The sequence below is a fragment of the Lolium rigidum genome, chromosome 4, assembly GCF_022539505.1.
Source record: "Lolium rigidum isolate FL_2022 chromosome 4, APGP_CSIRO_Lrig_0.1, whole genome shotgun sequence".
Lineage (NCBI taxonomy): Eukaryota > Viridiplantae > Streptophyta > Magnoliopsida > Poales > Poaceae > Lolium > Lolium rigidum.
This window is the reverse complement of record NC_061511.1, coordinates 82618300-82689173: the sequence shown is the minus strand read 5'-3', so window position 1 is coordinate 82689173 and position 70874 is coordinate 82618300. Positions and strand designations below refer to the sequence as shown.

Genomic DNA, 70874 nt, shown 5'->3' with positions numbered 1-70874 from the left:
ATCCGCCGCTAGGAACGCCGCGCCCAGGGAGGTGATGAAGCTCGAGGAGAGCAGCGACGATGACATGTACCTTCCGTCGCCGCCACGCACCGGCGACGCTGGCCAGGGCACGAGCCGCTGGTACGAGGCTCCGCCGCCGCCGCCCCAGGACAACGCCGGCTCGAGCGACGACGACGATGGCCGCGACTACACGTCCTTCTACCGCCATTTTTTTTTTGAGAAACACAGTACAAACGCAGGCGCTCACATACACGCGCATACACTCACCCCTATGAACGCACACACGCACACCCTACCCCTATGAGCACCTTCGGAAGACCGAGCCGGCGGATTGGATCTTGAAATTGACGAAGTCACCACAGGCGCCTCGCTGTCGACGGGAACGTCGCCTCCCACTGAATGAATATTCCGCCTTTATGAGACACACAGATGTCAAACCTGGGGTTTGAACTCTGGTGGGCTGGGGATACAACCACCCTCCTAAGAGCATCTCCAGTCGCGTCCCCCAAACCGTCCCCCAAAGCGATTTGGGGCGCACCGGACAAAAAAAGCGTTCCAGCCGCGTCCCCAAAAGTCCATTTTTGTCCGGCGCGCCCCGATACGTTGTCCGGCGCCCCGAGCCCGTCCCCGTCCCACAGGGGACGCTCCGGAGACGCCGGACACAACGAAAAGCGAGGCGGGCTCCCACATGTCGGCGACTATTTGCATAAACCGTTGGTTCGCGCCTCTTTTCTCGTCGCTCCTTCCTTCCCGCGCCTCCCACCCCACCGCCGCCGCCGGATTTCCCGGCCGTTTGGGCGTCCGATCCGTGCTGCGAGTCGGCACCGTTGTCGCGGCCGGGGCTCCCGCCGGTCGTGCCGCCGCCGCCGCGTCGCCGGCGCCTCCCGCAGCGCGCCGTCAAATCCGCCCCACCTCCGCGCACGAAGGTGCTCGACGACTTGCCGTGTAGGCGCGATTGGTCGCCGTTTGTTGCGTCGTCCGCCTCGGCGCAATTTTAACCATTGATTTTGCTTTAGCCATGGACAGCGACGATGAGATGGTTGCCCCGCTCGCCGGAGGACGAGCAAGCGTTCGACGACGACCTGCGGGAGCATTTGCCGATCATCGCGTCCCTCCGGGACATGCTTGACGCCGAGGCGGAGAAGAGGAAGAGGCCGCGCCGCGGAGGATCAAGGCCGGGAAGAAGGAAGTCGAAGCCCCGGCGAGAGGATGGAGGGGCATGCCATGCCGCACAACGACTACTTCGCCGACGGGGCAACACATGCCGACAATTTTCGGCGCCGGTACGGGATGAGCAAGGGCCTGTTCATGAATATCCTCCACGGCGTTCGAGAGTTCGACCCCTACTTCAAGCTCAAGCTTGACGCCGTAGGCGTTCTCGGGTTCTCATCCATTCGAAGTGCACCGCCGCCATGAGGATGCTTGCATACGGAGCACTCGCCGATACACGGGACGACTACCTTCGCATGAGTGAGTCTACTGCCATTGAGTGCATGTACAAGTTTTGCCGAGCTCGTGGTGGGAAAGTTTGGCAAATACTACTTGAGAGGGCCAACCGAGGAAGAGACCGCAAGGATCATGGCACAAAATGCTGCCGGAGGATTTCCTGGAATGCTTGGAAGCATCGATTGCATGCACCGGGCATGGAAGAACTGCCCGTTTGCTTGGCAAGGTATATACAAAGGGCGTCATGGATATTGCAGTGTGGTGCTTGAAGCCGTAGGCGATTATGACTCGTGGATTTGGCATTCTTTCTTTGGCATGGCGGGATCACACAATGACATCAACGTGTTGCAGCGGTCTCCGGTGTTCGACGAGACTAGTGGAAGGGCATGCTCCACCATGCAACTATGAGATCAATGGCCACCAATATACCAAAGGCTATTATCTAGCCGATGGTATATATCCAAAATGGTCCACTTTTGTCAAAACAATCTCGAATCCATCAGAGTCCGAAGAATTCTCACTTTGCTACACGACAGGAGGCTTGCAGGAAGGATGTCGAGCGGGCATTTGGTGTGCTTCAAGCACAATTTGCCATTGTCCGGTACTCTGCTCTAAGCCGGTCTCACGACCAAATGTGGGAGGTGATGCGAGCTTGTGTGATCATGCACAACATGATCATCGAGGATGACCGCAGGAATCATGTTAGGTCACATGTTGGTCCCTATGAGTGTCAAGGCCCTCTCGCGAGAGGTTGATCATGAGTTGCCTGCAGATTTTGCCGATTTTCTCGCCATGCACGCGAGATCCGTGACGACAATGTGCATGAGCAACTTCAAGCTGATCTCGTTGAGCATTTGTGGAGGATCAAAGGAAATACCGTGGCACCTTGATGTATCATCTAGCCCTTTTTATTATATTTGATTACTTGTTTTATTGTTTATTGTAATTTAATTTGAAAACAATCCTCGAAAACATTTTTTTCATATGCTACATTTGATATAAATGGTTTATGTGTTAAAAAAATTATTTTAAATGTTTGGGGGCGGCGTTTGGGGGACGCGGCTGGGAGCGACGTCCCCCAAACGCGGCACGAACAAAACACGTCCCCCAAACGCTCAATCCGGCGCGGTTTGGGGGACGCTTTGGGGGACGCGACTGGAGATGCTCTAACCACCCAACCTCAGGTTGGTTCTCCTTCTACCGCCATTTCGGCATGTAGTAGGCCGCTATTTAGTTTAAGTTTAGTTTGCCAATCGCCGAATTCAAATATATGTACGAATTCGGCCTATTTATGCACGAACTCGCCTCTGTATATTAAATATCATTAAAATTCGCTTATGTTTGAACGAACTCGCCAATTTTGACTGAATTCGCCGAAGTCCGTTACATCCATCCTGGACTCGCGGCTGGGAAGATGGGCCTCCCCAGGCCAAATTTTCGTCCAATCCGGACGACAATATCGCCGGATTTGGGGCGTGGGGAGCCCAAACCGCTGGAGATGCTCTTATGCTGGCGCTGTCGTTTATTTGGGGGTGTGGGTGGAGCAGAGACGCAAGAATTCTGAATAGGGGTTCGTCAGGCCCTCCGCTGAATTCAGCCACTGGATCCCAACACACTTGCCGTCGGCGCTTATGGCCAGGAGCCCGAGGGGTCCAATCCTTCGGCGGCGGCCTCCGCAGGCTGCTCGCCATGAAGACCGGATCAGCGCCCTCCCGGACGATCTCCTCCTCCTCCTCCTGCGCAAGATCGACACCCACACGGCACTCGGCGCCGGGACGCTCTCTAGGCGCTGGGCCCACCTCCCCCGCCAGCTCCCCGACCTCGACTTCAGGGTCGGCGACATACTCTCGCCGCGCTATCACAAATGGCTCTTCGTCGGCAACGGATCTGAGTCAGAGTACGGATGGCAGACCTCGGAGAAGGAGATCGAGCCTAACATCCGGCGGTTCGAGCGCCGGGCCATGCGCTCCTTGGTCAGATCCGTCCAGAGCTTCTTGGACGCTGGCCATGACGGTCGGCGGGTCAACAGGCTGAGGCTCGAGTTCTTCACCACCCACAACACCGCCTGCATCAACCGTCTCCTGGCCAAGGCCATCGATGCTTGGGGGGCCGTTTCTCTCGAGGTTCTTGCCAAGCCAATTCACGGGGAACGGCAAGTCCACGCTTTTCCCAGCCATGGCCTCTGTGAGGAACCCCGTGCGTCACGACTGCAAAGCCTTAAGCTTGGAGGTTGTGTGCCGCCGCCCCTGCACCAGTACAGCGCGCTCAGTACGCTCGTCCTGCAAGACATGCCCTTATCGACACCAGAGGCAGCCTACGAGGGCGTCTTCACCTCGTGCCCGCAGCTGCAGGTGCTGCATCTCATCTCATGTCAGTGCGGAGACCAAATTGTCGTCGACGCCCCCAAGTCACAGATAAGGGAGCTGGTTCTGGACAAGTGCCACTTCATACGGTTATGCATGAGGGCCCTTCCCTGTCTCGAGAGGCTAGCCTCCCTGGAAACAAGAGTGTTGTTTGAGTCAGCTTCATTTCCCTGCCTCACACAATATAACCTCAAGTTGGGCTTCGGCGACAATCTGGGAAAATTCACCCAGTACTTCGTGAACATCTTCAAGGCGCAGATTGGCTTGTTTTTTCGACACACCAGGGAAATTACTAACCTGCTTATCAGGTTCACTGGTGCTGTCAGATGGATCGTGCCGTCCAGCTCCCCAGCCACATTTTTACCTAACCTCAGGCGGCTGCTGGTCGCCGATGTGCCTTCATCCTGGGATGTCTCATGGCCCCGTCTCCTGCTTGAGACAGCGCCTAACCTCCACACCCTTCATGTACACGTTGATCCCTCCTTAGCGGAGCCTGGCGATGAGATACCCTGGCAACCCACCATGCTTCGGCATGATCACTTGAAAGAGTTTGTGATGATTGGTTTTGAAGCAATGGAGAGGCAGCTTTACCTTGTCAAGTTTGTTGTGGAAGTATGCACAGCTCTGTGTCATGTCGCCTTGTTCAAGGATGGGCATGTTCGGGACAAGGGGCACTGGGACTGGGAGCTGGTGACGGAGCAATACTCGTGGACCCAAGAGGAGAAGGGCGCCATGCTGAACCAGATCATGGATGGGGTTTCTTCCTCTTCAATAGCTCCTAGCCACCTGGTTTTTCGCTGATCAAGTCATCTCTTGTTTCTTCATGTGTTTCAAGCAACCAAGCCTCCAGTCATGTTTTCCATATCCCTGTTTTATGCCATGTAATGTGCTGTGATCTTCACTCAAACAATATGAAATTGCAGTGCATTCATTGTTTTTCAAGGGAACTTTATACTCTATTTGTTAAATTGTTCATATCCACTAGGCTTCTAACAATCTACCATAATGATGCCGGGAATCATTAATTCAATTCGAGTGATGTTTGCAAGATTATTATGCTTATTATAGGAGTTGTGACAACACCAGACTGTTTGGCAGAACACACACTTATTCCTTTATTTGCATTATATTTGCATTCTTGCAACTTCTTTTCACAAAATATAGCTAGCATTAAACCGTTCATATGACAAGCTTCTATCTATCATAGTAATGCCTGGAATGATTGAATCAATTTGACCCTTGTTTGCAAGATTATTCTGCTTAGAGGAGTTGTGGCAACACTAGACTGTTTGGCAGAACACACCGTTAATTCTTTTCTCCAGCAACCACCAAATTAGAAATCATTGGTAAGCAATCAAATTAAATTGTTCTGGACTATCACTATTATGATTGAACTCTAGTTGCTGCCAGCCTGCCGCCAAACGTGAGGAGCTCCCATCAACTGTATGATGTTAGTCGTTTGGCTAAAAATTTATAAGCTATCTTCTGGGGAACACATTCTACTTAGCATTCTAATATCTTTCACCTGAGGTGGTGTCTTCTGGATTGTGTCTCAATAGAAAGCCCAGTAAATTCAAGGAGTGCCATGAACCTTGATAGGGTGCCATGGAAGAAGAAGCCCTCGCATGCATACATACAGAGAAATTTCAGATGTGCATTTGATTGGTTCGGAAGGTTTGTATGGACCTTGACTTATAAGAGTTATTTGTGAAGCAGGGTGTTGCAAAGGTGGGATGAACATTCATGGATAAAGATTTCTATATATTCTAACGAGAAGGCGATGAAGATTTGGACATATTCCCAGTAATGTTACTACTGCTTCAAAAATGTATTCCTTGTTTTGGAAGGCTTTGCGTGCATCTTTTCCAACCAATTACTTGCCAGGTACAGATTTCTTCCTTTACCACATCATACTTATTTCATTTACCCTTGGTGTCCATGTTTTATGATTATATATCTATGGTAGGCCATATCCATGTTTAGGCTCAAGGTGCTAATATATTCATTGTGCTCTTCGTTGATTTATTGGTTTTACCTACTTTTGAATATCTGATACCAGAGTTGCGTGTTCTTTTCTTAATAATGTCTAATTAGTCTAGTGTTTATTTTCTGTAGGTGAGTAACTGAATATTTATTGTAAACAACTCTGTTTACCCTTTTGAAATAATGAAGATGCTTATGTTATTGTTTGGTGTGTGCAAACATCTTATATATTGATGATAGAAATGATTTGCCAACTCATATCCTAACTAATGCTCAGACTATAAGTGCTAAAATGGCTTAGCTAGAATGTTCCCTGGGTTGGCTGGAGATGTCTGACTGCCTGTTCATGCTCCATCATGGTGCTAAAATGAATATATGGTGGAATGGTTGTTTTTATGGTTAATGTAGTTGGGCACTACAGTGACTCACCAGTTTCCATAATTTCAGGCCGTGTGCTCGCAATGCTTGTGAGGAAGATGATGGTCCAATAATTTGATGTTGTGGTCTAATGGATTCATGCGATGCTCCACATGAAGACCTACATCAGGAAGGTCAGCAACCTCGAAGCCCTTGCGGACAGAACAAATAACTGCCGCATTGTACTACAGGCCATCCATTCGCCCCCTTCTCCTTCTCCTCGGGAAATTCAATCATCCAGCAATATCCCATAATTTTGTTCATGTCGATGATCAAATACTAAAATATAAAAGCAACCGGTGTTTCTATTAACAATTGGTACTTGCTTGCTTGGCGATCTTTTGGTGACTCCTTTTTCTTGCCATTGAGAACTGATGCGGATTTTGTTATCTGGATTCTTATTTTGTATTATCCAATGAATATTTTCGAAATTCAGATAATGATAGTCAGGTTTCAGGTAATACGCGGTATACTTATTATCATTAGAAATTAAGATCCTGATGTTATTCATGTCACTCAGTACAAAATTAGGCATATTTATTATATATATGTTTTATGTGTGTCCGCTCAGTTCTTTTTTGTTCTGCCTACATTTGTCTTGATGTTAAAACTATCCAAGCGATGACAGTCTGTAGAGGTGTGCTTCTATGGTGAGTAGTCTGACAGGTCACTATACTAATGAAGTTAGTACAAGCTATTGCCTTTGTAAAGATCAGCTGAGCCCATTTTAGGCCATTGCCCTAAAAAGCCCAGTCCACTTTCCACAGTGTATACTTCTTTGTTTATGGTTGGACAACCACTTGAACAACTAGGCACTCTTAATTTATCCTGATTTTTTTTGTTTTACTTGTGTTGTTGTTACAATTATTACTTTCTACTGTGTTAGGAGTACATGTTGGAGCAGTGGGATATCCCAATATGTAAGTTTTCGCAGCTGGTAAAGTTTGTGTGTGTTAATCATCATACACATGATATCCCAATATGTGTTCTTATTTTTACATGCCTGGTTCTTTTATGGTAACTAATTAGGCAAGTTACTAGGCAATTTGTTTTGATTTATCATACAGCATTTTACTAGATGTTCTTCTAGAGCACCAGACGCACCCTCTTATTTCCGAAATGATCTCTCTTTCACTCATCAAGTTAGCTTGTTGTTAAGCGAAAATACCTATCGGAACCCGGGTACTCCCGAGGATGAAAACAATCCAATTAAAGACCACCACGTGTCAGACCTCACATGTATTTAATTCAAGTATATGATGTATATTTTCACAACAACAGCATACGACATCGTCCTTCAACGGTGAGTCGAGATGGTGGTGGGCTGCTGTGGGATTCTTTTTCCTATCCCGTTTTGCTGCGGATTTGGACCACGCGCATGGAGCAACCAAATCCCCATCCAGTCCTGGCAATCTCCGGCGGAGGGCGAGCAGGGGAAAATCAATCCTGAATTAGTGCCCTGCCTCCAAGAACTTCACTATAAGGCAAGACAATGATTCCCCAATCCAATCATTCTTTCTCGCCTCAGGCATTTTGCCCACTCCACCACCTCAGAAATCCCAAGAAAACCACAGCCTCCGAACCAAAATCGCTCCTACACCGCAGCAGATTACAGCCTCGTAACCATCACCTGAGAAGAAGAAATTCCTGACGTTCAGGTCAAGTCCATCTACCCATGGCACGAGCAGATCTCAGCTGGCCACGATTCATGTAGGCCACCATTTTTGTATGTAAGATCTGGGCCAGTTATCTTGATCTGATTTCCTTTAGTCTGGCGGGTTGGTTTTGTACACAGATTCCATCCTCATTCTGATCTGGTACATAATTATGTTTATTTATCATATGGACCTGCTTTAATTGGTGGATTCTACCACAATGTTTTTTTGGTTTATTTTCTGATGGACTAGTAATGGTTTTAGAATCAATTGTTTTGTGACCTCCATGTCTCAGTGCATGTTCTTTCATTTCTTTATTTTTTCTGTAAATTTTGATTCTCTTCCTTTATCTTTGATTTTGGGTTTTACAATAAATGAAGCTTAATCTGGAAGTACAAATATATTTTTTCTATCTTCCAAGGCCATGGAATCTATTTCTGAATGCACTTTCAAGACACTAATGCTTATGGCATTTGATTTCAGATTATGTATGAAATTTTGAAGTTATACCTGGTACAAAAATAATGCATTTCTTACTTGATGAAAATAAAGATCCTTAATTAATTTGTAATAAATTAGCAAAAAAACAGATCAGATTCTTCCATTTTCAGTAGATCTCAGCTTCCACATTCAGCGGGTCAAAAGCATGCATGCACAATAACTCTGCATGTGCAATAACTCTGTACGCAGCAGTGGACCGAAGTTTCAATTAATCCCATCCCACTTGCGTACGAGGCTGCTGCGTATAAACATGCGTATCTGCCAATCGAAACGACATGAAAGATTCGTATTCACTAATGCCTATATTACGTGCTAATCTCGTGGCAGCAATCAACGCGTGGGATGTCGACCTCGCGCGTTACCAGGTCCCAATCGTACGCGTCGAGCAGCTATATAATACTTCTTGGTTCTTCTATTCATGCATTCTTTCTTCCTTCGGCAGTAACTAGATGAATGATGTGCTGGTTCATATAGTCAAATCTTCTTATGAATCCCAATATGGCTAATCTGACTTCTTTTGTCTCTGTTTGATGTGAAGCTTCAGGAATATATTCAGAGACAGATAATCTGTTGCAGGGGACATTAAGTTATTTTCTTCACTTATTTTCTTTGTCAATTACAATTCTCCGAGGCTTCACTCATTAACGCTCCGAGAACATCATCACCCCTCCCGAGGAGTGGAAATCCAAGCACAAGTGGACGAGCTCTGAGGACTCCATTCCCGAGCACATTGAACGTCCCTCTCCACCACCTCATGGCAAAGCTCAAGTTAAAGATGAAGACGAAGATGATGAGGACGAGGATGACGAGGAGGACCTTGGAGATGATGAGGACGAGGAGGAGGATGATGAGGATGACGAGGAGGAGGATGACGAGGATTACGAGTGATCTTCTTGGGACGCTAGCATGTTTCCTCTCCCTTTTTGGTGTTCCGATGCCAAAAGGGGAGAAGTTGTTCTATTAGGACAGGTATTTGCATCGGGATGCCAAGGGCTTGGTGCTTCGTTTTGGTCTTTTCGGCATTGGCATCACTTTTTATCCTAGTTATTCGAGAAACTCTATTTGTGTGCTTGATACTTTGCTACTTATTCGTGGATCTCCCCGGTTTGTAATAAGACTTATTATGGTAGACTATATTGGTATTCGGTATTCATCTATTGTGGCTACATCATCTCTATGGAGGCATAATTATTGGAAGTTTGGGTTTTCTCAAGGCAAAGGTATGACTCATTCACTCAAACTCCGTGTATCGAAATATGTTGCTCAATGTAATGCATATGCTATATAGACATGTCAAATATCCTTGTTGCATATGTGCTTGGTTTGTAGAATCTAGGGGGAGTTATGTCTCTAGGATGTGTGTGTTTGTATTCAGATGCATATTCAAACTATGCACACATCTAGGGGCAGCTCCGTCTATTTTTTGCAAATCTAGGATCTTAACATAATATCTTGTGCTATATTGCAAATTCTTGTGTTGTCATCAAACACCAAAAAGCGGGAGACTGAAAGAGCAAAATCTATACCTCGTGTTTTGTGTGTTTGATAACAACACTAGAATGAATTTTCACCGTGTGCATAGTTTGCTTTGGATAAATTTGTAGGTGGACGGTGCCCTCGCTGAACGTATCAGGATCAAAAGACTCAAGCGTAGCTTATAGGTTTTCTGATTTTGTGTGTGTCGCAAGGTGACATGGTTGGAGAGGGAAAGAGGAAAAACCACTTTCAGCTTGACCGGTACTACCGTTATCGCTATTGGTACCGGTCAGCAGTACAGCTCTAGGCTTTGCACTGAGAAAAGCTCATAACATGTGTTACGGTACCTCGACCGGAAGTACCTCTTCCAAGCGGCTTTTTCATGAAGGTACCGCTTTGGTACCGTAACTACAAACTACGGCACTACCGCAATGGTACCGGGAGGGAGTCCGGGGCTCGCAGAGGCCCTGCCGGTACCTCAGCGGTACCGGTAGCGGTAGTATCGCTTTGAGCCCCATGTGACAGATATGGGAGCTGATTTCGAACCCAGACCGGTACGAAACGGTAGTATCGGTCATGCAGAAACTGGACATAACGGTTGGATTTGGGGGCCCTATAAAAGGGGTCCTTCTTCCCCAACTCGTTTCAACTCTTCTCTCTCTCTCTCCTCCATTGTTGCTGAGCTCAAAACCTTGAGGATCTCCCTCCCTACCCAATAAATCTTGCCCAAACTTTGAGGAGTGGTGAGGAGACCCCGATTTATAGTTCTACCGAGAGAGATTTCACCAATATCACCTAGTCCTTAGTTGATCTTGGAGTTAGGGTTCCTATGGTGGGATCTTGGAAGAAGAGCTCATATGGAGGCTAGCTTGGAGTTGTGCTAGCCCCATAGGGTGTTGGGAGCCTTCGGTGTTTGTGGAGCTTGCCCTAACCTTGTGAAGGACCGACTACTTAGTGGAGAAGGGAAAGATCATTCGTGGGGGCTTTCTCGAGGAACAAGGTGAGGCATGTGTGGCCGTTGAGCCTTCGTGGTTCACACCACCTCAACGCAGACGTACTCCCTTTTGTGGGAGGAACTGCGGGAAACAAACCTCGCCTCGTCTCCGCTACCCCGGTTGTCCCGCTCCCTCTCTCTTACTATCTTGTCGGTTTCTTTACTCATTGCATCACATAGGCCCATACTAAGATCACCCTTATCATCAAAGTTGTCACCTTTACTTCTGCATCGCGCCTAAAATTGAAAAGGCTATAAAATTTGTGTATCGACCATTCCCCCCTCTTGTTCGCTAACGATCCATTCAGCCTCCTCCGACGATGGCGGTCATGGTGCGGAGAGTAGGGACTATCGCGCCTTTAATTTGTGTAGGTTTTTTCTACTAAATGTTTTACTCCCTTCGTCCCACCAAAAATATCTCAACTTTGTTTTGTTTTAGAGGTAAGACCCTGAGGCCCAGGTTTAAATTAATAAAGCCACAAACGGCAGAGTTACAAGGTGCTGAGCGAACAACTTACAAGCATCAAGGGACAAGCAACCAAAGAAAAAACAAAAAAAGCACATCTTGATCTTCAATGCTATCATCCAACAGAATGGACAGAGCGGAGGGGAGGAAACGCCATGAAGCTCACCACCAGACACATGCCATGTTCAAGACCAGGTGCGTCGCCACCAGCATGCCATCCGCCTCCACCTCCGAAGAAGGCCCCAACCTTCTCACCCTGGATCGTAGGGCACCGAACCGTCGAAAGGCAGAGCAGCTCTCCCTAGAGCGCGCATAGACACCTGGGCCAGCGTGCCAAGAGACATCACAAGGCACGAGCACCGCACGCGAAACACCACGGGCATTGCCGCCGGCCATCGCACCGACCACCCAAAAGACTTCAGCTTCAGGAAATAGCTCGCCGAAGAAGACACGACAAGAAAAGGGCATCCATGTCGCCGTGAACGTCTGGGGCACCCATAGCTGCCGGAAAGGGGACATATTTCCCTTCTCGCCCAGGCCGAGGGCGCCGACCCGCCGACACGCCACCGCACCAGCCGTGCACCACCACACTTCGCCACACGAAATGCCGCCACCTGCGGGCCAGGAAACACACGCATCACAACCACCTTCCGCCGTCCCAAGGCAGCGCCTCCCATCGCCGCCCAGTCCGGAGATTTTGGGTTTTCACCCGAGGGAAGTGGATGTACCTCAGCGTCGCCTCCAAGGAGGAAGACGGCGTCCGAAACGTCGTCGCCGCCGTGGCCGCCGCCGGCCAAATATCTCTCCCGGCCAGAACCCCGAACTCTGCCACCCCAACACCGCAGCCAAATGAGAACGCTAGATTGCCCTTGGGGTGGGTACCACGCGGACACAGGCCGCCATCATCAGAACTGACTCGGAGGTCGACAGGGCGACCACCGCGACGCGAGCAACCTCCACCACCTCCACGCCGCCCGCGCGACCGAGGAGGCGGTCATCAGCACCCGCCAACGCCCCCCGCCGTCCGGGACTGCGCCGCCCTCACCTCGCAGAGGCCGTCGCCTCAGGTTCCCAGGCCCCCACCGGGGAGAGCGCCGGCGACACTGCCCTGGCCCGAGGCCACTCCGGCAGGAGCAGGTCGGACCAGGGGTCGCCAACCGCGCGTCTGCACTAGCATCGGCAAGCCCCGAGCGGGGTTCCTCCACCTATCACCACACCTAGGAGCCATTATATCGTTGCCTAATCGACGGTGCCTCGGAGGAGGGATCCTCACGAGAGGGAGAAGAAGTAGGGGCCATAGGGCGGAGTGCACACGGGACGGTGGTACACGATTTACCCAGCTTCGGAACACCTGCACGATGACAGGGCCTACTGCTTCTTGTCTGGAATTATATGGGCACTTTCGCGTTGTTACAATGAGTTGTGATTGTGCTTCTAAGGCTCCCGGGATCCGACTTATAAAGGCGCACGGATCTAGGGTTTACATGGAGAGTACTAGCCGGATTACAGGTTGCCTAGCTACGGTACAATGTCTTGCCGTGTATGTCAAGGATCCGCCTTCCCTTATACGTCGTACCGGATCAGGGTTCCTAATGGGCCTCCATGGATCCGGGTTCCTCCAAAGGTCGGTCGGATCCGGCTTCCCTCTCCTGGGCCGGACTTCATCCTTCAGGATCAACAGCAACTGGGCCGCCCGATGGGCCACATGCCACATCACCATCTATGGGCCACCCGGGCTTGCCGGATTTAGGCACTGTCGATGGTACACCCATGAAGTATACCCACAACAGTAGCCACCATAGTTCTCCGAGTTTCACCTCCTGTTTCCGCCTTGCTAACGCCTTATGGTCTCCAGCAATATTGGTAACGCGGAGAAACTTGAAGAACTCCAACTTCACATTTTCTTTTTTCCCAACTTTTAGTCGGAAAATTCCCCCATCCTGCGGGACTTCATCCATCGACAGTACATGACATGCCTCCGGGTTACTCCCCTGCTTGCGGACAAGAGTTGCTTATGTTCACGCTGCTTCCCGGAATCTTAAAAGACTCAAACGGTTCCGCCAATTCAGGCGCCATTTTCGCGCGATTTGAGCGGTAAATTATCCTTAGCCATTTTTACCGTTTAGGGCTTCGACACGTGTCACGCATCCAACGGTGCGACGCTTGCGTTCCGACCACAGGATGCAGAGCGCGAATCTCCTCCCACGGCCTATAAATATCCACCGTCGACCCCTAAACTCCTCATTCACCCCCTTTCACCTCTCTGCGAAGCGCCGCCTTCGAGCTCTCTCTCCGCCGTGCCGGAGTCTGCCGGAATCTCACCGGAGTCTCGTCGGAGCCGCTTCGCCACCGCACAGAGTTCGCCCTGTTCTTAACTTCAGCGAGCCACCGCGCAAAAACCTCGTCGCCGGTGACTCCGACCACCGCGGAAACCATTACGGTAAGTTCTCGAGCTTCGTCCTCGCGTCGTAGTTGGTAGGGATGAGCTTTAGGATGCTGACGTTGGATCCGACTAAGCTATGTTTTCCGCCATTGTTTCTTCTTCAGATGTCTTCTACGACTCCACCTCCAACTTCCGAGCCGATCATGGCAACCCCAATCTCCTCCGCCCTTCCTCCCTTTGTCCCAGTCCAGCTGGATCCTTCCAAGGATTCCGGCAAGGATGTCGAGGGGACCTCTGCTAACCCGGAGAAAACCTCCGGAGCGGACCAAACAGAGCAGAAGGCGGAAGAAGCGGCCGCCAAAAAATACAAGGCTCGCCAGCGGGACAGCAAAGCCAAGGGGAAATGGTGGCCCTGCACCACCACCATAACAGAGCTCAACAACCTCGAAGCGGAGGGCTTCCTAAAGCCCGGATCCTGGCGGACAGTTCCGGGTTCTCTGGCTCCAGCTCCCGAAGCCGGAGAGATGGTGGTGACCAAGGCGCTTGTGGAGCGCGGCTTCTCATTTCCTCCGAGTGATTTCTTCTCGGAAATCTTGAAGGAGTATGGGCTCCAGCCCCACAACATATCCCCAAACAGCGTCTTGGCGATCAGCAATCACGTCACCCTTTGCGAGGGCCATCTCCGGGTACCTCTAGAACTTTCTCTCTTTCAGTATTTCTCCGTCAAAAAGGAGAAGATCCCACAGACCTCCGAGTTGGCTACTTGCGGGTCCATCACTTTCATGCTCCGCGCCGGTCGCGTCTATCCTCCCACCGACCGCCACGAATCGGCGCGGTACTGGTCCGGAGGCTTCTTCTACCTGAAGGACGTCTCCGACCCTGCGAGCGAAAGGATGCTGCCGCCCTTCAAGAACAGCCCCGCCAGCGAGACTCCGGCCTAGACTCAATGTCCTCATATTTCCGAGTCGCCTCAGCTGACTAGAGCAGTTAGGCGGATCTGCAAGCTGACGGAGGAAGGCCTGACGGGGAAAGACCTCACCATGTCCTGGTTCACCAAGCGGATCCAACCACTTCAACATCGGGACCGCCTGATGTTCCATTACACGGGGCGCGACGACCCTATGCGCGCCTCCAAGGACAACCTCTCTGCTGACGCCATCGACAAACGGATCCGCCTCCTCATCAAGATTCAGCGTGATCTTCATATTCACGTGTGTAACAAGGACATCCACACCAACGGCTCCGGGACCGCGGTACATTGTCTTGTCTCAACTGCTGATTCCTCTGTAATCTGAAATTTGTCTAAGTAATGGCTTGGTAACGTAGCTCGAAGCCCTCGAGAAAGGCGATCTCGGAACTCTCCTCCGAGTCCCTCAAGCGGGCAACACTGATCCGGAAGCCGCGTCGGAGGCGGAGGCTCCCGAGGTCCCGCGCCCCTCCAAGAGAAAAAGGGCTGCTCCCTCCAGCCCTGCAGCCAAACGCACCCGCGAGGTGCTTAGCACCGTAGCTACCCGCAAGGCGGAGGCGGAGAAGAAGCGCCTCAAGCTTATCGACACCAGCAACAGAGCCCAACCTGACATTCATCATTTCTTCAAGCCTTCCGGGTAAGTGCTCGATTTCCGAATTTAAATCCCTCTGTCATCATGAATCAGCACTTAGTCATTATGCTTTTTCCCTTTTCGCAACAGAAGTTCCGGAAGCTAGCCCCCAAGGCCCCTAAGGCCCCCAAGAAGAGAACCAAGCCATCTCCGGCTTCCATACCAGTCACACCGGAAGTCGAGGTTCCGCCCAAGGCCTCCTCAACCGCCAAGCCGGATCCCAAGGACGTCATCAACATCGATGACCTTCCCGAAGATCCAACTGGCCATGGCGATTCCGGCAAGGGCGCATCCTCGTCTGCACCTCCGCCTGAGCAGCCAACCGCCACCTCAGCTGAGCCTACGCCTGAACAATAAGAGCAGAAGGTGCAGCTTATTCGTGCCACTGGCACGCCCCAAACTTATCCTCACCCTTCTCCGTCTCTGCAAAAGCTTCCCCTCTCACAACGCCACGCGGAAGTTTCCGCCATGATGGAGAAGGTGTGGGGGCCTGCGAATACGGAAATGAAGGAGCTCTCCGACCTCGAGAGTGATCTCAAGGTCTTATTTGCTAAGCATAAGGAGGTGTGCCAGGTAACACTAGCCCCCAAGCATTGGGTTAGACATTTTTTCCGTGTAACATGTGTTAGCCGATGCTTTTTTCGATATGCACCTTAGGCGGAAATTTAAAATTTTCTCAATCCAAGACTTTGAAATCCTCGCCAGCCCCCAGAATTTTGAATTTCCGGCTAACTCCTGTCTGCTTCTCAGAACATGCGGAAGCTGCACGAAGACGTCCATGTGCTGGAGCAAATGACGGAGATAGAGGGGCTGCGCCAGAATGCTGAAAATAGCCAAAAGGCTATAAAGCAATTGGAGACCCGCCTAAACGGTGAGAACTCCGGGTTAGACTTGAACTTTTCTATGAACCTTCCTGATGCATAACATGTGTGATTTTCCGCCTACAGAAGAAATTGCCAAGCGCCCCGCCATCGACGAACTGTCCGCCAAAGTCCAAGTGCTCGAGGCGGAAAACGAATCCCTCAAGGCCTTCATTAAAGAATCCTTCGAGAATGAGACTTTGGCGAGGAAGGAGCTCCTGGAGAAGCATGCCCGCGACATGGCGGATCTTGCGGAAAAACTCAAGAAGAGCCAGCAAAGGGTATCAACCTTAGCGGCTAAAACAAGAGTCAAGAGGCGGAGGCGGAGGCTATCAACAAAATGATCTTCCGTAAGAACCTTTCCTATCTTGACTCCGACTTCCTCATATTTTTCGACGTCCTCGGAAGAACTGATCAACTTTTTCGCAGCGAGTCTTGGCTTTGAATGGTCCAAGGATTCAACCCTCAAGAGGACGAAAGCATATGATGAAGCGCGGAGTTCTATTGACGAGCTGGTCGAGGCGTGTCGCGGAATTGCCAAATCTCTGTCCTTAAAGAGAGCCAAGACCACAGTGATTGACACTATGACCAGGCTTATGAGGCAGGTGCCGGAACTTATCAAAGATTGGCAAGAATCTTCTGCTCGCGGAGTCGCCTCACTCGTCTTAGCCACCTGCAAAGCGCACTTCCCCACCATGAAGTTCGCGGACGTTGCGCGCGACACCCCTAAGGGTGCCAACATGCGCTCCATCCTCGCGGAAACCCAGGGATTCGATCGGCTCTTTGTTGGGCGAGTTAACCACTCGTTCTGGTACAACAAGTACGATCTCCCCAAGGGCTTCTCGGATGCGGAAGATGAAGAGGAAGGTGCTGAGGAGGGCGACGCGGAGGGCTCCGGATCAAGTGCTGATCAATCCGAAGACAACTCCGGCATTGGCTCCGGCGACGACTCTGGCGACGGCTCCGCCTATGTAGCGTCTGATGAGGAGCAATCCTCCGAATAGAAATCCTGTGAAACAGTCAAACTGCTGTATTATTTTGGCCCCGTAGTGGGTTTGTAAGATAACTTAAATTCTTAAGTAGCTAGGACGAAACAATTATGCATGGGCGGAAACAACTTATCCTGCTATCCTTTAATATTATTTGCATGTTTCGTTTTGTCGGAAAGCAAGTGCTGATTTCGATGTTTTCCGGCTTGCTCATTTGACCTTCCGCGAGCCGGAAGACCTTTAACCGGGAATGCTCGCGAGCGGCGACGAAGCCCAATGGCAATCCGTCAATAACCGCGGAAACAAGCCCCCAGCTAAGGTGCCGGAAATCGCTACTAGGAATCCATGAGTTCGCAACAGAAAGCATTTTCACCAGAAAACTTAAGCTTACGTCCTAAAGGACGATTTTTGAAAATCACAACTTTCATACACGCCTAGGCGGAAATATCCAGCTCTGCGGTTTTAGTCGGAAAACATACACGATCTAAAGATGAACAAGTAAAGGAGGTAAAAGACTCAAAGAGTGAACCAAAAGCTTTATTTCATTGATCATGTATAACTATTACAGAGTATATAACTCGGAAGATTGTGCTAAGTGTGGAAAGGACGTAGCTGTGCAATGTTCCAAGGGCGATCTGTTTCAACGTAGATGTCATCCGGATCCTCTCGCTTGCGTTTCCGGTACCAGTTAGCAGGTCTATCCTTTAGCTCCCGGAAATCGACAAGGTAGTACGATCCGTTGTGAAGTACTTTGCTAACGATAAAGGGTCCTTCCCATGGAGATTGTAGCTTATGGTCTTTCACCTGATGAAGGCGGAGGACCAAGTCTCTGGCCATGAAAGAGCGATTCCGAACTCAACGGATGTGATAGCGTCGGAGTTTCTGCTGGTATATGGTGGAGCGTTGGTCAGCTAGGTTCCGAGCTTCTTCTATCAGGTCCACAGATAGCTGTCTGGCCTCGTCAGCATTTCCTTCATTATAGGCGGAGACTCGCAGTGAATCGTGGATGATGTCGGAGGGGAGCACGGCTTCGGATCCGTATACCAGGAAGAACGGGGTAAATCCGGTTGATCTTTTAGGGGTAGTTCGCAAACTCCACAGAACATAGTCTAATTCCTCCGCCCAAGCTCCAGCTGCGCGTTGCAGCGGTTCTTCAAGGCGTGGTTTAATTCCGGATAGTATGAGGCCGTTTGCTCTTTCGACCTGACCATTGGATTGTGGATGAGCCACTGATGCTAGGTCAAGCCGGATCCCTACGTCATGGCAATAATCCTTTAGTTCTCCTTGCGCGAAGTTTGTGCCATTATCTGTGATTATGCTGTGTGGGATGCCGAATCTCGTCACGAGGCTTGATACGTCTCCGACGTATCGATAATTTCTTATGTTCCATGCCACATTATTGATGATATCTACATGTTTTATACACATTATATGTCGTATTTATGCATTTTCCGGCACTAACCTATTAACGAGATGCCGAAGAGCCGATTCTTGTTTTCTGCTGTTTTTGGTTTCAGAAATCCTACAAAGGAAATATTCTCGGAATTGGACGAAATCAACGCCCGGGGTCCTATTTTTGCACGAAGCTTCCGGAAGACCGAGGGGAAAGGAAGTGGGGCCACGAGGCGCCGACACGCTAGGGCGGCGCGGCTGGCCCTTGGCCGCGCCGGCCTGGTGTGTGGGGCCCTCGTGTGGCCCCCCGCGTTGCCCTTCCGCCTACTTAAAGCCTTCGTCGCGAAACCCCCAGTACCGAGAGCCACGATACGGAAAACCTTCCAGAGACGCCGCCGCCGCCAATCCCATCTCGGGGGATTACGGAGATCGCCTCCGGCACCATGCCGGAGAGGGGAATCATCTCCCGGAGGACTCTTCACCGCCATGGTCGCCTCCGGAGTGATGAGTGAGTAGTTCACCCCTGGACTATGGGTCCATAGTAGTAGCTAGATGGTTGTCTTCTCCTCATGTGCTTCATTGTCGGATCTTGTGAGCTGCCTAACATGATCAAGATCATCTATCCGTAATTCTATATGTTGTGTTTGTCGGGATCCGATGGATAGAGAATACTATGTTATGTTGATTATCAATCTATTACCTATGTGTTGTTTATGATCTTGCATGCTCTCCATTATTAGTAGAGGCTCGGCCAAGTTTTTGCTCTTAACTCCAAGAGGGAGTATTTATGCTCGATAGTGGGTTCATGCCTCCATTAAATGCGGGACGATGACGGAAAGTTCTAAGGTTGTGGATGTCTTGTTGCCACTAGGGATAAAACATTGATGCCATGTCCGAGGATGTAGTTATTGATTACATTACGCACCATACTTAATGCAATTGTCCGTTGTTTTACAACTTAATACTGGAAGGGGTTCGGATGATAACTTCGAAGGTGGACTTTTTAGGCATAGATGCATGCTTGGATAGCGGTCTATGTACTTTGTCGTAATGCCCAATTAAATCTCACAATATTCATCATATCATGTATGTGCATTGTTATGCCCTCTCTATTTGTCAATTGCCCGATCGTAATTTGTTCACCCAACATGCTATCTTATGGGAGAGACACCTCTAGTGAACTGTGGACCCCGGTCCATTCTTTTACATCTGAAATACAAATCTGCTGCAATACTTGTTCTTTACTATTCTCTGCAAACAATCATCATCCACACTATACATCTAATCCTTTGTTACAGCAAGCCGGTGAGATTGACAACCTCGCTGTTTCGTTGGGGCAAAGTACTTTGGTTGTGTTGTGCGGGTTCCACGTTGGCGCGGAATCTCCGGTGTTGCGCCGCACTACATCCCGCCGCCATCAACCTTCAACGTGCTTCTTGGCTCCTCCCGGTTCGATAAACCTTGGTTTCTTTCGAGGAAAACTTGCTGCTGTGCGCATCATACCTTCCTCTTGGGGTTCCCAACGAACGTGTGAGTTACACGCCATCAAGCTCTTTTTACGGCGCCGTTGCCGGGGAGATCAAGACACGCTGCAAGGGGAGTCTCCACAATCCAATCTCTTTACTTTGTTTTTGTCTTGCTTTATTTTATTTACTACTTTGTTTGCTGCATTATATCAAAACACAAAAAAAATTAGTTGCTAGTTTTACTTTATTTACTGTCTTGCACTCTATATCGAAAACACAAAAAAATTAGTTACGTGCATTTACTTTATTTAGTTTGCTTTATTTACTATTGCTAAAATGAGTAATCCTGAAGTTGAAGTTCGTTCGTTTAAGCAACAAGGGGGAGAATGTTTAAAAGATGCTTGGTATAGAATTAGTGATGCTCATAGTAGGTGCACTAAGAAACACTCCACCACTATCCTACTCGGAATTTTTATGTTGGTATCTCTAGTCTGGAATAGATATGTTCTTGATTGTCTCGCGGGAGGTAACTTCCTAGGCGCTCCCGCTTTAGAAGCTAGTTGCATTATTGAGAGTTTATTTGGAACACCACCTGTTAATGAAAGTAAAATTGAAACCTCTCTTGAGGATGTTATGAAAAAATTGGAAACCATAGAGAAAAATTTTCCGAGTGTTGAAACTAAATTGGAAATGTTACTTGATAAAACTGATGAACTTGATAAATCCTTAGGAGGAATTGATGAAAGAATTAGTGTCCTAGGAACTTGTGTTGTCCATGATAATCAAATCAATAGGATTGGTGAACTTGAAAAAGCTATGGGAACCTTGGGTTCAACCTTTTCATCTATAAAGTTTAGAGAAAAAGCTTATGTGGGTAAGGAGCAAAAGTTTATGTATGTCTCTAAAGTGCCTAAACCAAAGAAATATTATTATAGGCCTAAAATTGACAAAGCCCTTAGTACCACTACAGATGGGGGAGCTTATGATATCAATGCTCCACCTCTTGATAACACTTGATACACACTTTCTGCGCCTAGCTGAAAGGCGTTAAAGAAAAGCGCTTATGGGAGACAACCCATGTTTTTACTACAGTATTTTTGTTTTATATTTGAGTCTTGGAAGTTGTTTACTACTGTAGCAACCTCTCCTTATCTTAGTTTTGTGTTTTGTTGTGCCAAGTAAAGTCTTTGATAGTAAAGTGAATACTAGATTTGGATTACTACGCGAGTTACTGATTTCTTTGCTTGTCACGAATTCCGACCTGCCTCTCTGTAGGTAGCTCAGAAAATTATGCCAATTTACGTGCGTGATCCTCAGATATGTACGCAACTTTCATTCAATTTGGGCATTTTCATTTGAGCAAGTATGGTGCCTCAATAAAATCCATCTTTACGGACTGTTCTGTTTTGATAGATTCTGCCTTTTATTTCGCATTGCCTCTTTTGCTATGTTGGATGAATTTCTTTGATCCATTAATGTCCAGTAGCTTTATGCAATGTCCAGAAGTGTTAAGAATGATTGTGTCACCTCTGAACATGTTAATTTTTATTGTACACTAACCCTCTAATGAGTTGTTTCGAGTTTGGTGTGGAGGAAGTTTTCAAGGATCAAGAGAGGAGAATGATGCAATATGATCAAGGAGAGTGAAAACTCTAAGCTTGGGGATGCCCCGATGGTTCACCCTCGCATATTTTAAGAAGACTTAAACGTCTAAGCTTGGGGATGCCCAAGGCATCCCCTTCTTCATCGACAACATTATCGAGTTCCTCCCCTGAAACTATATTTTTATTCCGTCACATCTTATGTGCTTTGCTTGGAGCGTCGGTTTGTTTTTGTTTTTGTTTTTGTTTGAATAAAATGGATCCTAACATTCATTGTGTGGGAGAGAGACACGCTCCGCTGTTGCATATGGACAAGTATGTCCTTAGGCTTTACTCATAGTATTCATGGCGAAGGTTGAATCTTCTTCGTTAAATTGTTATATGGTTGGAATCGGGAAATGCTACATGTAGTAATTCTAAAATGTCTTGAATAATTTGATACTTGGCAATTGTTGTGCTCATGTTTAAGCTCTTGCATCATATACTTTGCACCCATTAATGAAGAAACACCTAGAGCTTGCTAATTTGGTTTGCATATTTGGTCTCTCTAAAGTCTAGATAATTTCTAGTATTGAGTTTTGAACAACAAGGAAGACGGTGTAGAGTCTTATAATGTTTACAATATGTCTTTTATGTGAGTTTTGCTGCACCGGTTCATCCTTGTGTTTGTTTCAAATAACCTTGCTAGCCTAAACCTTGTATCGAGAGGGAATACTTCTCATGCATCCAAAATCCTTGAGCCAACCACTATGCCATTTGTGTCCACCATACCTACCTACTACATGGTATTTCTCCGCCATTCCAAAGTAAATTGCTTGAGTGCTACCTTTAAAATTTCCATTCTTCACCTTTGCAATATATAGCTCATGGGACAAATAGCTTAAAAACTATTGTGGTATTGAATATGTACTTATGCACTTTATCTCTTATTAAGTTGCTTGTTGTGCGATAACCATGTTTCGGGGACGCCATCAACTACCCTTTGTTGAATATCATGTGAGTTGCTATGCATGTCCGTCTTGTCCGAAGTAAGAGAGATCTACCACCTTAATGGTTGGAGCATGCATATTGTTAGAGAAGAACATTGGGCCGCTAACTAAAGCCATGAATCATGGTGGAAGTTTCAGTTTTGGACATATATCCTCAATCTCATATGAGAATACTAATTGTTGCCACATGCTTATGCATTAAAGAGGAGTCCATTATCCGTTGTCCATGTTGTCCCGGTATGGATGTCTAAGTTGAGAATAATCAAAAGCGAGAAATCCAAAATGCGAGCTTTCTCCTTAGACCTTTGTACGGGCGGCATGGAGGTACCCCTTTGTGACACTTGGTTAAAACATGTGTATTGCGATGATCCGGTAGTCCAAGCTAATTAGGACAAGGTGCGGGCACTATTAGTATACTATGCATGAGGCTTGCAACTTGTAAGATATAATTTACATGATATATATGCTTTATTACTACCGTTGACAAAATTGTTTCTTGTTTTCAAAATAAAAGCTCTAGCACAAATATAGCAATCGATGCTTTCCTCTTTGAAGGACCTTTCTTTTACTTTTATGTTGAGTCGGTTCACCTATTTCTCTCCACCTCAAGAAGCAAACACTTGTGTGAACTGTGCATTGATTCCTACATACTTGCATATTGCACTTGTTATATTACTCTATGTTGACAATTATCCATGAGATATACATGTTATAAGTTGAAAGCAACCGCTGAAACTTAATCTTCCTTTGTGTTGCTTCAATACCTTTACTTTGATTTATTGCTTTATGAGTTAACTCTTATGCAAGACTTATTGATGCTTGTCTTTAAGTACTATTCATGAAAAGTCTTTGCTTTATGATTCAGCTTGTTTACTCATGTTATTACCATTGTTTTGATCGCTGCATTCATTACATATGTTTACAATAGTATGATCAAGGTTATGATGGCATGTCACTCCGGAAATTATCTCGTGTTATCGTTTACACTGCTCGGGACGAGCAGAACTAAGCTTGGGGATGCCGATACGTCTCCGACGTATCGATAATTTCTTATGTTCCATGCCACATTATTGATGATATCTACATGTTTTATACACATTATATGTCGTATTTATGCATTTTCCGGCACTAACCTATTAACGAGATGCCGAAGAGCCGGTTGTTGTTTTCTGCTGGTTTTGGTTTCGAGAAATCCTACAAAGGAAATATTCTCGGAATTGGACGAAATCAACGCCCAGGGTCCTATTTTTGCACGAAGCTGCCAGAAGACCGAGGGGGAAAGGAAGTGGGGCCACGAGGCGCCGACACGATAGGGCGGCGCGGCTTGGCCCTTGGCCGCGCCGGCCTGGTGTGTGGGGCCCTCGTGTGGCGCCCCGCGTTGCCCTTCCGCCTACTTAAAGCCTTCGTCGCGAAACCCCCAGTACCGAGAGCCACGATACGGAAAACCTTCCGGAGACGCCGCCGCCGCCAATCCCATCTCGGGGGATTCCGGAGATCGCCTCCGGCACCCTGCCGGAGAGGGGAATCATCTCCCGGAGGACTCTTCACCACCATGGTCGCCTCCGGAGTGATGAGTGAGTAGTTCACCCCTGGACTATGGGTCCATAGCGGTAGCTAGATGGTTGTCTTCTCCTCATGTGCTTCATTGTCGGATCTTGTGAGCTGCCTAACATGATCATGATCATCTATCCGTAATTCTATATGTTGTGTTTGTCGGGATCCGATGGATAGAGAATACTATGTTATGTTGATTATCAATCTATTACCTATGTGTTGTTTATGATCTTGCATGCTCTCCGTTATTAGTAGAGGCTCTGGCCAAGTTTTTGCTCTTAACTCCAAGAGGGAGTATTTATGCTCGATAGTGGGTTCATGCCTCCATTAAATGCGGGACGAGTGACGAGAAAGTTCTAAGGTTGTGGATGTGCTTGTTGCCACTAGGGATAAAACATTGATGCTATGTCCGAGGATGTAGTTATTGATTACATTACGCACCATACTTAATGCAATTGTCCGTTGTTTTACAACTTAATACCGGAAGGGGTTCGGATGATAACCTCGAAGGTGGACTTTTTAGGCATAGATGCATGCTTGGATAGCGGTCTATGTACTTTGTCGTAATGCCCAATTAAATCTCACAATATTCATCATATCATGTATGTGCATTGTTATGCCCTCTCTATTTGTCAATTGCCCGATCGTAATTTGTTCACCCAACATGCTATCTTATGGGAGAGACACCTCTAGTGAACTGTGGACCCCGGTCCATTCTTTTACATCCGAAATACAAATCTGCTGCAATACTTGTTCTTTACTATTCTCTCGCAAACAATCATCATCCACACTATACATCTAATCCTTTGTTACTGACAAGCCGGTGAGATTGACAACCTCGTTGTTTCGTTGGGGCAAAGTACTTTGGTTGTGTTGTTCAGGTTCCACGTTGGCGCCGGAATCTCTGGTGTTGCGCCGCACTACATCCCGCCGCCATCAACCTTCAACGTGCTTCTTGGCTCCTCCTGGTTCGATAAACCTTGGTTTCTTTCTGAGGGAAAACTTGCTGTTGTGCGCATCATACCTTCCTCTTGGGGTTCCCAACGAACGTGTGAGTTACACGCCATCAAGGCTGCAGACAAATTTTAGTGCCGTAGCACCGTCGGCTTTTCTCACTGGCTTTGCCTCGATCCACTTACTGAACTTGTCAACAACGACCAGGAGGTACTCAAAACCGCCAGGAGATGATTTCTTTAGTTTTCCAACCATATCGAGCCCCCAGACCGCAAATGGTCAGGTGATAGGGATGGTCTTCAACTCTTGGGCTGGAGCGTTTGGTTGAGTAGCGTAGTACTGTCAACCTCGGCAGGTCTTTATCAGCTTGTCAGCATCTTCTTTAGCTGTGAGCCAGTAGAACCCAAGCCGAAAAGCTTTTGCAACGAGTGACCTGGGAGCGGCATGATGCCCACAGTCCCCTGCATGGATCTCTCTGAGTATCTCAATACCATCTTGGTTAGAGACGCACTTGAGAAATATTCAAATACTCCTATTGCGCTTCGTAATTTGTAGAGCTGTTCGTCAACGATTGTGTAGGATCTTGCTCGTCTGATGATCTGTCGTGCGAGGATCTCGTCGTCAGGCAACTTCTGATCGATGAGGTAGTCCAGGAAAGGCTGCGTCCAGGCTGGAGTGATAGCCATCACTTCCCTAGCCGGAGATACTGCCACATCTGGGTTTTCTGGGTTAGCGCCCTTCACCGAGGGTATCCGTAGATGCTCCAGGAAAATACCGGGCGAAATTGGTTTCCTGCCGGATCCGAGCTTGGATAGCATGTCTGCCGCTGCATTGTCGTCTCTCCTGACGTACTTGACTTCGTATCCGAGGAAGCACTTGGCGATCTCGTCAACTTCATCTCTGTAAGCCGCCATGACGGAGTTTCTGGCGTTCCAGGTTTCGGCTACTTGTTGTGCCACCAGGTCGGAATCTCTGCAGCAAATAATGTGCTTGATCCCTATCTACTTAGCGATGCGCAGACCGTGTAGTAGAGCCTCGTATTCCGCCATGTTGTTTGTAGCTTCGAAGTGGATCGCGGAACGTCATTGCGGTTCTTCTCCGGTAGGGGACTTCGGGGTGACTCCGGCTCCCGAGCCTTGATGCTACTTGGATCCATCGAAGTGCATAACCCATGTCTCTGGTTCCGGCTCCAGATTTATATCCGGAGCTTCTGTCCAATCTGCAACAAAATCCGCTAAGATTTGGGATTTAACCGCGGTCCTGGCTTTGTAGTTGATGTCGAAGGCGGATAATTCAATGCCCCATTTTGTTGTGCGTCCTGTTGCGTCAGCGTTATTGAGAATCATTGACAGCGGAGCTTTGCTCACGACTGTTACTGGATGCTCATGAAAGTAGTGCCTCAGCTTCCTGCTACCTAGGAAAACTCCATAGGCTAGCTTTTGAAAGTGAGGATATCTTTGTTTGGATTCCGTAAGTACTTCGCTAATGTAGTAGACTGGCCTTTGGACTCCATACTCGTGTCCTTCTTCCTCGTCGCTCCACCACGATGACGAGGCCGATGACTCCGTTGGTAGCCGCTGGTAAAGGAGCATAGGCTCGACTCTCTTGGCGCTGCTAGAATAGGTGGGGAGGTGAGTATTTCCTTCAACCCTTGAAGTGCCGCATCCGCTGCCTCGTCCCGGACAAATTTGTCTCGTCTTCTTCAATAGCTTGTACAAGGGTAGCGCCTTCTCGCCAAGACGGCTAACAAACCTCGCCGATTGCTTTGCAACACAACCAGTTAGTCGTTGCACATCTTTGAGACAAGTTGGCCTTTTGATGCACAAGATTGTCTTGATTTTCTCCGGGTTAACTTCAATGCCCCTATTAGAGACGATGAAGCCAAGGAGTTTTCCGGCTGGAACGCCAAAGACGCACTTCTGCGGATTTAACATCATCTTGTACCGTCGGAGATTCTCAAAGGTTTCTGTGAGGTCGCTGATCAAGTCGGATCCTTTCCGGGTCATGACCGCGATGTCGTCGACGTAAGCGTGTACGTTCCGGCCAATTTGGTCCTTCGATGCACAGCTCGCATCGTACGTTGGTAGGTGGCACCTGCGTTTTTCAAGCCAAAGGGCATAGTAACATAGCAAGTAAGTGCCAAATGGGGTGATGAACGAGGTCGCCTTTTGGTCGGACTTCTTCATCCGGATCTGATGATACCCGGAATATGCGTCAAGAAAACACAGAAGTTCCGCCCCTGCCGTCGAATCAATGACTTGGTCAATGCGCGGCAGGGGAAACGGATCCTTCGGACAATGCTTGTTCAAGCCGGAGTAATCGATGCACATTCTTAGTATTTCGGAATTCTTTTTGGGTACAAGGACGGGATTTGCGACCCAATCAGTATGGGTAACTTCTATTACAAAACCTGCCTCTAGTAACTTTGCTAATTCCATTCCTATGGCGCGGCGCTTCTTATCTCCAAAGCGTCGCATAGCTTGCTTCACCGGTTTAGCCCCCGGGTTTATGTTGATGTAGTGCTCGGCGAGTTCCCTTGGTACTCCGGACATGTCAGAAGGCTGCCATGCGAAGATATCCATGTTAGCGCGGAGGAACTCGACGAGCGCGTCTTCCTATTTGGGGTCCATGTTGGCTCCAACCGAGACCTGCTTGGTAGCGTCCCCTTCCTTGAAGTTGACTTTCTTGGTCTCTATCGCGGTCTTGAAGGAGTTTTTCTGTTCGGAGATCTGTTTCTTGGTGGTCTGCATTTCAGTCGGATCCACCGCGGCTCGTAGCCTTTCGGCTCCTCTCCGGATATCTCGGACTCGCGAAGGCGGCTTCGCCCAACTCGCACTCATGAGCCTTCTTGTAGTCTCCGGATACGGTAATCATACCATTTGGACCCGGAATCTTGAGCTTGTTATAGATGTAGCACGCTCTTGCGTGGAACTTGTGGTAGGTGGGCCTGCCGAAGATGACGTGGTAGGAGCTCTTGAAGGGCACGACCTCAAACGTGATCATCTCTTCGCGGAAATTATTAATGTCGCCGAAGGCCACGGGAAGTCTGATGCTGCCGAGGGAATTCGCCTTTTTACCCGGAACCACACCATGGAACTCAGTGGTGCTATGTTTAAGTTGCTCCTTGGTAAGGTTCATCCGCTCCAGAGTCTCCAGGTACATGATGTTCAAGCTGGCTCCGCCATCCATGAGGCACTTGGAGAAGTCATACCCGTCAATGCGGGGACTTACAACCAAGGCGTAGCATTCTTTTGGCACAATGGTAGGGTGATCCTGCCTATCAAAAGTGCACGGGACTTCCAACCACCCGACATACCGCGGCACAGGCTCGGAACCGTGGCGTTCGGGATCCGGAAAGTCTGACTTGCTTGCGCGGACTCGTTGGGGTTCCGAGGAAGGTGTGGTACGCGCCTACACCCTTTTTGCCAAAGGGGTTGGATTTAGCCGCGGATCCCTCTTTGGGTTCCGGCGAAGCGTCATCTTCATCCATCGCCTCGAACTCGTCTTCCTCTTTGTCCTTGTTCTTGCCCTTGCCTCCTTTGCCGCGTGGGCGGTGCTTCCGGGCTCGCTTGTATCCTCGCTTCCGGGTCGTTTTTCAGATCATTGACCCACTTGCGGTTGCGGTTAGTGTGAGTGGACTTCCCCGTAGCCGGATCCGGGTAGGCCGGGCGGGGCATGTCTCCGTACTCCTCGTATGTTTGGGGGCGCGGTTTCCGGCAGCGGTGACCTCGTCACCACGCTGCTGGCCCCTGCCGGCTCCGCCTCCGCGGCCGCGGCCTCTTCCGCCTCCTTGACCTCCGCGCTGGAAAGCCATGGCGACCATCTCAGATCCGCCACTCTTCTGGTCATCAGGTGGATTCTTCCGCTTAGTGCCGCTGGTGTTACCGTTATCACGGTTCTTCTTTTGCTGGTGCAGGGGAATTGTTGTGGCTGCGAGGTCTCCGCCTGCATCGTCATCGGCGGCAGTGTGATCGCTGGCAATGGAGATCATGTCATCCAAAGTCAGTTTGTTTGCGTTAGCCAAGCAAGTGAGCTTGTGCCGCAGCAATCCTCCCCTCTGCAGTCCACCTATAAAGGCGTGCATAGCCGTGGTGTGATCAACATTTTCACACTCGTTCCTGCATGCCAACCATCGGGTGAGGAAATTCCTTGATGTTTCACCCTTCTTCTGGATACATGCCTGTAAGTCGCTTGTCGTGGCAGGTCTCTTGTAGGTGCCCCTGAAGTGCTTTTCGAAGGCGGTCTTCAGGTCAAACCAGCAAAAGATGGAATTCTTCTCGAGGTCGCGCGAGCCGGATCCGGGCTGGACCCACAAGGTACAGCTCGAAGCATGCGGCAGGCGATATTAGGGGTTCCTCCGGCAAAGGTTACTCGCATTATAGTAATCCTCAATCCAGGTATCCGGCCTTTCGGTGCCATCATAGGTCTTCAGGTTTCCGGGTAGCTTGAGGTTCATCCTTGGCATTGGTTCCTCTCGAATCATCCTGCCGAAGCACTTTGGGCCTATGTAATCAGTTTTGTATTCATTGAGACGTTCCCGCGCGTCCCGCGAGCCGTGGCGGGGGGATTTTGAGCGAGAGCGAGATCTCCGGCCGCCGCCTCCGCCTTTCCGCCTCCACCGCTAGGTGGTGGTGAGGGAGACCTGCGAGGGGGCCGATGTGACTTCTTGCTTCCGCCATCCGACTCTCCCCGTCCTTCGCGATGTTGACTCCGGCTTCGATGGCTGCCTTCACCATGGTGCTGGTTGCCTTCGTCGTTCCGGCTTCTGCGAGGCTCCGGGTCACGCTCCTCGTTCCTACTCCTCCTAGGCTCGGGTTCTCGGTCATTGTTTCGGCTTCGGCGGGGTTCCGGCGTACGCTCTCTGTTCCTCGGAGGCGGCATGTTGTCGCGGATGTTGATTCCACCTGGGCCATGAGGCCTGGTGTTTCCGACTGGACTGCGGCGGCTAGGAAGCGTAGGACGCGGGTATCCGTTGGGTGGAGGTGAGGTATTCCGGTACTTGTTCCTACTAGTGTACATCGCATCCTTTCCCTTCTTTGGATCTGACGGAGGTGTCTTTGATGGTACATGGATTGGATTTGGGTGCTCTCTGGTTTTTCTTCTGCGTTGCGAGGATCCGGTTCGCGATTCATCATCGCGATGGCGATTGTCGTAGGCGTCCTTCTGCGCAGTAGAGATGCAATGATCCGGGTTGGATTCCAACCTGCGTGAAGTGTCTGCCTTGCTCTGCTGCTTCATTGCTGAGGCAACGAGCGTACGGACGTAGTCGATGTCAATCTCCTCGGGCTTTTTCTTCAAGATCTCCGCAACCTTCTTCATGTTATCCTTTGGAGTAGCGAGCGGCTGCTGCTCGGTCGGAGTTGCGAAGGTGATCTTGCGGGGAGTTACAGCTTCCCGTCGGATCTTATCGACCTCCTGTTGAGCCTCAGTGATCTTATCCTCCCAATGCTTCCGGAGTTGCTTGACTTTCACCAGTGATTCGTCCACCTCCTGCTCGCGCTTGAGAAAGTTGTCCACGAAATTCGCGGCCTCCTTCCTTTCGTCAATCATTGCGGCTGCGGTTTGAGCGAATTTTTGGGCTGTGGCCAGCATCTCTATCCTCTTAGCTTCTAGCGCTTCTGCGTCTTCAGGAGTAATGGGTTTGTTAAGAATATCCGAGTGTGCGATTGCCTCCATGCCTGCTTGCTCAACCAGTTCCTCTGGGGACAAGACCTCCTTGCGCGGTCGTTCCCGCGAAAGCGGAGATCCTGCGTGGGATGGTTGTGGGTCGGTGTAGGTGTTGTCATCCTCGGATTCTCGTTGATCCAGCGCCGCCAAGGTTGCGAGGACCTATTTAGGCTGGGCGGATTCAACTTCGGGCTGATCACCGTATCCGTATTCCTTCACCTTGCGATCGAACTCTTCAGTATCCATGGAGGGGGTATCCCCGGAAATTGGGCTTAGGTTACCCAGGATCGACTCTTCAACCGGAGTACCGCTTTCTCCGACAGCCTCCCGCCGATCCGGAGTAGCGTTGTTTTCCGGTGCCTCGACTCGCTCGGGACCGGCTCCGGCTTCTTGAGGGGCGGTTCCGGCGGTATGGGCCAAGAAGTGTACGAAGTGACACCTTTGCTTCGTAACACCCGGGAGACCCGGGCGGATCCGCATTGGTCTTCCACCGTTGTTTCCTGCTCGGGGGCGGATTGGGTGGGTTTTGATTTTTCCGGATCTAAGGCGGAATCTTCCCCGGGAAGTTCCCGCATCTCGGATCGGATCTTTGCGATCGCGTCCTGCTCAGCGGCGGTCGCGTCAGCGCTACTTACCAGTGGGTTTTCGTCGGAATCGACGGTTTCCCCGATGAAGATGTGTATGCCGCCAACTGGGACGATGGAGAGCTTGACGGGGTTTGTCTTAGCCGGATCCAGCACTCATCCGGAGGGACGATCGGCAGATTTCCGGCGTAAAGGACGCGCCCCACAGCGATGGTGTCGTCGTAGCTTCCCATGGCGGAACCCTCCCGGTTCCGGCCTCCAGACGCCGCTTGCCCACGGTGGGCGCCAACTGTCGTTGCCTAATCGATGGTGCCTCGAAGGAGGGATCCTCACGAGGGGGAGAAGAAGTAGGGGCCATAGGGCGGAGTGCACACGGGATGGTGGTACGCGATTTACCCAGCTTCGGAACACCTGCACGATGACAGGGCCTACTGCTGCTTGTCTGGAATTATATGGGCGCTTTCGTGTTGTTACAATGAGTTGTGATTGTGCTTCTAAGGCTCCCGGGATCCGGCTTATAAAGCGCACGGATCTAGGGTTTACATGGAGAGTACTAGCCGGATTACAGGTTGCCTAACTACGGTACAATGTCTTGCCGTGTATGTCAAGGATCCGCCTTCCCTTATACGTCGTACCGAATCGGGGTTCCTAATGGGCCTCCATGGATCCGGGTTCCTCCAAAGGTCGGTCGGATCCGGCTTCCCTCTCCTGGGCCGGACTTCATCCTTCAGGATCAACAGCAACTGGGCCGCCCGATGGGCCACATGCCACATCACCATCTATGGGCCACCCGGGCTTGCCGGATTTAGGCACTGTCAAATGGTACACCCATGAAGTATACCCACAACACATTAGCCCAGATCCCCGCCGCCCCCTTCACCGGCGTCGTGGCCTTTGACCGACAGCGCCTCCGGAGGCGGCGAGGAGGTAGGATGTGGGGGAGGGAGGGGTGATGATGGGCTAGGGTTTCGCCCCTCAGTCGCCTGGAGGGGGCGACACGAGGGAGCAAACCGTTCTTTTTTATATCGCAATCCAAATTTTGACAAAGTTGTGACACTTTTGGTAGGACCGAGGTGAGTACTTTAAATTTTCTAATATTTTTGTACACATTTTAATGAAGATCGTCTGCTAGCGTCCTTAATAGCGTTATGCTGGCTCTGCCCGTTTATTTGGGGGTGCGTGTGGAGTAGAGACGCAGTAGTTCTGAATAAGGTTCCAACGGGGCGCGACCGTTTGCGTTCGCGCGGGCCGGAAATACGCTTGCACCCTGCTTCAGCGGGCGACGCATCTTATCCGGGGCGTTCGCAGCGACGCAAATGCGGCGCAAATATGCAGCACGTTTGTGTCTCCGCGGCCGCTCGCTTGGCTCGATTGGCGCGAATTAAAGCACATCAACTGTCGGGAGGTCAACTGCCAGAGTGGCAATCGCGTCGATCAACCCACCAACCGCCGAAATGACGCCGAACCGCCGTGGAAGAGCAACCGCAGGCCTCTTCGTTATACGCGCCGCCATTAATACCCGCTAAATATAACTCGTGCGCTTGATGTAATTCACGTCCAATCGGCTGCCATTATTCTTCTTCTCCATAAGCAACTTGTTGCTGCCGTCGAACACCGAGTGAAACCACCGGGATGGCGTCAGGCCCTCCGCTGGATTCAGCCACTAGATCTCCCAACACACTCGCCGTCGGCGCTTATGGCCAGGAGCCCGAGGGGTCCAATCCGTCGGCGGCGGCCTGCGCAGGCTGCTCGCCGTGAAGACCGGATCAGCGCCCTCCCCGACGACCTCCTCCTCCTCCTCCTGCGCAAGATCGACACCCACGCGGCACTCGGCGCCGGGACGCTCTCTAGGCGCTGGGCCCACCTCCCCCGCCAGCTCCCCGACCTCGACTTCAGGGTCGGCGACATACTCTCGCCGCGCTATCACAAATGGCTCTTCGTCGGCAACGGATCTCCGTTAGAGTACGGACGCCACACCATGGAGAAGGAGATCAGGCCTAACATCCGGCGGTTCGAGCGCCGCGCCATGCGCTCCTTGGTCAGATCCGTCGAGAGCTTCTTGGACGCTGGCCATGACGGACGGCGGGTGAACAGGCTGAGGCTCGAGTTCTTCACCACCCACAACACCGCCTGCATCAACCGTCTCCTGGCCAAGGCCATCGATGTTTGGGGGGCCGTTTCTCTCGAGGCTGTTGCCAAGCCAATTCACCGGGGACGGGAAGTCCACGTTTTTCCCAGCCATGGCCTCTGTGTGGAACCCCGCGCGTCACGCCTGCGAAGCCTCAAGCTTGGAGGCTGCGTGCTGCCGCCCCTGCACGAGTACAGCTCACTCAGTACCCTCGTCCTGCAAGACATGCCAGGATCGACACCAGGGGCAGCCTATGAGGGCGTCTTCACCTCGTGCCCGCAGCTGCAGGTGCTGCATCTCATCTCCTGTCAGAGCGGAGACCAAATCATCGTGGACGCCCCCAGGTCACAGATAAGGGAGCTGGTTCTGGACAAGTGCGAGTTCATGCGGTTATGCATGAGGGCTCTTCCCTATCTCGAGAGGCTAGCCTCTCTGGGAACAAGAGTGTTGTTTGAGTCCGCTTCATTTGCCTGCCTCAGCCAATATAACCTCACGTTGGGCTTCGGCCACGATCTGGGAGAATTTGGCCATGTCTTTGTGAAGATCCTCAAGGCGCAGCTTGGCTTGTTTTTTGGACACACCATGGAAATCACGAACTTGGTTATCCGGTTCACTGGACCTGGCAGATGGATTGTGCCGTCCAGCTCCCCGGCCACATTTTTACCAAACCTCAGGCAGCTGCTGGTCGCCGACGTGCCTTCGTCCTGGGATGTCTCATGGCCCCGTCTCCTGCTTGAGACAGCGCCTTCCCTCCACACCTTTCATGTCCATGTTGCTCCCTCCTTTGAGGAGCCTGGCGATGAGATACCCTGGCAACCCACCATTCTTCGGCACGATCACTTGAAGGAGTTTATGATGGTTGGTTTTCAAGCAATGGAGAGGCAGCTTTATCTTGTCAAATTTGTTGTGGAAGTATGCACAGCTCTGTGTCATGTCGCCTTGTTCAAGGATGGGCATGTTCGGGACAAGGGGCACTGGGACTGGGGGCTGGTGACGGAGCAATACTCGTGGACCCAAGAGGAGAAGGCCGCCATGCTGAACCAGATCATGGATGGGGTTTCTTCCTCTTCAATAGCACCTAGTCAACTGGTTTTCGGCTGATAGTGTCCTCTCATGTTTCTTCGTCATGTGTTTCAAGCAATCAAGCCTCCAGTCATGCTTTCCATATCCCTATTTGATGCCATGTAATGTTTTGTGATCTTCACTCAAACAATATGCAATTGCAGTGCATTCATTGTTTTTCAAGGGAACTCTATAGTCTATTTGTTAAAAAAAAATCATATCCACTAGGCTTCTAACAATCTACCATAATGATGCCAGGTATGATTAATTCAATCCGACTAAGATTTGCAAAATTATTCTGCTTACTATAGGAATTGTGACAACACCAGACTGTTGGCAGAACACACCCTTATTCCTTTACTTGCATTATATTTGCATTCTTGCAACTTCTTTTCACAAAATATAGCTAGTATTGAACTGTTCATATGACAAGCTTCTATCTATCATAATAATTCCTGGAATGATTGAATCAATTTGACTCTTGTTTGCAAGATTACTCTGCTTAGAAGAGTTGCGGCAACATTAGACTGTTTGGCAGAACACACCGTTAATTTTTTTCTCCAGCAACCACAAAATTAGAAATCATTGGCAAGCAATCAAATTAAATTGGTCTGGACTATCACTATTATGATTGAAATCTAGTTGCTGCCACCAAAGTGAGGAGCTCTCATAAAATGTATGATGTTAGTCGTTTGGTTAAAATTTTGTAAGCTATCTTCAGGGGATCATATTCTACTTAGCATTCTAATATCTTTCACCTGAGGTGGGGTCTTCTGGATTGTGTCTCGATACAAAGCCCAGTAAATTCAAACGAGTGCCATGAACCTTGATAGGGTGCCATGGAAGAAGGTACTTTCTCAGTGCCTTCCATGAATTACATTCCCAGTTTCTACACAGACTGAACATTTTGATGCACTGGATTGTTTGAAGCTATCTTTACGCAGACCGGACATTTTGATGCAGAGCATTGTTTCAAGCTTCTTTTATTCAGACTGAACTGTATGTTTTTAGTAACCAGTCTATTGTCTCTGACACATGCTAAAAGATCTATGTCCAAACTGCATATACCTGTATGATCTGGCCATATTTACAATCAGACCTCCCTCTTTGGTGATCAATGGTGCGGTCAGCTATGCATCCAAGGAAGGATTGTTTATTCCCTTGTTTTTCGTAGGCAGTTTTATATCGTTCTTGTTACTGAGTTCTGAATAGTATCTTTCCCTGCATGTCTTCGACAGGATGTGTAATGCTTTTTTAGATGAAACACATGTTTGCTTGGGTTATATTCATGTAGACAAACTCATCGATGAATATTTTGTTATTCGGTTCAAATTTGATGCTTTTCTCGACATTTTCTATTGTATAGTTGTTCAAGTGTCATTCTATTGGTTCAACTTTAATTTAGACAAGGAACTGGTTTATCTACTTTTTATTGGCTTGAGCCATTGTTATGCAACTAAGTGCTTTCTGTAATTTCTACTATTCGTTGGCATCTTCTTTTCTTTAGACTGGCTGTTTTGCATGCACTGCTGTATTGCTCCATCCTAATTGTTTTTTGTTGAGCATTGCAAACTATTTATGGGGCTAAAAAAAGGGGAGACCACTTCCATGCTATGCACTTCAGGATTCTGTAGGGATTCTACTTGGCAGAGTAGTAGTCGAATTACTATGTTTCACACATCTATTGCAATTTTTCTGCTTCCTGATTGGAAATAATGGCCTGGATATAGGCAGCGGCAGGGGAGAGGAGACCGAGGGGAGCTTTTTTCCAGGGTTTAGAGGGCCTCGGGGCCCTGGAGGGCTGATAAGTGATTCGAGGATAAATTGAAAGATGATGATTATATGTTAACTCAAACTAGTTCGGGTTACACACACACCACTAGTTGACATAGACCGGCTATGAGCTGCTAAAATGTAAGCTGCTATGTTCCCAACTATATGGACCTTTACAAGCCACGCTGATCGCTTCATCCATGATTAAGCAGGCTTGATATCTGCCCAGCACGCGATTGGAGACACAGTCAACCACATACTGTCAGCCACTTTCAAGGATAGTGGGCATATTAAGACTCGCCGCAATACTACGGCGATCTCATGACTTCACCTTCAGCAGCATTACTACGGCGATCGATTGGGCTCCAGACCGAGAGGATTGGTTTCCCATTCCAGTCACGAACAATAGCGCCCCAATGTCCAGTACCTGTTTCAGCTAGGAAAGAAGCATCAGTGTTTATTTTCAAGCAACCTGGTTGCGGTTTACACCACAAACAGTCTTGTTGGTTTCCATCATTGGCTTATTCTCCCTAGGGATTTGTTGGTCAATTTTACATTTCCCTTTCCTATCCCATTCTTGAGCTCCATTTTTAGGTGGCCCTCCACCAAATAACATGAAGTTGGCTTCTCGTGTCTTCTTTCTGATTTGCAAGTACGTTAAGCACCCAATCATGCCCGGAATATATTAGCTCTTCTTCCTTGGGGATATCCCAGAACTCTGGCATGGCTAGACGCAGGGCACGATTCTTAGGACAAGACATAACCGCATGGTATTCAGTTTCAGCTTCAATATGTGACAGGTTTCTACTGCACTATTTATTCTCTTGCATTATTTTGGACCCCTAGACCCTGGGTTGCAAGCTTCGAAGCAAACATTAGATGTTCAAAATTTATGTGACATGTGATTACTTATTTTGAATGCACGATTTAGTGCTGTAATTTGTGCACAAATTATATACAGAAACGACTAATTAATAATCTATCACTGTTAACAAGGTACATAATCATTCGAACAGCCTAACATAATCGACCAACATGTACCATCGTGTATCAGTGTCCACTGGTTTTTTTTTTGAGCAACATTACCGTAAGGGAATCCCTTACGGTGTAGATTTTCTATTCTATTTTATATCCAGGATCTTTTACAACCCCTCAAAACATGTCAAATAATGTTTCCACTGGTATTCTGGTACACGTCAAGAATGTTGGAATTAATAGCCTTCTAGATTGTGCCCAGTTAAATTTCAAAAATTGGAGAGAAATCAATGGGCTGCGCAGGAGTTTTGTCTAAACCGCATCTCCTTCTATTTTTCCGCCGAGCAGTTTATTAATCTTATCCACCCGCATGAACTGCTCATACGTTTAGCTGCCGACCTTCTCCCATGCCTTTCCATACACCAGCTTCTACACCCCAGGTACTGTTAGCCTATTCAGAGTTTAAGCCTGCACTAGCTTTTAGAGTACATTCTTTGTATTTTCCCATTTTGTTGGATGTCCCTGAAGGGACACTTCGATATGTTTGCCTTGGTCGTGCTTTGCATATCATTTGGTAAGACAGTAAGCATTATATTTTTCTATCTTTTCAGATCAAGCTGGGGGAATAATGCCATATTTACCCTCCTCGGAGAACAGTGAAGCAGCCCAGGATCTGCTGTTGCAACAGGCTAGTATGGAGACAAGCGAAGTGAGGGAATGGGGGAAGAAGGGTGAATGGAAAGAGGATGACGATGAGGAGGAGGAGGGTGAATGGAAAGAGGATGCTGATGACGAGGAGGAGGGCGAATGGACAGAGGATGACGATGACAAGGAGGAGGGCGATGAGGAGGAGGAGGGTGAATGGAAAGAGGATGATGATGACGAGGAGGGCGAATGGACAGAGGATGACGATGACGAGGAGGAGGGCGAATGGACAGAGGATGACGATGACGAGGAGCAGGGCGGATGGACAGAGGATGACGATGACAAGGAGTCGGGAGAGGAATTGGAGAAAGACCTAGAGCATGCGCATAATTTGTTTGGCATGTGGTCCAAGACCATTGATATTGGGGACTTCGACTGTGCCGTATTATTCGCCGTCAGCACTCTCCAATGCAGGTGAGAGTTCCTTCCACTTGCCGATCTTACTCTAAGCCTAATTCAAGTGTGCATACAAATGGATTGTTGGACACAAACTTCCAATCAGTTCAGCTCCCTAGTGAAATTCTGTTGGTGCTTTAGTTGTTTCGTGCTTTGACCAGGGCCTGGCTTTGACTTATGTACTTTGAGAGGCCAATTAAGCTAGGGTTTGGAGGTTCTACGGATTACAGCAATGTGCCTCGGCAATAATTGGGACTTTACCTTCTGCTATGATGTGTGAATGATGATCAGTATCAGGTCTAGGTGCATTTACTTCAAGGATAGGTGTTACCCCGTTGAGATTTGAGAAATGTGATATGTTTTCCCGTTCTAGTAGTTAATGACAGTGCAGTTTTTTTTTTTTTTTTGCTACTTGAAGAAACTACAATCCATAATTTGTGGGCACACCAATCTTCTATTCCTTAATAGGAACCCCCCACTACATGATTTTGCTGCTCTCTCATGATGCCACGTCATCACCAATTATCTGCGCACATCGATCCTGTATGTTGGTGCGTTGCGTCTCCTCATTCTCTTCCCGTCTCTCCCCGCTTCTCATTTTTTCTACACGTGCTGGAGAAACCACTTCATGCTTGGGCTGGCCGAGGCAGGCTCATCATCCTTTTTTATTCCAGACCTCGAGCGGTCTGGTTACCCTCCCAAGTCCCGATTGATTTCTTGCCGGTCTGTCCCTCTTCATCTTCTGCATGATCAATGAATTTCCTCCTCACCCTTATCATATTCTCCACCGAGTAAATGCAAGAGTAACCGATGGAACCACATTTCTCTTTTTAATCGATGGTCTGCCTGATCCATTCCGATCGTGTACACTAGACTGGGTTTCAACGTCCCTACTTTCGAGCCGCCGTCGAACCCCGGCCCCCATGGCTTCACGATCAACGTGTTGGAGAGGACGAATCTGGAAGAGGAGTCGGCGCCAACGTCCCTTAGCGCCGACTAAAGTTCTTGATGGCGCGGTGCTTCCAGGTCATCGTGGACATGCTCTGCGACCGTCTTGTGGCGTGGTCTCTGGATCTTTGGAATCTCCGCCACAAAGAACAGCGCTCCTCTCGCCCGCTGGACAAGTCCCCTACTTCGCCTCTGAGCAGGTAACTAAGCGATCCTGTTAATCCCTGATTAAACTTTCTAATTAACGTCTTGATTCAGCATATGTCCCTGATTCCTCTATGGCTGAATGGATCTATTCCGCATCCCGGCCCCCTCTTGCTACTTCACTTTGAATCTGGAAGATCATGCTGCAGGATTGTTGATTGCCTTGTGTAATTATTTCGTAGATCAATGGGTGTATGTATTATTTGCAACCTCACTCTGCATGTTTCTTTCTTAGGTATTCTGAATTAATTGTTTTTGATTTGTGCGATCTGATATCACGTAGTAGAGTACCGAACCATAGATTGCCATGGTACATGGAGGGGTTGAATTCCATAATTTACTTCTACTGAGATCAAATGAAAAGTACGCAGTCTTCCTACTTTTCCTACTGCAGTATATTTGCACAACACAAAAGAAAAGTGGTTAACAACAGAAGTGTATAAACTGGGGAAGCCTTCCTTAGCACTGCGTACTTTTTTCCTACATTAATGGGATACCGTAAGCATCTCATTAGAAGTTCTTTCCCCAGTTATTATCCAATCATCTGTTTTCTCTGGGAGATAGGGTCGCAGCATGATCTTCACCGGTAGATCTTCCATTCTCTCCCACCCATTGGACATCTTTGTGGAGTGGTTATGAACCAAAACATTCAGCATAAGTATGAAGAGACTATTCTAAAACTATTCAGCATAAGTTATGTATCTTATTTAGTTTCCGAAATTTTGTACATGGAATTTGGTAAGATGACCCAGGTAAGATGATCCACGGCCAATCACAACCCAAGTAAGTAACAAATTGTTGTGTTTCTGTTCTTGAAAATTCTAGCTACATTTTATCGTGGGAATACTACATTAGCTAGCTACAGGGATCATCTTGCTAACTCCATTCGATAGACTGCTACCATCAATCTTCAGAAGTCGTTCAGATCAATGTCGCCATGAGGATACTATTCTAGGTGCTCCAGTCTCCCCCTATCTTTTGTTATTATCTTTCTTGAAGTAACCATTACTGTGTGTCGTATTTTCCTACTCAGATATGTGTTCCTAGAGCAATCAAATTACATTGGCAAAATTGTTGTTATTATGTCGCTACCGATTAATGGAATCTACCTTTCCTGGTTTCAGTATGTAGTATGTAGATGAGGAGGAGAAGAAGCACATGTCAAGTTGTCAACTCGCTGGTGCTTTGTGATGGAAATCATGTCTGAATCACAAGTTACAGCATTCTTTGTCTATCAGCCGTGTACTCATTTTTTTATGTCAAATTTAAGAGTGAAATGATTTTCTTTATAATGTTTTGTGATTACTTCATATAACTACCGAAGGTTTCATCTATTTTGCTTTAGAGATCCATTTCACAGTTTCACTCCTAATCATCTTATCTATATAAAACCGTGTATATAGAGAGCATAATATTGCAGGTCAATATACCCACGATCCATATCATAGGGAAATTTTATTTAAATCGAACGTCATGGTTAGTAGTTTGCTATGTTTACATTTTGCGACCTGGTAATGTGAAGATTTTATCTCATCTCCCCTCCTTTTTTTTAATTTCAGTTATGCCTTATCAATTTACAATTTTTATAAATATATGTTGGATAAAATTCCCGCCGCAACGCGCGGGGTATTATCTAGTATTCATAATTTTTACACACACCAGGCAGTTATTACAAAAAAAAAGGCAAATCAGAAGTGTGCATAGATCAAACCTTCTTGTTGAGATGGTAGTGGAGCTAGTATTGTTTTTGTAGCTCTATCCCAGAGTGCACTATTTTTCATGGCCTTATGTCGCACTGTTAACAAATTTGCACCTTTGTTGTCACCCAGGGTTTCATGTCATGGGAGACTTTCTCCGAAGTGTGCTTACACATACTATATATATGGATGTACTTTGCTATACAAACCTCTACCTGACAGCAAACCATCTTCGGGGAGAGATGATGTTGAAAATGTGATGCCATTATCTTATAACCTCGGTACTGTCATATCACACTAAAAGACATTCTTTCTCCTGTTTACATGTGTAGCTGATAACATCATTTCTCCATCTGTTTATAACTTCTGAAGAGTATAAATAATAAACTGCTATATGTATTGTATATACTTTTGTAGAGAGAAGTCCAACTTACCCCCTAAACTTGTCTCAAAGTTCAGCTTATAATCATGAACTTTAGTTTGGTTCAAGTTTCAACCCTGAATTTTAAAACAGGTTTAGAATCACCCCTTTCATTGTCTTAAGCCGCTTTTTTTGTCAAGTATTGGTAAAATAGTGCGTACATGCCTGTGTCTTTAACTCTTCATCTTCAACTCTATGCTTCATCTTAAACTCTTCACCCGCCGAAATAAAAATGCCTCTCCCACGCTCGATGCGCTCCGTGGTGGTTGCCCCGTGCTGGCGAAAGTCTGGGCACGACTAGTGATGTAGAGGGCAGACGCCAAGTGTTATTGTCTGAGGGAGGCACCCCTCTGTATTCGCTATGGCCTCGTTCCAGGGAGGAAGATGATCGTGATGAGGCATGAGGTGATCATGCCATATGGAGAAAGAGAAAGTACATGTACCGTGTATATTGTACGTTGATGAGTTGGCACAGTATATATGGAGAAAACCCGCTAAATAGCAAGAAAAACCAGTTCAAAACTTATTAAAAAGGGTAGAAGGTTCAATTCCGAAAGGTTTATAAACTTTGGGGTTGAAGATTGAATCAAAGTAAAGTTGAGGGTTGTAATCTGAACTTTGAGATTAGGGGGTAAATTAGACTTCTCTCTTCTTTTGTACACCCACTCATCTCATGGGTATACAGTTTCGGCACCGTTCATTTATTCCTCGAGATTCGTACCCATCGTGGTAGATAAAAATATTTCTTATCTCTCATCTTTTTATCCGAATCTAAAAGCATAATGGTGGTGACGGAAACACACCGATGCATGGGTGTATAAAATCCATTATCTTTACTCTGGCATTTGCAAATCAAATGCATTGCTTTATGATAGCCTTGAATGCATCTTTTTTTACTTTTTAAACTGGTGTTATGAGGTAACATATTTTTCGTTAAGCTATTAGCCATGTAGGCTGATATATTTATTTCTTCCATTCTTTTGGACATTAATTTGGTGCACATGGGTGCCAGTGCTCCCTCCACGTTCAGTTTTTTGAAAATTTTAAAATCTGATCCTTTTATGTTTTCAAAAATTGTGACGTTTAATATGTAGATAGATATGTTCATGAGAAGTGTATGCAAAAAAGTCCCGGTAAAAAATACTTTAAACTTTGGAAAATACAAAAAAACAAATTTCTAACAAAAGGATACACTATTGTAATATACTAATTTACTTCCATTAACTGTCAGAAGTTTGTCATTTTTATATTGTTCAAAATACAAAGTATTTTTTAACGGGATTTTTTGCATACACCCAACCCGTACATATCTATATCTATCTATATATTTAACGTCATAATTTTTTGAGACTTAGAAATGTGAGATTTTAAAATTTTCAAAAATCTAAAAGTGAGGGGAGCACCGGTACCCATGGGTCAAAGACACTTTCCACATTCTTATTCTGTTCAGATTTTGATCCACTGCAAGCACTTCATCTTCCTCAATCATCTCACTGCAAGCAGTAGTCTGCGCTTCCTCTTCCTCAACCCAGCATGTTAGAATGCATCTTTGTGATTGCACGTATAAATATGTTTAGGAACTCAGGATTTTCTCCGTCTATACTTCTATACTTGCTAGCAAATGCGTGCACAATCAGATTGACATTTATAGTTGTGGGCCTATTTCTGGTAAAATGATACGAAGTAAACTGAATAACATCAGCTAGCAAAGAATTCATGAAATAGTAGATTGGGAAAATGAGACCAAAGAAAGGATCTGATGGAATTATAAACGCAGGTCAACTCAAACAGAGGCAAAATTGACAGTGCACTTTGTATCCAATAAACATATGATTCCATGATCAAGAAGACACTCTGAATGACTAGAATTCTGAAGGACAACTTCTTCACTCAAAAGATTACTAACTCGCGTGGGACTTGTTGAGGATGACACCCTCGTACTTGACCTGGAACCACTTCATGGCATCTTCCTTGGTCACCCTTTGGTGGATACCAATGCGGGCCTTGCAACGGCGCCGACGAGAAACACGGTATCCAGCACGCTCCAGAACAACGAAGAAATCCATACCATAAATACCAGTTGATGGGTCATACCTGAGAATTATTCCAGCAAATTGTAAGTATATAAGCAACAGGAATTACGGGCATCACCACATAGCATGCAAACGCAATATCACAAAACACTTCTCTAAGAAAATGGTCAAGAGTTTTGACAGCAAAATATAACTGATATAAACTAACTCTCAGAAATGAGGACATTCCATTTATTTGCTTGAAAAGATAAAATTAATATATGAAACACATCCCTAACTCAAGAGGCAGAAGAATAGAAATTGTACTGGGTAACAAACACTACCGTACACAACAAGATAGAGAAAGCTTCAAAACTTTAGCAGGGAAGCAAATTTAAGGATACAAAACAGTATCTTATCATAGTTACTTATCATTAATTAATGATTACATATTAAGGATTCTTAAAACATGAGCATTAATAATTCCATGTCATGTTCAGAACATCAGCAAACACGATAGAGAGCGCTTCAGAACAAAAGCATGGAAGCACTTTAAGGATATAAAACAGTATTCCAATCATGCATACATATAAAGAATTCTTCAAACATTCCATGTCATGTTCGACTAGTAGCATGTTTGTCACACAAGATTCTTTATGTTGCAATGCTTGCCAAAGTACAAGCAAACACATATCACTATCTTATACTCAAGTTAACCAAGTTAAACTAAATAAACTGGCTAAACAGATAACTGGCGCATCTGAACTGAAAGAAGAACAAAGAGTACAGGAAGGTCATCTTACTTCATGCCAAGATCAATGTGCTCCTGGATACCAAACCCAAAGCAACCAGTGTCACTGAAGTTCCTCCTGAGCAGCTCGTACTCCTTGACCTTCAGCCCACTCTCGAGAAGCTGCATTGCCTTCTCACCCCTGATGGTGACGTAGCAAGCGATCTTCTCATTACGACGGATGCCAAAAGACCTCACAGTGTACCTAGCTGGAAAGATGAAATAGCCATCACTAGTGAGCACCACTAGCTTGTTGACACAGCTCCAAATTTGAAATTTATCATCAGGCAAACGTTAGCTCGTGGATACCATCTTACCCTTTGAGAAAACTGGCGACTGCCCGCTCAGCTGCTCCAACACCTGATAACGAAAAATCGCATAAATGAACAGTGCCTCGAAATATAAAGAAACTTAAATGTGCAAGCACACATTAGACTTAAACCGCAGAGACTTCTTGTAAGTTTTCATTTGGAGTGAATTGTGCAATAGTAGATCTAAACAGCAGCCAAGTGAAGCGACGTCGAATGATTTTTATATCATAGAGGAGCTCGTGTCCGGATGGAAGGGTCGGGGATTGATGATACCTTGGAGGCGCGAGTGAGGCGATCGCCGCTCTCGCCGACGGAGATGTTGAGCACGAGCTTCTGCACTTTGATATCCCGCATCGGGTTCAGCTGCTTCTTCTCCGTCGACTGCGAGAAGAACCAGGCACGTAAGGAAACATCGCCGGTGGACGAAAACGATCAAGACACAAACGTAAATGGCGAGCGTTCGCGCCGTGCGAGGAGGAGGAGCTCACCATGGTGATCTGCACGGGGAGGCCGCCGGTAGAGAGGAAACCGAAGAAGAGAGGGTGCTGTGGTGTGTGGCTGCGGCGGCGGAACCCTAGAAATCTCACGGCTTTTATATAAGGAGCGCCGGAGGCTGCCGCGGGATGCTTCGACGGAATGGCGTGGGGACTTGGAGCGGTCCGATCAAAGAATGGACGGCTAGGATATTGAGGTTGGCTCAGTCTGTCTTGCTAGCTGGGCCGTTGAGGTTCTCCGGCCCAGTCAGCTTACTCTACTGGACTCCTGGGCTCGCGGTCTTCGATGTCCATACTGAATTTAACCCATTAGCTTCTAGATGGAGAGGAGTAAGAAGTTTGGTATCCATTATTTGGTATCCATTATTTGAGCCTGGAATTCAGGAATTCGTTTTGGAATTTTATAGGTGGGCTGTTTGGTTGCTATAGAATTGAACCGTCATTTAATTTAGAAAATCACAATTTCGAGCTGAGACCCTGTCATTCATGTTTCTCCGTGGAAGCCATTTATAAATTCAATATTGAATTCTACTGTCATTTGCGATTCCTGTGGCAACCAAACAAGTGTCCATTTCTAGAATTAAAATGTAAATGAAATGAATACATGTATTCATTTCAAGATGCTACAAATAAAAGGAAATCCTGGCTTCCAAACGACCTCTAAGAAGTCGTTTGGTATCCATCATTTCGGCCTGAAATTTTGGAATTCATTTTGGAATTCCATAGGTGGGCTGTTTGGTTGCCACAGAATTGGGTTGTCATTTCATTTAGAAAATCCAGCAAAATGACACCATGGGTAAACACAATTCCGAGCTGAGACCTGTCATTCACATTTCTCCATGGAAGCCATTTACAAATTCAATATTGAATTCTACTGTCATTTGCAATTCATGTGGTAACCAAACAAGTGTCCATCCAAACGACTTCTAAGAGATTTTGCAAGAAAAAATAGTAGAGGTGAGAGATGGAAACTATTGCCGAAATTCGAAGTACCATCGTGTTAGTTGTTTTTTTTTCCAGAAATGGGGGATAAGCACACTGGCAACTGCATCAATCGATGCACACATACCGTTCTTCAAATAGCGTTTAGTTTACAACTCATTAAACTCATTAATAGCAGAGGATCAATACATATATCGACCAACGAAAAAGAAACAACAAAAGACACGACATATGACAACTATCCATTATGCGGTCTACTAGTAGCCGCCAACCAGCCTACTTGTATATGTTCTAAGCAACCATCAACAACCAGTTGCATGCAGTAGCCATAGACTCACGCTGATTCGATGACATTAGGAAAGACTAAATAACCAAATAAACCAGCTACTCCTCGAAGGTTTGATTAACCTCATAGATTTTGGATGGCCGCGCGTACAGGCCACCATATGGGACGATAATCTTAGGTCATTGACGTATAGTGGTTGTGGATACACGCCTCAAAAGGATGGATATCAAATCACTTGTTTATTTACGCACCGCCGAGGGAAAAAGACCATGATAACAATATGATGAAATTGGAAGAAACAATAAACCACTAGCTCCTAGACAAGTGACAACGACCGTGAAAGCCAAGCAAGCACGAGGATAGAGCTAGGGGAGCCTTATTCATTAGACCGCCGCCTCCACAGTCGAGATAGAAATGATAAAGAGACGCAAAAGGCCAAAACTGCCAGTCATGCATAGATTTGTTGGGTCCCCACCTTCGAGTCCCCAACAACTAGAAGACTGACAACGACGAGGGGAACCGGTGTAAATGGAGGCGTTAGTAGCAAACCATTTTCGAGTTGTAATGTTTTGCACCTCTAAACCTTAGGTCAGTACCACAAAATATGCATCAACTCAATACTCAGATGTTTCAATTCCCTATTAGAAAAAGTAGGATGGTTGCTATTAATTGGGCGTCACCTATGGTTTAGGATATTTTGAAGACAAAGAATAGAGATTGCTTCCAAGATATATATCCAAAAGATCCCACTGACTTGATTTACCTTCACTTCATCTTTTGGATGAGAGCAGAGCATAGCTCTATTGGTAAGGTGTGCGGGCGAGCACGCCACCCATGATCCACCCACACTAGATTTCGCACGATCCTGTGAAAACCGTGCAGACTTACATTTTATGTAAGACCGGTAGAAATAAGATGTAAAACGATAGTAATTTTTTAAGGTTTTAAAAAATGAAATCAGTAGAATGAAATCGGGTTAAAGCACACAAAATTACAAACAGAGTAGTAAAAGGTAATATAAACTTAGTGAGTAGTAAAAGATAATATAAACTTACTTGGAAGCAACCCTGTTCAATTAACTTCAAAAAGAGCAGGGTTTCTTATGTTCCTCTTACAGAAACACGTACATAAGACTTGACGCACGATCTCGTGAGACTCGTTTCAATTGTGAAAATAATAATAAATATTTTTAGAGTTTACAATGTAGCAAATCATACTAAATTACAAACAGAACAACAAACATTTATATACAACCACGGAACATGGGAAAAATATATATTAGCATGTAAAAGTTCTTGACTCTTCCGAGAGCAACAAAAGTAAGGAAGGAACGCTAAAATCATCGCCTACATAGGAAATGCATTCTCGCAGCATGGTCTTTACGCATGGTCTTTACTGCTTGCATCACCAAGAGTTAACACCGCTGCAAATAAAAAGATAAATTAACCAGTAGTCAATTGGGAATCAAGTGAAGAAAAGCAGACCAACCTATTCATGTTAACATACATTAAAGCTGCACACATGTACGGTGTTGTTACAACGTACTGATAGCATACAGAAATATTCAAACAATTCAACTATTGGGAATTGGGCAGTTCATGGCATGTCATACCATCTGTATTGAATAATGAAGGTACATGGCATTTTCTACTAAGAAAATAGTGGCCATGCGATTAAGAATTGAAGTTATACTACTTACTGCCATTAATTACGCATACACTTGAAATAACTGCTGATATCTTCTTCAAGGACGCATCATGCACAAATATTAATATGTTTCTACACAACATTTTTCTGATTTCTTACTTCCGCAGAGTAATAACTCATGTAGATGGCCGTCAGAGTCATGCAGATCCGCAGTTGTCGTCAAAGATGCCGGCTGCCTGCTTATACCGTGAGGCAGCTCGTTATCTCCTGGCAGCTAGTTGTGCAGCCTGGCAGAAATAAAGATACTTTAGCAAATTCAAATTGAAGGAAAATACAGTACAAGCTCAGTTCCTAGTTTTACTTGGGAATCAGAATATTCAGACATAAACATAAAACCTAGTCATTTATACATTGATTACTAAAAATAAACCAGTGAGGATTCAATTAAAATACAACTTACATATGACCTATCATCAAAACAAATCTATCATCGACCACTATTTATGGGCGTCTAAACCTCTCAAAGATAAGAACTAAAGCTGCTTACAAATGCTATCGTTCATTCAAGCACCCTTGCGTTGCTGCACTACTTCTGAACATGTTGCAGGTAAGTCGAAAGGAAGAAGAAACACATCTGACTGACCTATGTTGAGAGACAATCCACTTTGCGTAGGTACGCTGGTAGAACCCGGCCCATCCTCGGATACCCAGGCCTAGTTTCATGGGTTTCACAATCTTCCACAAGAAGGACCGGTTTACCATGCCAGAGTACCTGCATAAGTACACAGAAATAGTATAAATTTCGATTCGAAATAAGAAAGCAAGGTAATAAATAAAGAGGCAAGGAAAGTTGTTATTCCACGATGTTATGCAATACAATGTTGTGCGCCTGCAATGCCTGCGCTGCTACGTCTACTGACAACTCAGGCATGAGCAGTATATGTGGATTCATGTTTCACAACATTAAAATCATATGAAGATAATTCTGCTTGCACCAAATCAAACTACTTCTTTAGGTACCATTATTTAACCACTTGGCATCAACACTGGTCCTAATAACCAAGAACTTTCACATGGGATAATAAGGAAAATACCATATTTGCAGGTATGGTCAGTGCGCCTTAGCATGTGATACATGAATGCAGTACAGACTGAGATGGCTAGCAGCAGCACGACGGTGAAGGGGAAGGTGCTTGCCTGAATCATAATCAGTAAGGCGATGGATCATCAGTCCAAGATTGCGGGTGTGCACAGCCTCAACAAATATGATGGCCACGGCAATACAGAGGATTGGGAACAGAAACACCCAGACTGTCTTGAAGAAGCCAGAGAGAAGACAGAAGAATTTCTAAACTGATATTGAATAAATATAGCTATTGGCCATATATGCCTTGAGGAATAAAAAATATAGCTATTTACCGTATTGTTAGTTAGAGATGTATAAAAAGTTCAATCAAATTATTACAAGCATGAGGAAGAATTCTCATTTTTAGCACTCTGTAAACCAGACGGTCACTGATGGTTTTAGTTAGCTAGGGGCTACATCCTCAAACAAAAAAGAAGAAACAACACTACAATAATCTTTTCAAAATAACGGGATGCAAAGGAAAAAACGGAAACACAATGCTACCATTTGATCGGACACACACAATATATATAACATTTATGTTGTTTGACTCTTGAGTTTTGATTAGAAAGGTAGCATAAACTTTTGCAGTCCTGACTGTTGAGTATAGATTAGAAACAAATCTCATCCAACGAATATAAAATAACCTGACTATATAGTGACAGTACTTTATTAATACATCCCTGAAGCAGCTTGCTCTTGGTGACTTAAATATGCTCATACAAAATTAATCAATATGGTCTGTAGTGACAATGCTCTGTAACAACTTCTCAACTCTAAAAAAGGTTAAGTTCATAATTTGTGGTCAAGCATCTACTCACCTCAGCACAAATTGTTACACACTATATACCCTCTAAACCAACTTAGTTGGGCCCAAGGCACGGTTTATTGTTGCCAGCAAATCCTAGACGGCATCTGAACATGGATTAAAAATGGTATGAACAAATTAAAAGATCAGCAATAAAGGTAATTACTTCTCCTCGCAGAATCATGGCTAGTATACCTGGAGCATCCTAAATAATATTTTACTTAATATTACAGATTAGCATTTCAATATATTTCTGATGACGCGTTCTAATTTCAGTATATCAATTGCCCTTAAAAACGGAAACAATCATAAGAACAAACAGCAAAAACTGACCACTGGCTTGACACATGATGTAAAACAGTATACAAGAAACGGAGATATGCAATACGAGCATGCCTTGCCATCTGACTTCTTCTCGAATATTGTGAAGTCAAGAAACTTACTTTAAAGCATTATAATAGAGGTATTGAGCCAAGTATACCAAAAGGATGAGAGGATAAAGCTTTCTTTTGCCTTTATGTAACAGGTAGGTTAGTTAGTGTATTAGACGGACTGCACGGACAGAATCAAGTCCAAGAATATTTGAAGTCCAAGAAGAATTAGTAATACAGAACAGTTGCATATAAGTACCAGCAATGTAAACAATTTGAAACCTACCAGGAACCATATGAAGACATACTGTTTTTTTTGTGGCACAACTTCCTTTCTCTAGCACGACTCGCAGAAATCCTAGCTACACAGAACACTTAATCAGCAATATGCATTGTACATAACGGACAAGCATAACTACAAATCTCAAGCCCATATCCTATTTTCCAAAAATCTATCCCTCTCAATTTCATGTAGCAACAAGAGATCACAAGAAGGTGACCCTGAAGTGTACCTCAGGTGACTGGTCATCACACCACAGCCAGCCTGTATTGATATTCTCATAGCCTCAATGCTATCGGTTACAGGTACACTGTGGTTAACCTACATACACAATTCTTGAGCTGACAAAGCTATACGCTACAATAAAAATAATGTATCTCAAACCAAACATACCTTGAGGAGAAGAGCATTGCAGGACTTCTCCGCAATCGCCTTTGCAACCCTCTGCATGAAAGAGTGAAATAAACTAATGATATCAGCAAGGAAAATGAAAAGATAAAGAAAATGCATCTCAGAAAACATAGAGCATACAATTGGGTTGGCAGAACAGAAAAAGACCCACAGATTATTGCTTTATTTCCATATAAATAGGGAATGAAAATGTTTCAACTTTTGCTGGGGGTACAAATTTCAGATACCGTCTGGTAGACAAATTTCAGAATTTCTATATGCTAGACAGTCTAGTCATTTTGTTAATCCAATAGAAAATCTAATCCCATCAAAACAAAAATAGCACATCCTAGTATTAATATTCATAATAACTCACCACTTTGTAATCGATCCCAGCCTCCTCTACCAAAACATGCAATGCGATTTAACCACGGAGAGAGCCCAGAAAACTCATCGTTGTGGTAATCGATGATCATGTGGTTCGCCAGCCCCTGTACAAAAACAAAACAAATCCATATCAGAGCAACGCAGACCTATATCCTAAGCCAGCCCCAACAAAATCAAACAGAAGCCATTCGGGCACTCACAATAGGAACGAGCAGAGGCGGCGACGTTGGCAGCGACACGGTAGGATGGGTGGCGGCGACGGCAGCTTCTGTCCGATCCTCCACATCAGGCACCCGCTTCCTTGTGTGTTCATCCACGCCTCCCAGGGTGGGACGGCCAAAAGGGCCTAATCCCATCTCGCCGCCGGTCTCCCCCGCGCCGCCTCCTCCCACAAGTTGCGGCTAGTGCTCGCCGGAGCGCAATCTGCGCAACGGCATCTCGAACAATCTGCACCTGCTCTCCAATTTCCTCAGTCATCTTAGCATAGTGAACCCAGTCATCCTAATCAAATAGGTCCTCAATCAGGAAAATTGGGTATTCATCAACAAATGACTTGTACACATTCTTCGGGCTATCTCCAGATATCTTCTAGAGCCATTATTATTCTGCAGCAAGCAAAAGAATGACCAAACATTGACCATCAAAATCAAAATAAGATTACAACTTTAAACTGACATTACCTCTTCCTTGAAGTTAAGATCATAGGTTTGATCCATCTCGCCATAGAATTCTGAAGCAGCAATATTCATTCCAATGGAAACCTAGTAGGCCAGACCAGAATAATATATCATCAGTACCAAATATCTAGAAATAATGGTGGCATACTCCTTCAATTAATTTAACATGATGCAAGTTCAAGATACCTTGGCAGTATATTCGGTGGGTATACATGTTTATCTTTCTTTTGGCCTCCTGCTTATCATCAACGGCGACATAATTTTCTTTTCGGCATCCACGGTGGCACCTTCTTTCTCGTCCTCCTCGGTCTTCGAGTCCCAAATCCAATTCAGCTAGAGAAACGATACATACAAATACACAAAGTAAGCAAATGAATAATCTACACAGGAAATACAATGACGCAAGAAATTAGCACCATAAAGAATTTTATATCTGACATCCCTCATGGGAAAAGAAACAAACTGAGGTCAAAGGGGGTGAAGCCATACCTATTGTCCATCCACTACAACAAGACAAATTGGTTTATGAGAAGCATCATATCTACAGAGAGAAAAAACTAAACCGTGAAGGGAAGCCTCCTTACCTTGAAGATCTGCAGCACAAAGAAGGGGATCCAGAGAGAGGGAGAGAGAGGGTGGGGAACCTGGATATTGGTGGATGGAGCTGCAGTTTAGATGTCCAACGGGGCTCTTGTCTGATCCCCGCATCAGTCCTCCACTTCCCCACGTGCTCCTCCATGGGTCAGCCATGGCACCAAGCTAGAGGAGGCAGAGCTCAAGGGGACAAAGATAGCAGCAGTGTGGAGGTTGAGGCTAGGGGAGAGGAAGGGAGATGGAAATCTGGAGAGAGGGTCGACCCTAGGTCGTGGAGGCTGGAGGTTGGAGACGCTACCTGGGAGGGGGAGAAGGATGTTCAGCCAGGGAGGCGGCCGCGGAGGCTCCAGCCGCCGCTCCCGAGGAGCACGTGAGGAGGAAGAGAAAGGGAGGTGGATGCGTGAGGGGAGGGGAGGGGAGATGGGCCAGGAAGATGGTGGATGCACAAGATCTGAAGCGGCTCACCTACTGATGACGATGGTGGCGGCCTGAAATCGTCGCGTCTATGGCTGTCTCGAGCAGAACGGGCGGCGCGCTCCTGCTGGCCGGCGGTCATCCATGGAGGCGGAGCGGCGCGGAGGCAGGGGTTGGAAACGGGCGTGGGGGACGAGAAGTGCGGGCGGCCGGGAGGCGTGCGAGGAGAAGAACGCGAGGGGATTGGGGAGCAGCTGCGTGCGAGACGATTGGGTGGGCTAGGGTTCGTACCGACCACCGAAGGAAAGGTCCAAACTACCCCGCGCGGAGAAGATATTTTGCACGCTGGTGCGAGGCGAGCGCGCCCTGAAAACAAGCCGCGGCGACTGACGCGCGGACCAACTCGACTGTAGGGTCCAAACGCAGCCAGGCGAGGGTAGACAATGGCCAGTGCATGGCTTTCGCTAGCGCGAAGGATCGACGGTAAAAAGCTCCACAACCAACCAGAGCGCACGTTGCTGGCAGAAACGAACGACTGTGATCGAATTTCAGCCAGTACTGTAAAAATCCAACGGCTGACATGCTGAAAACGCTGTGAACCCCCATATACCTTTAGATTTGAGACTCGGACTCAGCGAGGTACTCAGATTTTTTTTCGAAAATACACCATGGAGAGGTGTATCGATCACATAGAAAGGTGCGGGGTACTCAGATTGTTTCTTCTATAAGCCACCAAAGGCATATGCACATGATCTTGAAGGGAGTCGGAGTAGGAGGCTAGAGCAGACCACATGCTCCCTGTGTTTGATTTAGAACAGGACGATGCTGTTGATTCCTTGTAAGCTCTAAACATGAAGTTGATGGTGCTAAATAGAACAAAACGAACTCAATTCTGAGTCCTGCATGGTGGGTTTGTTAGTTTGTACAGCCACTTCAGTTGAACAGGTGATGTTTGCCAAAAAAAAAAAAGTTGAACAGGTGATGAGGGTACTTCTACAAATGAGTTTCGCGAGTCGAGCACATGCACTATTATTACATGCATAGAACCGGAAAGAGCAAGGAACAGCAAAGTAGATCGCAATTTGACACCATTCTGGATATTCTCATGCCTGCAACATACGCAGTATTGAGTATTGTTCTTCTGTTGCGATCTTCCTCAAACACACCGATATGCAAAGACAGTGCTTTGTTCTATGAAAAAAAAGTTTTTTAATGTCGTTTAAGAGCATCTCCAGCCGCGTACCCCAAAGCGTCCCCCAAACCGCGCCGGATTGAGCGTTTGGGGGACGTGTTTTGTTCGAGTCGCCTTTGGGGGACGTCGCTCCCCAGCCGCGTCCCCCAAACGCCTCCCCCAAACATTTAAAATACTTTTTTTGGCATTTTTATTTCAATTTTCACAAACTAATACATAATTGGGTACGTGGTTTCCACAAACTAATACATAGTTGGAACCGTGGTGGACACAAATATAAAATATTGTAAATAAACTAAACCTAACTAGGCCGTGCATCGGAGGTTTCCTGTGTTCGCTGCTAAGAAAGAACGAGGGCACACCCGAGTCACCTAAGCCGGAAAATCCAGCGGGAGGATGGTGCCCTTGTTGGTTCTACCGATGAGGCGAACAGGCGAAAGCCTCCGTGCACGTATTCGCTGCGAAGAAACAACACTCAGTCGTCCTCCTCGTCGGTGCTGTCGCCGTGGGAGTCCTGTCGCCGTGGTAGTCCCGGCGGCAGCGCCTCTCGTCGAAGACCTTGACGCTCATGTCCCTGTTGCCGAAGTAGGAGAATAGGATGATGAAGCCGGCTTCGAGGCTGTGGTGGCGCGCAAACTTCTCCCAGCCGATGTTGAGGTACATCTTGCCGCGCGCGTCGTAGATCGCGTCGACGATCCACCGGTAGTAGCCGCACGAAGCCTCCCGCAGATGCATCTTGCGCGGGCGTACGCCGCCGACGTACTCGGCGAAGGAGTCCGGCAGCCTCTGAATGCCGCGCGGGTCGCCCTTGAGGACGAGGACGAACTCGAACAGCACGTCCGGCTCCACGTCCATCTCCGACGATGAAGACGACGGCGTGGGAGGCGACGGCGAGCGTTCCGCTATGCCGCGGCCACGACCACGACCACGGCCGCGGCCGCGAGGTCGGCCTCCGCCTCTACCAGACATAGCGTCGAGTCTTGTTGAGAGATGGTGGCGGCTAGGGTTTGGGAGAGAGGCGCTAGGGTTTGTGTGTGAGAGGGGCGATGAGATGCGCCCCTTTTTATAGGCCGGAGGGAGGCGGATGAGCGGTGGCGCTCATTAACACCGGCACGCAAAGCTAGGCGCGACGAGACGCGTCGCTGCGCCCTCTGCGGGAACTGCACCGTCGCTGCGCGCCAATAACTTCTGTCGCGAGGTAGGCAACGTTTAGGTTAAAATTAATTGTGCCGCTGACGGGTCGGCCCCGCCACTCCCCGCCTCGCTTTTCGGTGTGTCCGGCGTCCCCGGAGCGTCCCCTGTGGGACGGGGACGGGCTCGGGGCGCCGGACACCGTATCGGGGCGCGCCGGACAAAAATGGGCTTTGGGGGACGCGGCTGGAGATGCTCTAAGTACTAATAGATACTTCTTCCGTTCCATATTAGTTGAGTACAACTTTGTATTAAATCAGCGACAACTAATATGAAATGGAGGAAGTAGGAATGAGAAGTATTAAAATAGGCATTAACTTGCAGCCTCCTTCCAAGCAGTAGCTTCTTCCTGGTAGTAGGTGATTAGGGCGGAGGAGTGCTCCTCTTGCCTGAATATTCAACTATTTTTCCAGCCATCTTAACCAAGAAATCAGAAGTACAAATGTTTTGATGTCTTCTGTCGTTCTGGACATTCTGAAGCAAGGTAGTCCATAGTCCGATGCCCAATAATCTTAATGAACTGGACCTGAAAAAAAGATCTTCATGATCCACAACTGGTTTACCGAAGATAAACAAGAGAGACTACCCAGCCCAGGTTCTGAGTGCTAAGAGCATCTCCAGTCGCGTCCCCCAAACCGTCCCCCAAACCGCGCCGGATTGAGCGTTTGGGGGACGTGTTTTGTTCGTGCCGCCTTTGGGGGACGTCGCTCCCCAGCCGCGTCCCCCAAACGCCGCCCCCAAACATTTAAAATACTTTTTTTGGCATTTTTATTTCAATTTCCACAAACTAATACATAATTGGGAACGTGGTTTCCACAAACTAATACATAGTTGGAACCGTGGTGGAACGGTAGTAGCCGCACGAATGCTCCCGCAGATGCATCTTGCGCGGGCGTACGCCGCCGACGTACTCGGCGAAGGAGTCCGGCAGCCTCTGGATGCCGCGCGGGTCGCCCTTGAGGACGAGGACGAACTCGAACAGCACGTCCGGCTCCACGTCCATCTCCAACGATGAAGACGACGGCGTGGGAGGCGACGGCGAGCGTTCAGCTATGCCGCGGCCACGTCCACGACCACGACCACGGCCGCGGCCGCGAGGTCGGCCTCCGCCTCTACCAGACATAGCGTCGAGTCTTGTTGAGAGATGGTGGCGGCTAGGGTTTGGGAGAGAGGCGCAAGGGTTTGTGTGTGAGAGGGACGATGAGAGGCGCCCCTTTTTATAGGCCGGAGGGAGGCGGATGAGCGGTGGCGCTCATTAACGCCGGCACGCAGAGCTAGGCGCGACGGGACGCGTCGCTGCGCCCTCTGTGGGAGCTGCACCGTCGCTGCGGGAACTGCACCGTCGCTGCGCGCCAATAACTTCCGTCGCAAGGTAGGCGATGGTTAGGTTAAAATTAATTGTGCCGCTGACGGGTCGGCCCCGCCACTCCCCGCCTCGCTTTTCGTTGTGTCCGGCGTCCCCGGTGCGTCCCCTGTGGGACGGGGACGGGCTCGGGGCGCCGGACACCGTATCGGGGCGCGCCGGACAAAAATGGGCTTTGGGGGACACGGCTGGAACGCATTTTTGGTCCGGCGCGCCCCAAATCCCTTTGGGGACGCTTTGGGGGACGCGACTGGAGATGCTCTAAGGACGTGGAAAACAAGTAGGTAGTACGGAGTAGTTTATTTGAACAACCTCCGACGGAACATTCCAGTTTAGAAAGGCATAGCAATTGATATGATACCTATAATTCTGTAGAAGTTGTCCTATGTTTTTCTCCATATCTTTACTCTTTCTGGCACTTGCTAATTCTCGTAAATTGCACCCCTTATTAATGCATAGCAGAAACAATGTGGTATTTTACAGATAAGTAATGAGTTGTCTTTATTCTGTACATACTAGTTCAAAGTGAGTTACAAAACAAACTGTATATAAAGCCTGTGGAGATGTCAAAAGGTATTTAGAAGAACACAATGGCATTTATGAGTTGATGAACAAGATGTAGAAACAACAATATCTACATGAGCATATCAGAGAAGCAGTACAAGGCAAAGGCATTAATGAGTCAATAAGAGAACAAAAAAGTAAAAAACGAAAATCTTCATAACCATATCAGAGAATCCTAAACAACAACATATACCTTCAATAGGGTTTTATATGCTTGCATGAACGGTTTTTATTACCAATATACTCCCGCTGGAGTGCTAAATCCATCCTGCATCCGAACTGCATCTATTATCAATGAACCCCGCCTCAATATTTTACTTGTATTTGGCCCTGCCCAGCTGTCTTGATGTTCTTCATGGTCATCAATAATATTAAGTTAACTTTCAGGTAGGAACTAACCTGAATTGGGTAGGAAAGCCTGATAGGCAGCCTTGGCTAGCATATTGAGACATGGGGGGAGTTTAGTAGATAAAATATCATAATAATTGTTATTAAACAACAACAGGGCCAATCAAGTATCCAGAGATCTACTCAGGTGATCTTAAACAATCTACTCCCTCCGTTCTTTTTTAATTGACTCGAATTTAGTACAAATTTGTACTAAATCCGAGTCAATTAAAAAGGAACGGAGGGAGTAGATGCTTATTTATCATCAGCTCTGCAGGATCCCTCAGCACACCGCTGAGAGCTTTCTCCCATCCACTTGACTCCAAAGCGTTCAACTTAGCGAGACGGCACACCACCGACTCCAGCAAGACAACATCCCCTTCCCGCTCAATTCCCTGAACGAACTTCCTCGCACCTTCCTTGCTTGGTGAAAACCCCTTAAAGACCATCTCATCCAAAACCTGATCTGCCTCATGAAACTCCCCAGCAGCACACATTCCATCGAATAGCATTCTGTAGGTCACCACATCAGGAACGCAGCCCCTTCTAGGCATATCCTCAACCAACTCGTTTGCATCCCACCACCGCCCCAACTTGCACAACCCAGCAACCAAGGTATTGTAACTCACCGCATCTGCCTTGCACCCACTCTTCAGCATGTCATCAAGCGCTGCAAATGCCGCATCCAAATCCCTCTCATCCTCACAGAAACCCGCAATCATTGCGTTGTGCACCACTCTACTAGCCGGAATACCCCTTCCCTTCATCTCTTCCAGCAAACTAACCACCTCCCCTTTCCGCCCTACCCGGAACAATGCCCTTATGAGGGTCGCGTAAATGGCCGAATCCAGTCCGAGCTCTATCCTCAACGCCATCTCCTCTTTGAGCCTCAGCGCCTTGTCCACATCCCCCCTCTGGCAGAGACCCTTCATCAGACTGGCATACACATGAGCATTCGGCCTCACATTGTACTGTTTAATCATCGCCTCCTTCAGGTCAAATGCCTCCTCGAGCCGACCGCATTCGCAGAACGCGGCAATGAGGGTGCCAAACGTGATAACAGTCGGGGTGATCCGTCGTTGTAGCATTTCGTCAAACAGAAGGCGTGCATGGTCGACGGAGCCATCAGTGGCAGCCACCGCGCGCATGAGGATGTTGTAGGTGCACGCGTCCGGGAAGAAGGCGGCGTCGCGGCAAACAGAAAGGAGTTCGGGGAGGGGCGTGTGGCAGACGGCGAGTGCGTGTAGGAGAGTGTTGAAGGCGCGGGCGGTGCGGGGAGCGGGGAAGGCGGGGTGGGCAAAGGCGCGGCGAGCGGCGGCGGGGAGGCGAGCGCGGCCGTAAGCTGATATGACGCAGCAGAGTAGGGGTTCGCGCGGCTGGAGAGAGGAGGCGCGGAGGCTGGAGAGGAGGGACTCCATGGCCGGAAAGAGGCGCGCGGCGGCGAGCTTGGAGATGATGAGGTCGTAGCAGAGAAGGGAGTAGCGGAACGGGGCGGAGGCGGCGTTTGGCGGACTGAGGAAGAGTCGGAGTGCGGCGGCGGGGTCATGCTCCCGGCGGAGTGCGGCGGCGAGGTGATACGACGAAAACTTGTTGCCGGCCATGGCGACATTCGACATGGCTGCGTCGCCACTTGCGAACTGGTACAGACCTTTAGGGTACGTCAGGTTTAAGACCTTGACTATAGGAAAAACAGGTTTAAGACTATGATTGCCCTATTAAATATTGCCAGAATTTTTGCCAAGTTTTTACTTGCCAATAAATAGGTCATGTTGGAAAGAAAATTGAACAAGTCAACTCAAAAGAATTATAAAGGCATAAAATTGAGTACTTCATATTTTATTGACCAAAATAATGGTGAAAGTAATTTTTTAGGTTGCGTGCGCGCCTGTTAAACCGAGACGGACGCAATACAATTTTACCCGTGACCATATTTGTGAGTTTCGGTCATAAACTCACAATCCAAACACACTCTAGCACTCACAGCCATGTTATGATTAAGGCTTCCGCTACCACGAACGACATGTCTTTACTATTACTAGTATTAAAATGAAATATGTAATATCACACTTTTCTCTAATGTTATATTTTTCATGATATCATACTTCGCACTATTTACATAGCAAATGTCACCGCCGTCTATCCCCTCAAATTTGGTCTGTCCAAAGAAATCTCACGCTTAGAAAAGTTTGTTTCTCACTTCCATATTATTCTCAACTACACTTATCTTCTTATCTCTACATATGACTATCTCTACTACCGTCCAACCTCCGTCGCTTGGAAGTCGGTCATATTCTTTTCATAATCGTGCATAGAAAAATCATAACCCGTATGTCATGATCCTCGCATGCATGCTATGTTGTAACAGTTTGTTAGTTTGACTGTTTGCAATGTGTTTAGTGCATGCTGTGTTGTAAGAGTTTGTTAAGTTGTGCTCTAGGGCTTTCATTTGTGATGTAGGAGAAGGGAAACTCGCCAAATCTCTCTACGAACTCCATGCTCCAGGCGGACGCGGCGATGCCGCTTTGGTACAGCTGGTGCCTGATAAGTGTTGCCAGCTGACGAAGAAGAACATCATGATATGGCCACCTGCTCTGTCGACGTTCCTTCTAAACAGGGTGTGTGGCCTCATCAAGAAAGGGGTTAGAGTGGACCTTGGATTCAAGACGAAGTACATGAAGGATGTTGCAGACTCCATTCTCAGGTACTGTGGCCGCGTAGTTGCACCGGAGTAGATCCATAATCATCTGAGGCACTGGAGAGCGCGTTGGGTTCATGTGGGCATGGTCAAATAGGCTAAGCACGTGCGTTGGGTGGAAGAGACCACATCAATAATGATGGATGATGATGTCTACTTTGACCACATCAAGCTTCGATCAATGCACCTAATTTTTAGTCATGCACTCAATTGTAAGGTCTGACAAGACGAATTAACTATCTTCTTGTTTGCAGACTCACCCGAGGAATGACGATCTCATCAATGCCGGTCCTGTTTCACAAGCTCCCATCTCTCTCTCACTATGATCGACCGTGCTCTTACCCACCTCATGGAGCACAAGGCACATGCCAACATGTACCTTGTGATGAGCCATGCAGGATGTCCTGGTATACTGCCTTCCTGAAGACGTATTACCTTTGAGGAGCCCCGATATTAGGTTCTTGTTGTGTTGCTCGTTATGGTGTTGATGACGGTGATGTATATTTTGGGAGTAGCTATGTATGATGAAAACTAATGCCAAATCTGTATATTTTCGGTGGAAGCTAGGTACAACAAGGAGGTATGTACTAACCACTCGGTTGATGAACTTGTGTTGCATCACGAGCAGTTGTTCGTGAACTCTTGGTGCAACAATCTAATCCACTCTTAGAACTCTGTTTATGTTGCTCTGCCTAAAATGTTATTCCGTCGGACACCTTATATGCAGTGCTCGTTGCTTTGGTAAGCTCACCACGAAGCGGACATGGTAACCCTATACGGAAACGATGCATAACCAAATGCAGGCCGAAAACGCGAAACGCAAAAAGGGCCCAACCAAACGTCGGGGCCTAGGCTTCTGCTACGATGCTTAAAAGGATTTGTTGCCAACCAATCTAGTTGCACAACGTAATTTTTAGGTCGTATTACCTCCTAAGGAGCCAAATTTACTAAATGGAGCGAAAACGTCCAAGCAACCAAAAACAGGCTCTAAGCCTCTCCACATGCAAGAGTATGGTTTTTGAGGAAATAAAGCGACTACGTCGCGTTTGAGAGAACCCATGAAAGAGCCCAAAGAGCTATAGTCTCTATATTAGCTCACATTGCTCTAGTGTTTCTTTTTAGCCCACGAAACAAAGTTATTTCTGAGGAGCTACTTCGCATTGTATGTCTCCGTGAATGGAGTATAGTTGATTTTGGATGCATGCATAGGCTCGGAATTCAGAAAAGCACAGCTGTGAACTGATGAGTTTTGGAGGAGGATCCAGCCATCGCACGTGATTACCGACAGTACGGGAGTGCGAAGACGCCAAGAAAGCAAGAGAAAGAGGCATGCTTAGTGGGTCCATTCTGGAGAATAAACCAGTCACAACGAGTCGTCTTTCTTCTGTACGGCCTGCTACTTTTCTTATGGCATGTTTCACGCTTGCCGAACAAGGATACAAAGGGCGATTACTGGAGTAGAACAAAGATCCAAATGGTGATTACTGTAGATTCAAAGATCCAATCGGTGATGAGAACTGAAGTTGAGATCCTGCAGACCAGTCTCTTCGTGGGACTGGGACGGAGGAAGTACTGGTAATGGATTTCCGAAAACTTTCTTTGAAGATCTTTGCAAAAATCGGTTGTCCTACTTTTTTTTTTTGCTTAAAACAAAATACTCCATGTTTCACCCGTCGGATCTGCACGAGTTTATTCCTGTGTATTCGCAGTGCTCTTTCACCAGAAGTATAGCTTCGGTGCAACTGTACTTGTTCGTAAGTCAATCGTGTTATCCAAAATAGCCTATGAATTATTTATGCTATATTATTCTCCACTTTCAATGAAATAGCCCATTTGCAAGCGAAAAGTTCTTTTGGATCATGGACACCAGCGTTCTCATTGTATTAAAATATTCGAAAATTATATTTATATATTTCAAAAAATTATGTAACAAAATTCTAAAAGTAGCTAATCATGTATTCCACTAATGTAAAAAATCTCAATAACAAATATTTTATTTCCTGAGCTACACAAAAATGACAATGTCTGATTTTTTTGGGAGATTTGAATCACTATACTCAGATCCACATATTTGTTATTTTTGTGCAACCCAAAATACACATTATTTCCAGTTGAAAAATTACACGTTTGTGGGATACAATACTGACTACATCATGAGTTATTTCCAGATTTTTCTGAAACTTAGAAATATGATTTTTAATTAATTTTTTGAAAAGGGATCACTGGTGCTCATGTGTACCAACTCTCTGTCTGCATTTGTAAGGAGCTGGTCGAAGCTAGAAACAACCTAAATCCCTTTTTTTAGGGACCCTAAATCCCATTTAAAGACACATGGAACCACTTGCTTTCGGCAACTGGTAATAGGTTTTTCGTAGAGGTACGCATAACTGATAATATTTTACAATTCTAATATCTAAATTGGTTTTCTTTTGGTCCTCAATTGACTCAGAAAATCCGAAGATTCATTGACCCTAGTCAAGAGAATGCTGAAAAGAACAACTGAGATAAAGAATAAAATCCTGAAGTATTTAATTTTAGAAAGCTCAAAGTGATACAAAATGAACCCAATCCAAGAAATGAGCACATTGAGATAAAAACATCAATTCGAAAAAAAGAAATATTCTATGTGACAAAAATATACAGAAATGTTAAGCACACAAATGATTGCTTCATGTTGAAAACTTGGGTTTAAAATTTCTCGGATGTATCAATTTTCATAAAAACCACCACATCCCATAAACTTCTTTAAAATTTCTCAATTATTCAATTTGTTCCATTTTTTTGTGGGGCGGGGGGGGGGGATATTTTGTACAAAAATGTAGAACATTATTATGTTGTACAAGTTCCCATTTATTTATTTATTCACATTCAGTTACCAATCCCCTTTAGCCATTCCGTTACCTTTCATTTATGATCTCTTCGGTTTCTCATAAAAACAATAGTGCTAGTATCATCAGTTTGGATGTTATTCACTCCACTAAATAAACAACTAAAACTGTATACATCCACACGTTCTTCAAACATAGCTTTGAACACTAGTTGTTGTCATAATTTATTTCTAATACCTAATAAGTGGGAATGGTGTTTTGGCACATGGGAGCATATGCTCCCTTTATTTTGAAATGCATGTTACGTATATTTTGAAATTTCAAAAACTTGAAACGAAAAATTCGAACGTACATCCTTACGTGCTACGCGCTCACAAAGTTGTTTCATAAAAATCCGACTTGTCGTGTGACGTGTGTAAAAAAGACAAAATTCAATGCTGAAAATAAGGCTTTTCAGGAGATAAATTTTCTCTTTTTTACATAGACCACAAAACATATTGGTTCCTCGCGAAACTTGACGAACGTACGTATATTGTGGAGATGTACATGTAGAATTTTTTGTCAAAATTTTTCGACATTCCGAAATATAATTTTTTGATAGAGGGAGCATATGCACCCGGGAGCCGAATTGAATTTCCGCTAATAAGTCGTAGACCTTACGATAAAAGTACATTCACGAAAATATACGAATATGGCTTATACGTAACCAATATAAGTACTACTACTTAAGTTGGAGTTGCGGAAGTTCAAATGGTTTGACTAGGCTCGTGTTGCGAACTAAAGGGTCTGGAATACAAATTTGAACTATTTTTAAATACACTTACAACGAAACATGTGGAAACGGTTCAATCAAATAAAAGTGTTGCAACCTGTGCCAACTACTACTCATGCATAACACCTACGATACGACTAAACTATAGGTTACTCAAGAGATGTCGGGAAACAGAGCTTAATTAGGAACATCGAAGGAACTAAACTAACCGAAAGGCTCCCGAAGAACAGGGCAAGGTGTTGTACTGAATTTCTTGTATGTTGGACCTAACCTTTGCTTTCAAAATATATAATCCGAAGGCTAACAATTGCTATCAACAATGTTCCTTTTGGTAGGTGTTAGTCGTGTAGAAAACTAGAAAAGCCAAAGGTTTTGCAATTGGTGGGGATGGAAAAGACGGCATATGGGGTAGTGTGATTGTACATGCATGTGGTCTTTTCAGGATTTGACTATACTGAAATCTCAACAAAAAGAAACAGACACACACTAGAGTAACAAAAGTTTGAGAATTGATTTGTTCTTTTGTATAGACTTACTTTATACTCTACTACTGCTAAAATCGTGCTGAAAGTGAAGTTATAATTACCTCTTACCTACTGTGGTGGTAGCATGTAGCTCTCATGTACTCAGGAATGGTGATGCATATCCTCCAAACGAAAACATGGCCATGTCTCCCACCTATAATGGCTAAATATATATTCTCCGTAGCTTGTTCCTCCTACCTAGTAGGAACAAACTAGTGCAAAGCTGTTTCCTAAGTAGTCCCTTTGATTTTGACGAGTTATCATTACATCTATCGATTGCTACCATACACCATGAGACTATTGGAAGTTCATCCCAAACGCTTATGTTTCTCTACAATTTTGGCGAAGGTTCGTACCTCAAAAATAGTTATAACACCAAGCATATGGCTTGGACTTGCAAACAAATGTTATGGTGCAAGTCAGAGATAATATATTTAGACTGTTTATACATGTTTTTGTTGGCTTTCTTTAAAAAATTAGTATTAAGATTTAAGAGTGAATTCTAGTTTTTACCCTCTAATTTCTCAGTTTTGATATTAATTACCATATTAAAACTTTGTGTCCTAATTACCCCATTTAGCAAAAAAGTTTTTGCCAATTTTTACCTCTCCTAAAGATTTTGGAGCGTGGGTTGTTAGGTTCACCTGGAGTGACACATATGATCTTGTTGGAGATATGTCCAAGAGGCAATAATAAAGTGGTTATTGTTATATCTTAGTGTTCATGATAAATATTTACAACCCATGCTATAATTGTATCAACCGGAAATATTAATACTTGTGTGTTTTGTAAATATAAAAGAGTTCCTAGTAAGCCTTTTATTAAACTAGTTTGTTGATTAATTGTGGTGACCCGGCATACCACTGCATGGTGTAGTATGCAAGTCTGATATAACACCAATGAAACACCGTTCCACTAGTATTATATCGCTCAGAGTGGTACAACAGAAACATATGCGGGTCCAAGGCATGTCTATAGAATTACACACAGACTCTGTTACATAAGATCATCACAGGCTCCTACATTACAATGAGGTAAAACTGTAAATAAACTCCAGAAGAACGACTCGTAGTCTAATCCTAACACGAACTCTATTTGTAGAGTATTTAACTAGCTACTGAGGCTATGAATAGATTCTAGCTAAATAGGAGCTAGGTTTAGGAAGCTAGTTCCCTTCTACTGCTTAATCTAGGTTTTCTCCATGGTGGATGTGGTATATGACTCTTCCGGCAGGTTTCTGTCCCTTGAAGTAGTTGTTGACTTCTCGGTCTTCGAGTTGTACTCGGAGATCCTCCTTCATGGCCTCCATATCTAAGCAGGGGATTTAAGAGTGGGATGAGTACGAGCGTACTCAACAAGTTCATTATAGGAAAGAGGTGTTTAATGCACTAGCTACGGCATTAGACCAGAAAGTCTAATACCAATGCCGGTTTTCATAACCATTTCTTCAAAAGGTTGCTTTTATTCAGAAGAACTATGTCCGTCATCCTTCACCGGTTTACTAGAACTTCATGGAGTTCCTTTCCGGCAGCGTTCGCAGTTCCATATCCCGGAACGAGGAGTGACGAGTCACGGTTCTTTACACTCGCAGAGGTGTGTTGCTTTACCCAAAAGAGATCTTAACCTTGGTGCCAACCGGGCAGCTTTCCCGTCCACACTTCCTTCGGTGTGAGGCCCGGTATAAGGTCATAGCCAACTATATTCCTCCGCTACCTCGCACACCCACCCTTTGTTGCAAACCCCGACCCTGGGTCCTCGCCGGTCCCATTATTCCCATATTTCAGGGTGGACCCCGACCACGACGACAGTCTGGGATCGAACCAAACTCCTTCGCCGGTAGCTGCAACCCATCATAGACCACATTACCGTGGGGAATTAGAAGGGGATCCCCACCCACCAATTGTTCCGCAAGCAGCAACCGCTACGGTAAGCAAAAGCTATACCGTGGGGAATTAGAAGGGGCTCCCCACCCACCAATTGCTCCGCAAGATACAATCGCTACGGTAAGCGCATCCGTTGATGTACAAGAGGTGGAAATACGGTTGACTATTCCGTCCCACTCCAGATCTTATGGTTAACACGGGTATTACGGCACAAGAATCACTGGCGACATTTGTTGTTTAATCCTAGATAGATATAAACCCTTGCAATGGAACCTCCACCATATCAACACAATCCATGGTTCCATTGCCAACCACATAGTCATATTCATAGTTATGAAAATAGTGGTTTTGGTTTTTATGCAATAGTGGTAATCATAGTACTTTGCAAGTAATTTGATAAAGATACTCAAATGACATGAGCAAGTGATGAACTTGCCTTTCTTGACTGCAAGATTATGCAGGCAAGGTCTTCGATACGCAATAACTCCAAATTCTGAAATAGCATCATCGTCCGGTAAGGACGATGTTTAAAAGATTGGCAAGGATGCAACAATGCATAAGTATGAGATGCAATCGCTCTAAGCGTGACCTAACCCCGTTGGTTTAGGATTAGTGAGTGGTAATGATTAGTTCAAAGTGTGTTGCACTTTTAGAGTGATTCACAAACACGGTTCTGGTTCAGGGTTGTTTGTTTTAGAATCATAAGCAGGTGGTAAATGCATAGTAACAATCATACACATCAAGGAATAGTGGTTGTATAATAAGTAAATAACAGTTATCAATTTTAAGTCCTATAGTGCATGGTTGATGATTATTTATTATATATTTCAAAAGAATAACTTTTGAAGAACATGTTCTTTAATAAAGAACAAGTATGATAATTAGGTTGGTGGGGTTCTATGGTTGACTATGGTTTCATCTTGTTGGTGATAGCTAGCTAGGGTTTATAGGTCCTTATAAGCAGGTTTGACGATGATTCTTTGTTTACTTCAAAAGAATAACTTTTGAATAACATACTTCTTAAATAATAAGAAGTATATCAATTAGGGTTGAGGTGATCTAGGTTTTACTGTTGGATCCACTAAAATAGGACATAGTTGGCTCTTGGATATTATGGTTCATAAGTATCTAATAATTAGTAGGATTTAGTGGAATATAGTTAGGTAAGGCACTATATTTGGCATAGTTGTTATTGAAGTTCATCACAATGGTGTGATGCTAAGCATGGATAGCTAAGCTTGGTGTCTCAGAAGATAGGATCTAGGGTTGGTCCTATTTGATCAGCTAAGCATGAACACCTGTAATACCAATGTATTAGAGATGGGTCTCTATTATTTTATGTGGACATAGGTATGTCTTTAGTTTCTAATCATGGCTTTATGATTTGAAAAGGAAAGTATCATGATCACATGTTCTAACCTAGGGTTTAGGTTAGAAGTAATTTAGGGTTCACATGTAATATTGGAGCTAGGGTTCCTAATGGATTTAGGGTTTTAGGGTTTCTCATGAAATGATAGGTTTCTAGTTTTCTAACATATCGAACTAGGGTTTACTATTTACCATAAAGTTCTATGATTAATAACTTTGTTTTAAATTGGAAGTTATTAATAGCTTCAAAATAATATTGAATATGGCATTTATTATTTTTAAACAATTAATAATTAGGGTAATTCTTAATCAGGGTTTAACTCTTTCTAATAATGATTTAACAAATAACAAATAAAGAAAATTAGTTTTAATGTTTTCTTTATTTATTACTAGTTTTTTATTAAATTTTGATTTTTTTACTAATTATTGAATTTTAATTGAATTTAGAATTAAAATTAAAGGCTTAAATAACAAGTAATAAATAATTGAATTTTTATTAAAAATAAAAATTTCATTTTATATTTTTATTGGATAGAGTTTATCTTTATAAGAATTTTGATATCTTATATTTATTTTTCTGAGTTATTATGAATTTTCTACATTTATTTTAAGTTGCAGAGATAATTGGATTTGAATTAAAATGGAAAGACTGCTAAACCTACTCGGGCTAAACTACACACAGCCACTGACCAGTGGGTCCAGGGCCACGTCAGCTGTCACCGTGGCGCCGATGTGGCATGGCTCACGGTGGTCTGCGAGGTGGTCGACGACGGCGCCGGCGTTCCCGGGCTCCCGCAGGGGCGTGCGCGTGCTTGTTCGAACGAGGGCAATGAGGTGAATCTACTGGTGGCCGCGCCGCTAGCTAATGGTCACCGGAGGTTGGCCGGCGGCGATGGTCTACGGCGGTGGCTACGGTCGATTGACGAGAAGTATGCTACGGCATGTAATCGAGCTCGGCGAGCATGCTAGGAGGCTTAGAATCTCACCAGGGTCATGCCAGGCTTGACGGCGAGGTCGGAGGTGGCCTCGTTCGCCGGAATTGAGGGCTCCGGCCGTTGGAGAAACGAGGTTGTCGGCGGCGATTTAGGTCACGGCGGCTCGATTCCCCCCGTGGGCGTAGCAAGTCGAGGACGGCGGTTGTGCTGGTGTGCTCGGCTTGGCTCGGGGAGGCCTCCTTCACCGGCGGTAATGGATACTGGCGGAGCCAGGGTTTCGGTTTGGGGGAGAATTGAGCAGGAGGAGAGGGAAAACGGTGCTAGGGTTCGTACAGGGGCCTTTTATACCGTGCTTGTGGTGCGCCTCGTCACGAAATCGAGGAAGGAGAAGGCGCCAGCGCGAGGGAGAAGATGATCACGGCTCGGTGCTGTCCACCATGCGAGAGATGAGGATGAGGACGACCTCCTCTCTCAGATATTTGACGAAGGGGTAAGTGGGTTGGGCCAGGCTGCTATTGGGCTGCGTTGTTGGGCTCGACTGCTGGGCTGCTGCTGGGCTGATGCGGTCAGGTAAGTTTGTTTCTTCCTTTTCTTTTATTTCTGTTTTCCTTTTTCTGTTTTCTATATTGTTAATTTAAGTGCTGTTCTGAATTCAAATATTTTGCAAACTTTATTAGTTGAATTCAAGTAAGATACACTCCAGGCACTTAAAAGAGTTATATTATAAATGAGCAAATTTATTATGGTACTAAAGCATTGGTTTAATAATTGTTGTTGATATTTGAATTAGTTATCCATTTAGGCATGAATTTATATTCTCTTTTAATTTCATGTTTTTCTTATGAATCAATTTGTTTGGAAGTATTGGAGTTGATACTTTCAACTTAAAGTATTTCAGAGGTTGTATTAGGACTTGACTTCCATTTGGAAATTGGTCACTTGTACATGATTTTATGTGAGCTCAAATGTATTAGGGTTTTATAGTTTCTATCATAACCCCCCTTATTAAGGTTAACACTATCATTATATTTGAAAGTATCTAAGTAGGTATTGTTTCCTTTCCTTATTTTGTTACCAAGATACTTGATTGATCACTACACATATGATTTAATTATAGGACTTAGCATTCTGTGGCTCTTATGTTTTATAATTGAAACACAGGGTTTAATTAATGAACCATTAGGGTTCAAATGTTTTTTTTACCTAATGACACATGGGTTGGATCTCAATTATGGTCTGGTTTTATAATTGTAATCACCCAAGTGATTCACAACCAGGTTTGAGATATAATTTTGGGTTGTAGAATTGAGATGCCATCATGTTGCATTTGCTAGGGTTGGATCTCCCTAACCAAGGTAAGGTGGTTACTTGCTTCATATCTTATGTGCTTCTCTAATTACTAAGGATTTGAGAATTGGTTTTATCTTCTACCAATTACTTCTATTGTTTTCCTCAATTATTCATTAAAGTAACTAAAGTAGTTATGTTTATTTTTATAGTTAACTTTGGTCATATGGATGGATGGTTTCTCACCATATTAAGTATGGAGTTTGAATCTAAGATTTTCTTAGATTCTTTAATTGGGAAATGAATGAAATATAGATGTGCTAGGATTCTACTTGTGATCCCCAAGTGGTTCACAAGTAAAGGTTGGGATATAAGCTTAGGGTTGCTTATTAATTACCTCCCTATGATTTCATGTGGTGAAGGATATCTACTTATCCTTTTAGGGTTTATCCTTAATACCTCAAGAGCATGATCATGGATTAGGCATAATCAACTTGTTCTTAATCTCTCTACCTCAAGTTCTTAGGGTTTATGATCATCACTCAATTTATAATGATCAAGGTTTGGCTTCCTAAGGTATCTCTCATTAAATGGGTTTCTCACTTCTATGATCAAGCATTGTCTTGATCAACTAAGGTATAGTACTTTTGATTTACCTTCTTGAATGGGACTACTATGGTTGCCTCTTAAGTTTATATCCCAGGAGAAT

At 46.1% G+C, this 70874-nt stretch overlaps 5 protein-coding genes across 11 annotated transcripts; 2 read left to right on the top strand and 3 right to left on the bottom strand.

Moving 5' to 3' along the window:
- The first annotated feature begins 3077 nt into the window (after positions 1 to 3077).
- LOC124647310 lies at positions 3078 to 6662 on the top strand. The gene is made up of 3 exons (XM_047187274.1): positions 3078 to 4690; positions 5526 to 5693; positions 6240 to 6662. Exon 1 carries the CDS (start codon positions 3078 to 3080, stop codon positions 4608 to 4610), a length of 1533 nt encoding a protein of 510 aa, XP_047043230.1. The 3' UTR covers positions 4611 to 4690; positions 5526 to 5693; positions 6240 to 6662.
- A 26372-nt stretch (positions 6663 to 33034) lies between these two features.
- On the top strand, positions 33035 to 38058 carry LOC124647309. Its single transcript, XM_047187273.1, has one exon. It carries the CDS (start codon positions 33035 to 33037, stop codon positions 34565 to 34567), a length of 1533 nt encoding a protein of 510 aa, XP_047043229.1. The 3' UTR covers positions 34568 to 38058.
- Positions 38059 to 43385: 5327 nt separating this feature from the next.
- LOC124649138 (60S ribosomal protein L11) lies at positions 43386 to 45313 on the bottom strand. Its single transcript, XM_047188805.1, has 5 exons — positions 45249 to 45313; positions 45034 to 45141; positions 44767 to 44809; positions 44463 to 44658; positions 43386 to 43741 (listed from the first exon to the last, which is right to left on the bottom strand). Exons 1-5 carry the CDS (start codon positions 45249 to 45251, stop codon positions 43549 to 43551), a joined length of 543 nt encoding a protein of 180 aa, XP_047044761.1. The 5' UTR covers positions 45252 to 45313; the 3' UTR covers positions 43386 to 43548.
- Positions 45314 to 47632: 2319 nt separating this feature from the next.
- Positions 47633 to 53358, bottom strand: LOC124649140. 7 transcript variants are annotated; one of them, XR_006986546.1, is made up of 10 exons: positions 52355 to 53354; positions 52172 to 52252; positions 51692 to 52096; positions 51481 to 51595; positions 51108 to 51158; positions 50721 to 50796; positions 49224 to 49326; positions 48773 to 48901; positions 48289 to 48416; positions 47633 to 47905 (listed from the first exon to the last, which is right to left on the bottom strand). XR_006986546.1 is itself a non-coding variant. In XM_047188807.1 (10 exons), the coding sequence occupies exons 3-8, from the start codon at positions 51845 to 51847 to the stop codon at positions 48885 to 48887; spliced, it is 525 nt and encodes a 174-aa protein (XP_047044763.1). In that variant the 5' UTR covers positions 51848 to 52096; positions 52172 to 52252; positions 52355 to 53358; the 3' UTR covers positions 47633 to 47905; positions 48289 to 48416; positions 48773 to 48884. The 7 variants fall into 7 exon arrangements, 2 of the variants coding, with proteins under 2 accessions (XP_047044763.1, XP_047044762.1); XR_006986547.1 differs by having other exon boundaries at positions 50721 to 50792; XM_047188807.1 differs by lacking the exon at positions 49224 to 49326 and adding an exon at positions 49327 to 49440 and having other exon boundaries at positions 50721 to 50792; positions 52355 to 53358.
- Positions 53359 to 53491: 133 nt separating this feature from the next.
- LOC124647308 (putative pentatricopeptide repeat-containing protein At1g53330) lies at positions 53492 to 59474 on the bottom strand. The gene is made up of 2 exons (XM_047187272.1): positions 58114 to 59474; positions 53492 to 53711 (listed from the first exon to the last, which is right to left on the bottom strand). The coding sequence occupies exons 1-2, from the start codon at positions 59472 to 59474 to the stop codon at positions 53492 to 53494; spliced, it is 1581 nt and encodes a 526-aa protein (XP_047043228.1).
- Positions 59475 to 70874: the final 11400 nt, after the last annotated feature.

Bases quoted from the DNA above. Each gene is read 5' to 3' on its own strand.
- LOC124647308 (XM_047187272.1), bottom strand. From the start codon at position 59,474: ATGGCCGGCAACAAGTTTTCGTCGTATCACCTCGCCGCCGCACTCCGC. The intron at 53,712-58,113 runs GTTCCTTTTTAA...ATTCGATCACAG, and splicing joins AATAAGCATCTACTCCCTCC to TCGTTCGTTTCTGCCAGCAA.
- LOC124649140 (XM_047188806.1), bottom strand. From the start codon at position 51,847: ATGGGATTAGGCCCTTTTGGCCGTCCCACCCTGGGAGGCGTGGATGAA. The intron at 50,797-51,107 runs GTATGTTTGGTT...TGTTCTGTGTAG, and splicing joins GCAATGCTCTTCTCCTCAAG to CTAGGATTTCTGCGAGTCGT. The intron at 48,902-50,720 runs GTAGGTTTCAAA...GTACTTATGCAG, and splicing joins ATGTCTTCATATGGTTCCTG to GTACTCTGGCATGGTAAACC.
- LOC124649138 (XM_047188805.1), bottom strand. The intron at 44,659-44,766 runs GTAAGATGGTAT...TCATCTTTCCAG, and splicing joins GTCGCCAGTTTTCTCAAAGG to CTAGGTACACTGTGAGGTCT. The intron at 43,742-44,462 runs GTAAGATGACCT...AATAATTCTCAG, and splicing joins CACATTGATCTTGGCATGAA to GTATGACCCATCAACTGGTA.
- LOC124647309 (XM_047187273.1), top strand. From the start codon at position 33,035: ATGGCCAGGAGCCCGAGGGGTCCAATCCGTCGGCGGCGGCCTGCGCAG.
- LOC124647310 (XM_047187274.1), top strand. From the start codon at position 3,078: ATGGCCAGGAGCCCGAGGGGTCCAATCCTTCGGCGGCGGCCTCCGCAG.